The sequence below is a fragment of the Lontra canadensis genome, unplaced genomic scaffold (genome assembly GCF_010015895.1).
Source record: "Lontra canadensis isolate GAN:19392208 unplaced genomic scaffold, GSC_riverotter_1.0 scaffold14, whole genome shotgun sequence".
In the NCBI taxonomy this organism is placed as follows: domain Eukaryota; kingdom Metazoa; phylum Chordata; class Mammalia; order Carnivora; family Mustelidae; genus Lontra; species Lontra canadensis.
In genome coordinates, this window is record NW_022631008.1 from 16,528,463 (window position 1) to 16,600,551 (window position 72,089).

Genomic DNA, 72,089 nt, shown 5'->3' on the forward strand with positions numbered 1-72,089 from the left:
AAGTTTTCAGAGTCAGAATGACAAATTGTGCCCTTCCTGGCTTACCAGATAAATACACCACCACGACCCTTCTGGTAACTTTTCCTGTTTGACTCTAATAGTTACCATGAAATAATTACAGATGCTCTCTCCTGTTATGCGGAATAATTGCCTCCCCCCCCCACCCCTGAACTTATTCACTAGGCTTTAATCATCACAAAACATTTATTTATGCAAGGAAATAGCAAGTTATTCACTCAGCTCATTTTCTTCACCATTGTCTCCTGATTTCTTCACGCTACTTAATTTAGCACATCAAGGTGAAACGATTAGTTCCTCTCACCTTGACACGGCTATAGTCCACTGGCAAAACACATTTGTGACATTTTTGCTGGCTACTTCCTGTCTAGTCATAGCTACCTCCTGAATTACTTATCGTTGGGTGATATTTCCAAGTCAGAATAAGTATGTGACCAGCAGGTAAATCTGGCCAGTAATAAATGAGAACAAATAAGGGCATCAAAGCAAATGCCATGTCTTAGGACCACTGCACACGATAAGTGGTTGTCTCAGATCAACATCTGCCTTTACTTCTCTTGACGATAAGAAAAGCCCAATTAACACCCGCAGCTTAAAAAGATGCAACTTTTTATTTATTTAAGACTCTACTGCTAAAAACCTTGCCAGATTTACAATTCTAAAGACAACAGCTTTTTGTAAATGTGTTTTATTTGCAGTTATAATATCTATAGTTAAATCAGTTCATTAAAAATAGAGTTGTAAACTCTCAAACTGCCATATTTGCGTGTTTAAAACAAAATGATTAAATCATATTCTTACACTGCATTTGGGTAGAACTGTGAAGTTGTCTAGTATTCAAAATAACGTCCTTAGGAAATCCTTTCTTAATTAGGGTAGAGGTTAGGACAGCGTAATTTTCTATTACACATCTAGTCACTCAACCCAGGATCCCAACAAGTATGGTCCCTAAGCACTTCACCACGGTAGTACTTGCCACACTGAACTTGGAAAGAGCTGTTACCTGTCTCGGTCTCAGGGCAAATGAGCGACCAAATGGAATCAGCAGAAAAACTGACACCATCTTAAGCCCAGATCAACCCTGTACTGGAGCAGAGCCTTCGTCTCGGTGAAAGCGGCCCGTATCTGGGCTTTTGAACTGTATGATTCCTTACAGCCCTACGTGGCCTCCTTCTTTTCACAAGAAAGCTAGAGGACTTTTTTCTTTTAATAAGGGCGAAAAAGAATCGAGTTTCCGCAAGGCTCTGTTGTGGAAGAGATCCCGTGCAGGAGGCTGCGGGGACAGACGGCGCTCTGCAAGCAAAGCCAGAGACCTGGGTCCCGAACGAGAGCCTGCTCTGCCAGCCGTGTGCTGTGGGTTCGGCTCTTAATCGCTCTCTACCTTTATGTCTTCATTGTTAAAATACGAATACTAATAGCTGCTCTGCCTGCGTAGTTGTTATGAGGATCAAATGAATTAATAAATGTGAGAGTGCTTTGGAAAAGTTAAAAGTGCCACTCAAGCGTTAGTTATTCGTATGTGGCTTTCATATTCTTCGGAAACCCCATTTATAATAAGGCCCTCCTGGAGAAGTCGCTGTTTCTTGAAATCCCATGAAAGCTTTGTCTTTGTATTATCTCTTACGGGCTCCTTTGGAAGTTCGGCAGGTCTGGCTGTCCCCTGCTGTGCTGTGCATACATTGCCCAAAGCGATTCGGGGGCTGGCGTCCACAATGGGCAGCCCGCTCTGCACATGGTCAGCTCGCTGAGAATCGGCGCTGTGGTGCTGAGATTAAAAATACATATGCTATTTATTGTGTTTTTCTGATTACAAAAGTTGATACTTTCATGTCTGTGTTGAGGGGTGGGGGAGGAAGGGTTTGGTTTACTTGCAATGAGCATGGAGAACCAGTGCAATGTGCCCTTGAACAACAGAATTGGGGAAGTCTTAAGCTAAGGAGACACACATTCACTCACGAAGGGGCTCGGCAAAGGATGATTCGGTATAGAATTGGGGCGAACGTCATCCCAAGTCAACAGAGTCCAGGGTCCTCATTGATTCAAGTCTCAAGGACCATCGGGGGTCAGTATCAACAGTTCTCCGGCTCTAGTTAGTCTGGTGTGCAAGTACTCAAAGAGGTTTCAGTCCCACCGACAGGATTCAAGAACATGTGTTAGGTCAATCTTTACTTTTGAAACAGCCCTGGGAGTTTTACCACTGATTTATTGTCTCTTATATGGCTAGGCTATCTTCTGGCCTGGTAGTGGCTCTTTGTTTTTATTTTCTTTGGTTCCCTTAAAATCCTTAACTATGGAGGTCTGTTTTTCTGAAACTTTACCATATCCCAGGGGGTCTGCAAGAAATGTGCTTGGGTAAGTAGTGTGGGTCTTGAGAAAGAACAAAGCTAGAGGTATCACAACCCCAGATTTCAAGATACACTGAAAGCTGCTGTAATCAAAACAGTATGATACTAGCATAAAATAGATACATAGGTCCATAGAACAGAATAAAGAGCCCAGAAATAAACCCACAATTATATGTTCAATTAATCTACAACAAAGGAAGCAAGAATATGCAATGGGGAAAAGACAATCTTTTCAACAAGTGATGTTGGGAAAACTAGACAGCAATGCAAAAGAATGAAACTGAACTACTTTTTAACACCATACACTAAAATAAACTCAAAATGGATTAAAGACCTAAATGTCAGACCTAAAACCATAAAAATCCTAGAAGAGAATAGAGGCAATATTTTCTCTGACGTCAGACAGAGCAATGTTTTTCTGGATAAGTTTTCCAAGGCAAGGGACACAAAACCAAAAATATACTATTGGAATTACATCAAAATAAAAAGCTTCTGCACAGCAAAAGAAACCATCAACAAAACAAAAAGATAAGCTACGGAATGGGAGAAGATACTTACACATTCTTAATACAACATTTTGAATTGACAGAAATGCACAAAGAAAGAAAGAATGTAAATCACCTACTACCTAAACATCAATCCTTCAATCCTACTACCTAAACATAAGAATTGTTACTATTTTGATACATATTATGTATAGCCGTCAGGCATCTTTCTGTATATATATATAATACATGTTGTGTATTTGGAAATATATGTGTTGTTATGGACCAGATGTTTTTTACTACACCCCCCACCCCTGCAACTCCTATGTTGAAGCCTGAACTCCCAATGTGACTGTATTTGGCAATATGATCTTTAGGAGGTAATTAAAGTTCAATGATGTCATGAAGGTGGGCCCCAGACCAACAGGATAAAAACAGACACCAGAGAGACTCTCCCCTCCCTCCTCACCCTCCCTCCTCTCCTCTCTTTTCTCTCTCTTTCTCCCCACCATGTGAGGACATAGCAAGAAGGCAGTGGTCCTCTACAAGCCAGGAAGACAGTTTTCACCAGATACCAAACAGCCTGGCACCTTGATCTTGGACTTCCAGCCTCCAGAACTGTGGAAAATAAATCTCTGCTGTTTAAGCCACCCCATCTATGGCGTTCTGTTATAATAGCCTGAGCAGACTGAAACATGTGTATTATACATGCTATATCGTTTGTTTTTTTTTCACTTAAGAGTGGATGATAAACATTTCTCTGTGCATTAACTATTGTACACTGTGATTTTTAATGGCTTTAAAATATGACAAAACATAGATGCAACCTAAATTTTTAATAATCTCTATTGGACATTTTAATGATTTTCAATTTTTGGTCATTATAAATAATGTTGTAATGAATATCCTTGGATATTTATCTTTTCTACATAGCTCTCATTCCTCAAAGTAGAACTGGTGGATCAAAAAGAATATTTTGGGGAGAGGAGTCAAGATGGCGGAGAAGTAGCAGGCTGAGACTACTTCAGGTAGCGGGAGATCAGCTAGATAGCTTATCTAAAGGTTGCAAACACCTACAAATCCAATGGGAGATCGAAGAGAAGAAGAACAGCAATTCTAGAAACAGAAAATCAACCACTTTCTGAAAGGTAGGACTGGCGGAGAAGTGAATCCAAAGTGATGGGAAGATAGACCGCGGGGGGAGGGGCCGGCTCCCAGCAAGTGGCGGAGCAACGGACACAAAATCAGGCCTTTTAAAAGTCTGTTCCGCTGAGGGACATCGCTCCAAAGGCTTAACTGGGGTGAAGCCAACGCGGGGTCAGCGTGGCCTCAGGTCCCGCAGGGTCACAGAAGGATCGGGGGTATCTGAGTGTCGCAGAGCTTACAGGTATTAGAACGGGGAAGCCAGCTACAGAGACAGAGCCAAGGAGTGAGCTCTAAACTCGAGGTTACCTTGAACCGGTCGCAGGCTCGGTGAGCTCGGAGCGCGGCCGGAGGCCAGGGTGACGGGAGTAATTGGGTGCTCTTCTCTGAGGGCGCACTGAGGAGTGGGGCCCCAGGCTCTTGGCTCCTCCGGCCGGAGACTGGGGGGCCGCCATCTTCATTTCCGCCCTCCGGAACTCTACGGAGAGCGCTCAGGGAACAAAAGCTCCCGAAAGCAAACCTGAGTGGATTACTCAGCCCGGCCCCTGGTAAGGGCGGTGCAACTCCACCTGGGGCAAAGACACTTGAGAATCACTACAACAGGCCCCTCCCCCAGAAGATCAACAAGAAACCCAGCCAAGACCAAGTTCACTTACGAGGAGTGCAGTTTCAATACCAAGGAGAGCAGCAGAATTCCAGAGGAGGAGAAAGCAAAGCACGGAACTCATGGCTTTCTCCCCATGATTCTTTAGCCTTGCAGTTAATTTAATTTTTTTTTTCTTTTTCAATTTTTTTTCTCTTCTTCTGCTAAATTTTTTTAAACTTTTACCCTTTTCTTTTTTAACGTTTTTTAACTAGTTTATCTAATATATATATATTTTTTCCTTTTTATATTTTTTTCATTATTGGTTTTCTTTTTTTATTTGTTTCTTTTTTCTTTTTTTTTTTTTTTTTTTTCTGTCCCTCTTTTTTTCCCCCCCCCCCCCCCTCACGATTTGGGATCTCTTCTGATTTGGCTAAAGCATATTTTCCTGGGGTTGTTTCCACCCTTTTAGGATTTTACTTACTCCTTCATATACTCTTATCTGGACAAAATGACAAGGCGGAAAAATTCACCACAAAAAAAAGAACAAGAGGCAGTACCAAAGGCTAAGGACCTAATCAATACAGACATTGGTAATATGTCAGATTTAGAGTTCAGAATGACTATTCTCAAGGTTCTAGCTGGGCTCGAAAAAGGCATGGAAGATATTAGAGAAACCCTCTCGGGAGATATAAAAGCCCTTTCTGGAGAAATAAAAGAACTAAAATCTAATCAAGTTGAAATCAAAAAAGCTATTAATGAGGTGCAATAAAAAATGGAGGCTCTCACTGCTAGGATAAATGAGGCAGAAGAAAGAATTAGCGATATAGAAGACCAAATGACAGAGAATAAGGAAGCTGAACAAAAGAGGGACAAACAACTACTGGACCACGAGGGCAGAATTCGAGAGATAAGTGACACCATAAGACGAAACAACATTAGAATAATTGGGATTCCAGAAGAAGAAGAAAGAGAGAGGGGAGCAGAAGGTATATTGGAGAGAATTATTGGAGAGAATTTCCCCAATATGGCAAAGGGAACAAGCATCAAAATCCAGGAGGTTCAGAGAACCCCACTCAAAATCAATAAGAATAGGTCCACACCCCGTCACCTAATAGTAAAATTTACAAGTCTTAGCGACAAAGAGAAAATCCTGAAAGTAGCCCGGGAGAAGAAGTCTGTAACATACAATGGTAAAAATATTAGATTGGCAGCAGACTTATCCACAGAGACCTGGCAGGCCAGAAAGAGCTGGCATGATATATTCAGAGTACTAAACGAGAAAAACATGCAGCCAAGAATACTATATCCAGCTAGGCTATCATTGAAAATAGAAGGAGAGATTAAAAGCTTCCAGGACAAACAAAAACTGAAAGAATTTGCAAACACCAAGCCAGCTCTACAGGAAATATTGAAAGGGGTCCTCTAAGCAAAGAGAGAGCCTAAAAGTAGTAGATCAGAAAGGAACAGAAACAATATACAATAGCAGTCACCTTACAGGCAATACAATGGCACTAAATTCATATCTCTCAATAGTCACCCTGAATGTTAATGGGCTAAATGCCCCAATCAAAAGACACAGGGTATCAGAATGGATAAAAAAGAAAACCCATCTATATGTTGCCTACAAGAAACTCATTTTAAAGCTGAAGACACCTCCAGATTTAAAGTGAGGGGGTGGAAAAGAATTTACCATGCTAATGGACTTCAGAAGAAAGCAGGAGTGGCAATCCTTATATCAGATCAATTATATTTTAAGCCAAAGACTATAATAAGAGATGAGGAAGGACACTATATCATCCTCAAAGGGTCTGTCCAACAAGAAGATCTAACAATTTTAAATATCTATGCCCCTAACATGGGAGCAGCCAACTATAAAACCAATTAATAACAAAATCAAAGAAAAACATCAACAATAATACAATAATAGCAGGGGACTTTAACACTCCCCTCACTGAAATGGACAGATCATCCAAGCAAAAGATCAACAAGGAAATAAAGGCCTTCAATGACACACTGGACCAGATGGACATCACAGATATATTCAGAACATTTCATCCCAAAGCAACAGAATACACATTCTTCTCTGGTGCACATGGAACATTCTCCAGAATAGATCACATCCTGGGTCCTAAATCAGGTCTCAACCAGTATCAAAAGATTGGGATCATTCCCTGCATATTTTCAGACCACAATGCTCTGAAGCTAGAACTCAATCACAAGAGGAAATTTGGAAAGAACCCAAATACATGGAGACTAAACAGCATCCTTCTAAAGAATGAATGGGTCAACCAGGAAATTAAAGAAGAATTGAAAAAATTCATGGAAACAAATGATAATGAAAACACAACGGTTCAAAATCTGTGGGACACAACAAAGGCAGTCCTGAGAGGAAAATATATAGCGGTACAAGCCTTTCTCAAGAAACAAGAAAGGTGTCAGGTACACAACCTAACCCTACACCTAAAGGAGCTGGAGAAAGAACAAGAAAGAAACCCTAAACCCAGCAGGAGAAGAGAAATCATAAAGATCAGAGCAGAAATCAATGAAATAGAAACCAAAAAAAACAATAGAACAAATCAATGAAACTAGGAGCTGGTTCTTTGAAAGAATTAAAAAGATTGATAAACCCCTGGCCAGGCTTATCAAAAAGAAAAGAGAAAGGACCCAAATAAATAAAATCATGAATGAAAGAGGAGAGATCACAACTAACACCAAAGAAATACAGACAATTATAAGAACATACTATGAGCAAATCTACGGCAACAAATTTGACAATCTGGAAGAAATGGATGCATTCCTAGAGACATATAAACTACCACAACTGAACCAGGAAGAAATAGAAAGCCTGAACAGACCCATAACCAGTAAGGAGATTGAAACAGTCATCAAAAATCTCCAAACAAACAAAAGCCCAGGGCCAGACAGCTTCCCGGGGGAATTCTACCAAACATTTAAAGAAGAACTAATTCCTATTCTCCTGAAACTGTTCCAAAAATAGAAATGGAAGGAAAACTTCCAAACTCATTTTATGAGGCCAGGATCACCTTGATCCCAAAACCAGACAAGGATCCCATCAAAAAAGAGAACTACAGACCAATATCCTTGATGAACACAGATGCAAAAATTCTCACCAAAATACTAGCCAATAGGATTCAACAGTACATTAAAAAGATTATTCACCACGACCAAGTGGGATTTATTCCAGGGCTCCAAGGTTGGTTCAACATCCGCAAATCAATCAATGTGATACAACACATTAATAAAAGAAAGAACAAGAACCATATGATACTCTCAATAGATGCTGAAAAAGCATTTGACAAAGTACAGCATCCCTTCCTGATCAAAACTTTTCAAAGTGTAGGGATAGAGGGCACATACCTCAATATTATCAAAGCCATCTATGAAAAACCCACCACAAATATCATTCTCAATGGAGAAAAACTGAAAGCTATTCCGCTAAGGTCAGGAACACGGCAGGGATGTCCATTATCACCACTGCTATTCAACATAGTACTAGAAGTCGTAGCCTCAGCAATCAGACAACAAAAGGAAATTAAAGGCATCCAAATCGGCAAAGACGAATTCAAACTATCACTCTTCGCAGATGATATGATACTATATGTGGAAAACCCGAAAGACTCCACTCCAAAACTGCTAGAACTTGTACAGGAATTCAGTAAAGTGTCAGGATATAAAACCAATGCACAGAAATCAGTAGCATTTCTCTACACCAACAACAAGACAGAAGAAAGAGAAATTAAGGAGTCAATCCCATTTACAATTGCACCCAAAACTATAAGATACCTAGGAATAAACCTAACCAAAGAGGCTAAGAATCTATAGACAGAAAACTATAAAGTACTCATGAAAGAAATTGAGGAAGACACAAAGAAATGGAAAAATGTTCCATGCTCCTGGATTGGAAGAATAAATATTGTGAAAATGTCTATGATACCTAAAGCAATCTACACATTTAATGCAATTCCTAACAAGTAGCATCCATTTTTCTCGAAGAAATAGAACAAATAATCCTAAAGTTTATATGGAACCAGAAAAGACCTCGAGTAGCCAAAGGAATATTGAAAAAGAAAGCCAAAGTTGGTGGCATCACAATTCCGGACTTCAAGCTCTATTACAAAGCTGTCATCATCAAGACAGCATGGTACTGCCACAAAAACAGACACATAGATCAATGGAACAGAATAGAGAGCCCAGAAATAGACCCTCAACTCTATGGTCAACTAATCTTCAACAAAGCAGGAAAGAATGTCCAATGGAAAAAAGACAGCCTCTTCAATAAATGGTGTTGGGAAAATTGGACAGCCACATGCAGAAAAATGAAATTGGATCATTTCCTTACACCACACATGAAAATAGACTCAAAATGGATGAAGGACCTCAATGTGAGAAAGGAACCCATCAAAATCCTTGAGGATAACACAGGCAGCAACCTCTTCGACCTCAGCCGCAGCAACATCTTCCTAGGAACATCGCCAAAGGCAAGGGAAGCAAGGGCAAAAATGAGCTATTGGGATTTCATCTAGATCAAAAGCTTTTGCACAGCAAAGGAAACAGTTAGCAAAACCAAAAGACAACTGACAGAATGGGAGAAGATATTTGCAAATGACATATCAGATAAAGGGCTAGTGTCCAAAATCTATAAAGAACTTAGCAAACTCAACATCCAAAGAACAAATAATCCAATCAAGAAATGGGCAGAAGCCATGAGCAGACATTTCTGCAAAGAAGACATCCAGATGGCCAACAGACACATGAAAAAGTGCTCCACATCACTCAGCATCAGGGAAATACAAATCAAAACCACAATGAGATATCACCTCACACCAGTCAGAATGGCTAAAATTTACAAGTCAGGAAATGACAGATGCTGGCGAGGATGTGGAGAAAGGGGAACCCTCCTACACTGTTGGTGGGAATGCAAGCTGGTGCAACCACTCTGGAAAACAGCATGGAGGTTCCTCAAAATGTTGAAAATAGAACTACCCTATGACCCAGCAATTGCACTACTGGGTATTTACCCTAAAGATACAAACGTAGTGATCTGAAGGGGCACGTGCACCCGAATGTTTATAGCAGCAATGTCTACAATAGCCAAACTATGGAAAGAACCTAGATGTCCATCAGCAGATGAATGGATAAAAAAGAGGTGGTATATATACACAATGGAATACTATGCAGCCATCAAAAGAAATGAAATCTTGCCATTTGCGACGACGTGGATGGAACTAGAGGGTATCATGCTTAGCAAAATAAGTCAATCGGAGAAAGACAACTATCATATGATCTCCCTGATATGAGGAAGAGGAGATGCAACATGGGGGATTAAGGGGGTAGGAGAAGAGTAAATGAAACAAGATGGGATTGGGAGGGAGACAAACCATGACTCTTAATCTCACAAAACAAACTGAGGGTTGATGGGGGGTTGGAAGAGGTGGGGTGGGGTTATGGACATTGGAGAGGGTATGTGCTATGGTGAGTGCTGTGAAGTGTGTAAACCTGGCGATTCACAGACCTGTACCCCTGGGGATAAAAATATATTATATGTTAATAAAAAATAAAATAAAATAAAAAAGTATACTATTTTAAAATGTTTGGATATATGTATTAAAATGTCCTGCAGAAAGACTCTATCAATTTATACTCCTACTGACAGTTGTCTGGGGTTTCCTATTATCAAGAACTCCCATCAACAGGAGGCACTGTCATTGTAAAATGGTATTTGTTGATCGGAAGGCAAAGAGGTACCTCATTGCTATTTTAATTTGTACTCTTAATTCCTAAATGAATGACTTATGTTTATTTTGGATTTATTCTTTAAGGATAGCAAGGACAGAATGTCACTCTTAAATATAATTATTAGAAACTTTATTATTAAAAGCTTAATGTTTCAATATGGCATTTGTTTTATGACCTACACTTTGCTACTTGGAGAGCATACTTAATGTACTCACCAATCCTGCAGCTTCTAACACAATTTCACTGCTTTCCTTTTCTTGATTCTTTGAAGAAACATGGAATTTTTGTAGGTTTTATGGGAGCTGGAATTTGAGTCTGAATTAGCCCTAGAAAAACTTCTAGGAATTCTTAATACAGAAAATTATGGCATGCTTCCAGGTAAATGGTTTGCTGGTAATAGGACAATGGTATCTTCAAAATAGATCTGTTTAATTTTATCACCTGGCTATTTTTTTCTGTTATGCTCTCAATATCCACTCATTATGGATGGCTGGCACCTAGCAGATACAAAATAAATATCTTTTAGATGATTGAACGGATTAATGAGGGAATCATCTACTGTTTTCTCATTTTATTTTATTTTTTTTTAGGATTTTATTTATTTATTTGACAGATAGAGATCACAAGCAGGCAGAGAGGCAGGTGGGGGTGGGGAGCAGGTTCCCCACTAAGCAGAGAGCCCAATGTGGGGCTCAATCCTAGGACCCTGGGATCATGACCTGAGCCAAAGGCAGAGGCTTTAACCCACTGAGCCACCCAGACGACCCCTGTTTTCTCATTTTAAATTGAAGCAAATCTTGTCTATTCTAAACCATTTCAATTAATGACTATAATTCTACCCATTTCTATCCCCAATGCAATCCTCCTTTACATTCTCCTCTGTTATGATAAATTCTACTTCTTTTCTTGTACCATCTCCCAAAAGACCATCTTTCTAGAAACTATTGAGCACAAGAGTCAAGGAATTTTGCTCCTAATGCTCCAACTCCAGAACCAAGCCTTCTGCTGAGTTTCAAAGAAACAGGGACAAAATTAAGGAAAGCATGAGTCACAATTTCTTCAAGTCACATGGATTACAAATAACATGTCAAGTTCCCTCTTTATTCTTTTGTTTAATCAGAAATTACCATAGAAAATTTGCCTTAAATTGGCCTTGGAAAATTCATTGTTTATTTTTTTAAACATTACCCCAGGAGGTTTTTTGATCTTTATTTTCTTTTACTAAGACTAACCTTGATCTACCCTCCACTTTTGTCCACTCCCAGTGAAAATATCTTTCCAAAAATTAGTGTCTATTTTACAGTCATTTGTGAAGAGGCATTTGCTGAGAGATCTGTCATGATAATTTTGACACAGTTAAAAAAGAGTTAAAAGAAATTTTCTTCAAAAAGACCAGTACAAAAGTACTCCTACATGTACTTGGATTTTGGATGCCTCAAATATTTTCATGAATGAAAGCCCTTTTGGTTATTTTCATTATAGGAGAAATTCTTTTATGGAAAATTCAAGCCAACAAAGAAAGCTCAGATTGCAGTTCTAACATTTTTCAGCAGAGTTGACCAAACATGAATCCTAAATTGACGTATTATGAACACAATAAATAAGGTTTTAAAGGCTGGCCAACACTGCGAAGCTTTTTGAAACAGACCTCTCCTTTATGTATCTATCTTTCTGGGAGTTCATGGATCATGAGAGGACACGGAATTCGAAGGCCTCTGGTTATTCTTACAATAGCCACAGCTAATGGACAGCTGGGCAACGAGGATCAGTCACTTCCTGTAGAATCATCTGTGATGAATCGTCCCTGTGGCCAGCTTGGGAGTGGAGGAACCCTTACACTGTCGACCAGAGTTATTAGAAGACTGCACTGGCATTGTAAAAGGTTAATTGCTGATGGATAAACAATTCAACTCAAACCATTTCTGGTGAATTCCTACTTTGTACAAGGCACAAAGATGGTAGTGTTGGCAACTGCAACATGGGCAGTGGTGGTGGTGGTGATGGAGGTGGAGGTGGGGGTATGTGTGTCTGTGAGGCGGAGAGAGTCACAAAGAGGAATGACCTAGCCCCTGCCCTCAAGGGTGGAAATGCTATAACGAAAGCAAAGCTAAGGGTTGCAGGAGCAGAGAGAGGAGAGATAGGTCAAAGATAGGGAAGAGGCATGAATCACCCAGAGGAGCCCAATGGTTCTAGTATCAGGGTACAAGAGATCAAAACTGAACTCAAGTGGATCAAGAGGAAGTGAATAGTTTTAAAAAGAAAGAGATATTGTAGGTGGTCAAAGAAACACAGCTTCAACAGAGTAAGGATTGATCAATGAAAGACAAAAGACAAAGATGGACACACACACACACACACACACACACACAGAGAAAATGGCAGAAGTCTCATTGTAAAAGAGCCAAAATCTGGAATAGCCCAAGCCATGTGGAGAGACCTACCTTCTTTCATGTTCTTATACGTAATAATCTTACATGCATTTAGAATGTTTACTCCATCACTAGACTTCAAGCTCCAAGGAGACAGCCAATTTGTCTGGTTTGTTAATTGTTCCCCAGAGAACATATGACAGTTGGAAGCACATAAAAATATCAGCAGAAAGAACATATGAACATTTGTGATATATGACTTACAGAAACACTAGGGACACCTGTGTTCCAGGAGCTGGGGTTTGAGGAAATGCACCCCCTACCTCCACAGCATTATCAGATGGTAGCAGAAATCTGTGAACAGAAATCTGCTAGAAATGTGTAGGCTATAGAGAGATATTGATTAGAATTTTTTTTATTCCTTTGGATTCGCATCCAGGACCCAAGACTGACGTAGAGATGACACGATGACACCCCAGTATAAAGAAAGCAGAAAACAAGTAGAAACAAACACCACCCTTAGAGGTTTTTAAGAGTTAGTCCAAATGGTTCTGCTATTACAGGGATGGGGATTAAAGGGAACGCTCGAGTCAGAACTCAAGTCGTTGGGGACTGCTGCATGTGGGTTTCCTTTATTTTCAACCTTCCTACCAGTCCTCAACACTTCTGCCAAGTTAGGAGGAAAGCTTTAAGAGAATGACTATCAGAGACTTAAGTCAGTAAGGAGAGACTGGCTGCTCAGTCTCTGGTTGAATGAATCCTGTGCAATGTAATACTCTGGGTGTACCGAGGGAGATGGCAGGGTGAGGAGAGAAGGCTAAAGACACAGCCCCGGACTCTCACCATGAGCTGGGACAAAATGGCCAAATTCCCCATGGATCAAACAAATACAGCAGAGGTAGCTAGGCTGGGGTCTGGAGAGTGAGAGGACACTGGAAGCAAGAGGTAATGGGGTCCTCTTGCTAGAGATGTATGTGGAAGGGTTGGAAGGGATTGAGCTGAGTGGACCTCCCAGGTCAGGGCACCGTGCAGTAGAAAGTGTGTAGAAGACCTCATGGAGAAGACCTGGAAAGACTCCTGGCCTGGCACGCTCTCCCAGTGACAACCACGCTTCCTTCATCAGGCTCACTCCTCTGGACTCTTCAGTCAGGTCAAATATCAGTTCCTCAGAGAAGGACCAGACCATAATTTTCTTGGTAATTTTTGATTAGAGTCTGTCTTCTCTTCTAGACTGTAGCCTTCTCAAGGGCAAGGGGCCCTGGGGCTTCTGCTCACAGTGGCCTTCCAGCGCCCAGCTCAGGGCTTGGCATGGAGCTGCAGCCCTGTGGCCGGGGAGCCAGCTCTGGGCTTGGGAGCTCTTCTACCTGTGCTGCCTCTCTAGGCCTCAGTCTCCTCATCTACAAAAGGGACTAAAAAACTTCTTGACTCTATCCGTTACTGGGAGGGTTCAATGAAAGCATGCATAGAAAGTGCGTGGCTTAGTACTGGACACGGTTACTATCCACAAGGTGGACAGCTGTTGTTTTTATGAATGGCAATCGGTAAGTATTGGTTGAACTGAATTAAAAAGAGCCAACAGTATTGGGTGGTTCCTATGCCAAGTATCGTTGAAATGCTTTACATTTACCATTTCTTTCCATCCTTCAAGCCCCCTAAGAAAAGGGCATGACTATCTACCTTATTTTACTGATAAGGGAGCTCAAGTACAAAGACGTTAAGTAACTTGCTCAGAGTCGTTCTGCCATTAGATGGGTGAAAACAGGTTAAGGAACAGCCCAGATCATGACATATATTATCAGTTCCAACAGGTTTGCTGTAAATGTTTCTTTATCTTCAGCACCTTCTTCTCTGGCCAATAAAAAGAGTTGTTAGTAAACAGCCCATCCTACATAAAAACACTTATTTGATATGGCTAGGTACTGACAGTAGATGATTTTTAAAAGCACAAATAGTCAAGGTAAGTTCTTCTGCGGTCACATTTATTATCTCTTATAATTCAATAAAATATGTCACTTGCATCAAGGTCATTTTGTTATTTGCTTTTATTGGACACATGCAAATTTAGAAGATACCTTAAAATCTGAGAACCTTGAAGTGCATAATCACCATAGCATTGATGTAAATATAAATCACTTAAAATATATCAGAGTAGGAATTCTCAGAAAGCTTGACTGAGGAAAAAAATTGTAGATGTCTATATTTGGCTATGTTTACATCTACCTATGTAAATAAGTAACTTTCTATTCATACACATAAATATTGAATTCAGCAGTATTTTATCTTTGCATTCTTACCTTTGAATGGAGCTCACACATTGCTCACTGATTAATTTAACTTAAAGAGAAAGAAACTTCAGAAAGTAGTTCACTTAAAGCATTTACTGAGAAAGCTAATATTTCTTCCAGTCATTTAAACGATGTACCACACAGTAGTGCACTGTGTTTCCTTCTAAGTCTCATCTTTATTAAATGAACAACAATTCAGTAGACTGCAAGATTAAGGGCTCAGGCTCTTGGGTTATACTGACCTGGATTCAAATCCTGACATGACTTAATCAAGATATTTAAGTGGCATAATCCTTAGCACCTCCATCTGCAAAATGGGATAATAATAGTATTTATTTCCTAGTGCTGTTAATGATCATTAAAGAAGATAATATGGGAGAACCTTGGTGGCTCGTGGGTTAAGCATCTGCCTTCAGCTCAGGTCAAGATCCCAGGGTCCTGGGATCAAACCCCAAGTTGTATAGGGCTCCCTGCTCAGCAGGAAGTCAGCTTCTTCCTTTCCCTTTCCCTCTGCACCCCCCACTTGTGTGTGCTCTCTCTCTCTCTCTCTCAAATAAATAAAATCTTAAAATAATACATTTAAAGAAGATAATACAGCAGTCCCCTCTTATCCAAGGGGATATTTCCAAGACCCCCCATTGGATGCCTGAAACTGAAGACAGTATGGAACCCTATAAATACTCAGCTTTTTCCTATACATGCATTCCTATGATAGGGTTGAATTTATAAATTAGGCACAGGATAAGATTAACAACAATGGCTAATAATAAAAAGAACAATTATAACAATATATTGTCATAAGAGTTATGTGTATGTGATCTCTCTCTCTCTCTCAAAAACTTATCGTACTGAGCTCCCTCTCTTCTTGTGATGACGTGAGATGATACAATGCCTACACGACGAGATGAAGTCAAGAGAGTGATGTCAGCCTTGCAACTTTGCATTAGACTACTATTGACCTTCTGCCAATACCTCGAAGGGAGCATCTGCCACTGATTTCAAGTAGCTAAAGCTATGGGTAAGATGGAATTGCTGTAGTTGTAAGGGGCTGAACACTGTTAACCTATGGTTAGAAAAATAACTTCCAACCATGTCTATTAGTGAGTCCCATCCAACACTTGGTAGATGTTTAAGTTATTGTTACTGAATTAATAGAAATTCAGAAGGCAAACTGTTTAGAGGCAAACAAGGTAGTCTTAGTTTGAGTTGTTAATTAGTTTTTCCCCCAATACATTCAAGGACTTGTTGTATGGGACTCACCCTGAAAGCTTTTGAAAATTTCGGATTCTGGTTACTCTGAAAATTCTGACTCACTCAGAAGGCATGATATTAGGCCACAAATGCATATTCATAAAAACCCTTACAGGGATTCTGATGGACAACCAGGTTGGAGACCATTGCCTCATACACACCTTCGATTCAATAAAAAACGTCCCCAGTAATTTCATTGGCATGATGAACCAAGAGATGGAAACAAGATCTCAACACTTTTCTGGTGAAAGAATGTCCACATCACAGCCTCTGTAGCCTCATTCCAGAAATGACTTTTTCAATTCCCTAAAGGTATGGCCAATGAGAAGAAGTCCCAGAATGGCCTGAGAGAAACCACAGGGAAGGGGACCTGACCCTAAGCATATTCCAAGATGTCAGTGCCCGCAAGCCAGACCATAGCAGCTCCTCCCACCCAGAGAAGGAGCCAGTGGCTAGCAGCTAGAAGAAAACAGACACCCTTACCTCCTCATTTGGATTTCTGCTCTTCTGTATCTCTCTGTGCCATCGATTACAAAGGCAGCCAATAAATACTCATGAATTAATGATTGTCATCTTAGAGTCAGCCTTCCATTACAGTAGCCTTTAATACATCCCAGCCAGCAGATGAGCATTTAGCCAGCAAAACTGATTTAATGAATTTGCCTCCCCATTGAATCCTAGGAAAAACTGCCTCCATTTTCTTTCTTCCACCTGCAGGCCTCCTTGTTCCAGCCATGTGTGCTCGCCCCCTGTCCCATGCCCTGCTCTTCCTTTGGGCTCTGTCACGCCTCCAGGCATGCCACGGAGTCATGTGCTCCAGGGTATAAATAACAGACCAACATTCATCTCTGTGGTGGCAGAGAAGCTGCTGCTACTTTTTCTTTTTCTTTTTTTCTTTTTTTTCTGGAAACCTGCCTTTGGTGTGACAGTCTACTACAGCAGTTTGAGACATTTTCACAAAACATTTCTGAGGAAAGCCGGGAGAGGAGATGGGGAAGTTAAGATACTGCTGTGGCCTTCACACATCAGTTTATAACTTGCCTAAATATTTGTCATCATGTCAACAGCACTTAAATATGAGCCAATAATTCATTTCAATCCAGATCTGTATTCTCCGAAGTGTTCTTGCGGGAAAAAGTTGCTCAGCGCTTCCAAACTTTTATTCCTTTATCACTCTGAAAATACCTCTTTTTTACATATTTAGGATCTTCTTTAAGAATTTATAGCAAAGATATAAATTCTAACAGAGCAGGAAGTGTGTCGGTTTTGCTCATCATGATATCCTCCACAGTGAGCATAATACTGATGATAGTAGGTGATTGAAAATATTTTTTTAATCAGGGAGGACACACTTTAGAAAAGAGTGTTGGAGGACTAAAGAAGACAGAGAGATTTTTAGAAGGCCATTTCAAGGAGAGAGAACCCTGCCTCCTTCTGCCAAAAGGAAAACTCTCTTCTTCCAGTGCATACAGAGAGAGGAGGGAGAGAGAGGAAGTGGGTAGGGGGGGAAGAAGAGAGAAAGAGAAGAGGAGAGGAGAGGAGAGGAGAGGACAGAGAGAGAGAGGGGAGAGGAGGGGGAAGAGCATAACAAGACAAAGAGGACAAGAGGGTATTTGTCAAGGAAAGGAATTATGGTCTCTTGCCCTTCATTGCCCTTGATAACAAGGGAAGTGTGGATAACATATGTAGTTCAAATAGAAGTTCCTTCAATGCCCCCCCCATCCTCTAAGGATGAAATCTTAGCTTGGCATGATTTATAAGGCCCTGAATGACCTCCCCTTTGCCCAGCTGTCCAGCTCTGGGCCCATCTCCACTGTCCCCTCCCAGGTGTGCTACATTCCAGCCATCTTGAATGTCCTTCACATTCTCTTGTGTCTGGGCGTTGCCATATGCTACACCCTCTGCCAAAAACACCTTTCACCCCTTCACTGGATGATTTCTTTTGTGTTTAGGTATCTGCTGAAATGTCATTCCCTCCACAAAGTCTCTCCAGGCCTTTGGGTTAGGCTCCCCTTCTAGGTTTCCATGTTCTGGCCTCTTCTAGGTTGGGCTGTAACTGCTTTGCATAGTTGCCTCTGCTGAGACAATAGGCCCGGGGGGTTAGTGAACCAGTCTGTGTGGTTCATCACTGTTTCTTCAGCCCTGAGCATGGCCTGACCCACAGTCCATCAATTTTCACTGAATGGATGAGGAAACAAAGAGAAAGGAAGGAATCTGGAGCCTGAGCAAAGAGCAAGGGACCATGTCAGCAAAGAGATGGTGGCTACACTGGGTGGGTGTTGGTTTTCCTGGCCTCTCTAAGATCCCTTTGGTGGAGTCCCAGAAGATGTGGGAAAGTGAACCTAATGCAACTGAGCCCATAATTATGTGTAAGAAAAGAAAAGAAAGAGCAAATGATTGCTGATAAGACTAAAAGGTTTTGGGGGCACCTGGGTAGTTCAGTCGATTAAGTGTCTGCCTTCAGCTCAGGTCATGATCCTGGGGTCCTGGGATCGAGCCCCACATGCTTCTCCCTCCCCCTCCCCGTCTCCTGCTTATTCTCTCTCTCTCAAAGAAATAAAATCTTTAAAAAAAAAAAAAAGATTAATAGGTTTTGAAAAGACCTACTTGCAGTTAACACATTCATTTCTAGCTACATATGTTATGAAGCAGTTCTTACTGAACAAAATTGTCACACATCAGACAGACATTCTTATATCATTTTTAAAATTTTATCCTGATTTAAGAAGAAAGAAGAATAGGCCAACCCACATGATTTCATGCAACTTTTTTGTAGAAAATTCATAAAAACATATAACTTGATTTCAGTATATCAAAACAATCAAAAACAAAGTTCCTAATTAATTTTAAGACGTGTGTTTTGAACATGGAGGTTGCTCCAGCCAGGAGCTATTACCTGGGTTTCTGCCATTTATAATCCTGTCTCGAATGCTTACATGCTTAGGGTAATGTCCCAACCAAAACCACTTATTATCCCGGTTAAAGATGAGGGGGACAAATAGAGTCCTAGTTATGATGGTGACCCAAATCACCATGTATTTCCTGACTGCCTTGATACCGTGCAAAGTAATGTTGGGTTGTGTCTTTCCTGCAAAGAGGCTTTTGGTTTCTCTGCTGGAACGTAGGCATTGGCCATCGAGGAGACCACAGTCCTGGATGCCCCAAGTATTTGGGTGTCCTGTCTCCCTTGGATACCCGTCTGTTACCTGGCTAGAGTTACTTATTTGAATTTTGTCCCCTCATCTCCCCATCTATAATGGGAAATTTTCTTAGAATCTCTTACAGTCTGCCCATCTCATTTAGAACTCTTATGTAATCTATTTGATGTGATAAGCATTTTATGTTTCTCTATCATTTAATTGGTCAAAGGCTTTCAAAATAAAAATGGATTATCCAGAGATTCAAGAAAAGAGAAACCTGGCAAAAAGCATTAATTTAATGAGGATATCTGTTATCTACAATTGTCTATTTTATATCATCAACTGCTTCAGAAGAGGGGAAAAAACTGTCTAATAATTCTTTGAATTCTACCGAAACACTTAGCATATAAATATCCAACTAATGCTCATTGATACATTATTCTAAGCATACTAAACATTAACCAAATACTTTTTATCCACCTATTATAATTTTCATCTCTGGGATAAGAAATGAGCTGATAAGGTTTAATTGATAAAGGAATGACAAAGTTAAGCCTTAAAAAATATGGGGCTTCAAGAAATTGAAGAATGGAATAAAAACATGCATTAAAAAAGATGCTAGTAATGCATTAAATGTCATACCTTTGAAATTACCTTGTTTCTTAATTAGAATTCTTCAAGCATATCAATTGAACTTGTCCTCACTGAGAACCACACCCTAGGCAAATTCAAAGCATGGAAGGGAATTATTTTCTAGTTAATGGAGCATGTAAGTTTATTTTAATATTCAAGGTTATGATGGGTGAAATGTAAACTGAGAAGTTTTCCTTTTTATCACGGGTCATGGTATAATAGCAGTACTTACTTTATGAAATAAATGTCCAATTACCATAAAACAAATGGAAGGTCATTACATTTTACTTGGCTTTTGTATGCAGTCTATGAAATGTGTTTCCTTACAAATTGGCATGCTGTAATACTTTGTGTTTGTAGTCAATCCAGGGAGCCCGGCCTTATCTTTTCCTCATTACAAACCTCATGGGCTCCATTCTTGCAATGATAACTTAGTCTTTCTCATCACTGAACCTTTGCATTAACCATTCTCTCTGCTTAAAATGACTTCTTCATTCCTCTACCAATCCACAAACATTTTCTTTTTCAAGACATTTCAGAAACTCATCTCTCCCACATTTGCTTTCCCTAGGACTTCCCTAATCTTTTGTAATTATACATATGTGAATCTTGGGTCAGTTAGCCTAATTTGCTCGATAACCCAAGTAATGAGACAAATGAGTCCCTTGTTTTGGCCTGAGAAAAGATTGCTACTTTCAGCTCTCTACATGTCTGTCTATAGGGTGAGGGCACTAGGAATGGAAGGGGAGGAGGACTGGTTAGGAGTGTGTGTGGCTCAGTGCTAGTTACCATCCTTGGAACAGAGTTTGCAATATATCCCAATACCACTCTTCACTGCAGTGGTTCTTTATAATTGTATGTTTATTTCATTTGCCTTTCCCTGTCTCCACCATTAACTTCTATTTATTTCTTCCATTTATGGTGAGCCTTTGAAACCAACAATGATAGAATTACTATGTGTTTCTCTGAGGAGAAGTGAGGATACTTTGGTTGATGATGCCAAGGTCACGAACCCAGCTGCCTTCATAGCTCAGGCAAGTTACATAAATGTGCAAAGACACACAGCGTTAGACAAGGAGCAGAGTCTGTGGAAGCAGGAGGGTACCTGACCAGCCTAGAGGCATTCAAATGCAAAAATTCACAACACCCCTGCCAGTCCAATTTGGCCTTCCAGTCACTAGTTTGCAACCCCTGATGCCCTTATTTCTTGCTCTGAGCCTGTGAGGTATGTTGGTGGTGACAGGGTGATTAGCTACATTTTATTGTGCAGGAATTGAGACCCAGAATAGTAACTCTTAGAAGTCACACAGGAAAATCAGCTTCATGCAGATGTCTTGTTCAAAGAGAATAGATTGCAAAAAAAGGTAAAACAAAGAAGCATAATCTAAAATCTGGGAATGAATAAGACGAATTCCCTTAAAGGAAAATATTCTAATATTTAGAAGCAGTTTTTCAGCACATTCAGTACGTTTTAAAAACATGATGAAATCAGCCAGTCCCTTTACTGTGATTTGGATATATATATACACATACATACACATGAACGAACACACACACACACACACACACATTTATTTTTATGATTAAATCCTAATTGCCCTAGGAAGTTTGGCATCTCGTCCTTCCTAAGAGATTTTGGCTAATATGTGAACTACCTTGATTTATAGAAAACCTCATTTTAAGGGCTGGATCGTTCCTTTCCTAGATCTCCTACAGGCTCTCTCTGAGATGATGCTTTACCATTATTACTCTTAGTTTCAACGGGAAAGGAAAGTTTGGGAAGAGATCCTTGAATCCACTATTTAATGTGAATGCTTTGAAATTTTTATTCACTTCCACTACAAGCTGAGAAGTAGGCAAAGCATATTCTGCAAATCAAGCCCGTTAAAATTCCGCTGCAAAGTGTGGACTTGACTGACTGCAAGTGGAGCTGTCAGCTCGTACAGGCATCACTGTCAAAGGGCCGTGTCATCTGTCAGTGTCGGTTCCAGCTCACTGTTCCACATAGAGGGAATGCACTGTTGCCTCCCAATTGATAACACGCTGCCAGAAGCATGTTACTTTCTCATCCGTCTTCTTGTAGCTGTCAAAAATGGAATCCATTAATTAGTTTGTTCTTGTGAATTTTAGTTGTTCTAAAGACATGTAAATTTCAAAGTAAGACAAATAAAAATCCCAACCCAAACCATGAGGCCAATAAGGGCTCAAAATCCCGAAGTGGCAGCTCTTGCTGACAGTGGTGAGAACTGACCAGCTAAACTCTGCCTTAAGTGAATGTAATGATGTGGCTAGTTTCCCGTCCCTTTTAATGAGAGGATGTTTCCCAAGGCAGCAGAGGGATGGAGAGTTAGAGCAAAAGGCGGGAGACGCCCTTGAACATGGCTCTAACTAGTCAGGCAGTTTGACACAACTTAGGGAGTCTGGTTGCTGCTGCTACCGCATGATTACCTTTTTGTATGTTATTCCTCTCCGGTGGCTTTCAAAAAAAGTTTGATGGGCTTTATTTCCCTCATTTTGGTGGTCCCAGAAAGCCTAGGCAATTCTATAAACTCCGTATACTTTAGACAGGATGCCTCATGTGTAATTCACTTCAGCATTCCAATATACAGTATATCTGTGAATTGAAGGAATATTCCATAAAAAAGTTGAAACAAATATATTGAACAATCTTTATGTCTGGGGTAGTATATTGCAAAAATGAGTACGGTTCAGCTTAACCCAATTTTCTCTCTCTCCTACTTTTCAAGGCAGTGATAAAGGATTGCACTGACAGTAAATTATTTTATTCTATTCAATTCAATAAGCATTTATTAAGTGACTACTCTGTGTAACTCACCGCGCTAGGTACTCTGGGAAATACAAACATGATTAAAATACAGACTTAGTCCTCTAGAAGCTCGCGCTTTAGAAGAAGAGGCAGAGGCACACACAAAGAGTCCTAATTCAAGATAGACTGCGGGCACTTCCTAAAGAATGGACCGTGGAAGAGAGGAGTGAGAGAGATGCGCTCCATGCCAGGGACTCCGGGAGGGAATCCTGGAGTGGGTATTGTTTAAGCAAGAATTTGAAGGGAGGGACCACTCTTTGCACAGCTTTAACGTCCTCATTTTTAAAGGCTGTCCCACATACCGAGGGAAAGTATACACCAATGAGTCTGAAAACTAAACTTGCCCAGGTGGAGATGAGCAGGGAAGAACTTTCCTCACTGAGGTACCAGCACGAGGGCTGCCCCAGTGCAATGGAGGGAGGACTCGGGGATCAAGACATCCTTCCAAGCACTGTGCCTTTAACTAAAGGTGCTCCCTTTGTGGACAATGTATGGGGAAGTAGTTGATTAGGATTACATTGATTAATGATCCAGAGCATAAACAAATGGTAACTCTAACCAGAAGCAGCTGAGATTTTTTTCCTTCTTTTTAGGTTTGCTCATCTCCAGCCAGGATATAATATGGGAGAAGTGCGGCCACTAGAATGAATGAAAAGGAAGATAAAAAAATAATTCAGCAGAATCTTTTTTAAGAGCATCAAAACATTGCAGGAATTTCTGATCCGTTGCCTGCAAACAGCATGGTGTTTAGGGTTATTCGAAGGCCCTGCAGGGAAGGGACTTGGTTTTGTCCATTGCCGAGTCCCTGCAACTCAGAAGAGTACATGGCTCAGAGGAGGAATTCCAGCAGCATTCGCTGACCGCTCTTTTCACAAAACCTATCAGCTGTGGCTTAGCCCGGTCTCGCAAGAGACACTGCTCTGCTCAGCCGCGTGCTGCCCCTCCGCGGGAGGGATGACTGTAGTTTGAGATGAAATGTTACTCGAAAGACAAGAACCTTTTAGCAGGTGCAAAATATGGATATTTGTCCATTTGGTCAGAGCTATTTCTTACAGCTTGAATAAAACTGATTTAAAAGGAGAGGAAACTTAAACGGAGAGCTTAGAAAAATGAACTACGACAAAGGACCTTGGCTAAAGCTGACAATGATTGAAATGCTCTTGTTTCTTGCTATGAAATGCTAGCAATAAGGTTATACCTGGAATGAAGGGAAGTTGTCGACTATTTGGTTAATTCAGTGCCCCTACATGGTCCATTTTAATTCAGTGAGTAAAATATATTTTATGTGAATAGAACTAGTTTGACCACCTTCATGTGAAAATAAACCGGGCCACGGTAACCTCTAAGCTTCGCTTTGGGATATACAGGTCCAGCCTTGGTGTTTATAGGTGAAGGATGTTGGCCAACGGCTTCACAGCTTCAGGTGCAGATAATTTACTTAAGTGTTTCTGAATCAAGAGGAGTTGATGTGGGGACCTCTCTAAACCGAAACAACGGGGGAGACACACATAGGAAACATTAGTACCTGCTAAGGGTAGAGCACAGATACAGGCAGAAGGAATATCTGAATTCTTCTACCCAACCCTTAAAAGTGGGCACTGGTTGCAGTGGTGAGTTGTTCAGAGTCCTGGAGGTCCCCTTCTGGGCCAGGCCATTAGCTGCTGGGACAGTGAAGGAGAGGCGAGGGCTGCAAATGTGGGGAGCATTATGAGGTGGGGTGCTAATGACAACAGCCATTTTCCACAGGTACAAAAACATTTTAATCTCTTAATAGTCAGTAGAGTCAAACCAGAGCACACCAGTGGAAATATTATCCCTGAATATAGGCATAAGATCTGGATTCTCTCCCCGAGGAACTTCTAATGAGGGCTCAACCTTATTCAGAAGGATAGTCCAGCTGGACTGAATGTTAGACCCACTGACCAGAGGAGAGTGTTGAGAAAATTGGCTAGGTCTCATATGTCTGTAAATAGATCTATTCTAAGAATTCAGATCCTGCCTAAAATGCCAGTCCCTGCCTGGCTCGGGTAGGATTGGGGCCTTTTAAGGGCTGCTGATACATATCACAGAGAGGGAGCAAAAGTTCCCTTGAATCATTTGGGGGTTATGCTTCTCTACGGTCCTTCACACACTCTGACACAATGTTACTCTCCACATCAAAATCCAGTTCGCTTAACTTCTACACATATGACAGAACTGAACTGGTTTTGGCCATTCTGATCCTTTCTAGTCAGCAACAACATCTTGCTTCCCTCAGATCAACTTTCCTCCCTCTTTCTTTCCCTTCAACTCCCCCTCATCCAACCTTTTCTCCATAAGTGATTATTAAAATTACTATGTCCTAGGTACAAGAAATAACTTTAAACCAGGGATCATGTTAACACGGAAGTGCATACCAGTAACTCATGGATAGTCTATCCCAAGACTCCTCCACCCATAGCAAACCACTTCCACTTTGTGTGTAAGGAGTTGAGAGGCCCAACAGGGGATGGATGCTGTTGGAGTGGGTTACTATAGGAAGAGCTGTCTCTTGGAGAAACAAGACGAGTCATCCCTCATACAGTGGCTGAAAAGCTTTTCAAGTTGCACCAGAGCCTTCCCTCTGCACACCTCTCCCTTGCTCTGATAAAGATGGGCCATTGCTGTGGTCTTACCCACGTAACCGCCTTCTGACGACTTGGGTCCCCACAAGGCAGATGGTAAAATCATTAACTGGATTTCGGTCCCATCAGAGTTAAGTATCAGTCAAAAGTAGGTTGGATTTACCTACCAAGAATCCTTTCTAAAAACGAACACACTTGGGGAAGTTGGAAGCCCCTGTGTGCTCTTTCCGATAGAGGAATCCCTTAGAGATACTTGATTTCTCCTTTAACTTTCTTTTTTATAATGAACATATTTATTCTTGACTATGAACTTCTGCCATAAAAGAAGACAGCAGTTTGGTTACTTGTCTATAAATAATACAGCAAGATCTAGTAACCTAATTTCTATATGTAAGTTTCCCCCTTCTAATTGAATGCTTTTTTCTCTTTCTTTTCATTAAAGTCAGCTTCCCGTGACCTTTAAATTCAGTTAGAAAAGTTAATCCTCTGGTTAATCTGGACCAATTGGTTTCTGAAACACCACTCAGTGACAAACCATTATTTCTAGCTCAGCTTTTAATTGGTTAGAATGTTATTGCTGCGAGATCCAGTAGCTGTCAGCTTTGCCTGCTAGCCACTCGGAGCCTTCTGGACGTATTCCAAGTCATTAAAGCAACATCTCCTGTTCAAGCTGGGGATATTTATCCTGAACCCAAGCCCAATGCTCTCTCCTGCTCTTATTTAATTAAGGCCTAGGGAATGTTGGAGGGAGTCCTGCTATAGACTGGGGACAACTACACTTTTGGGAGGGGAAAAAAAACCTTGAGGTTCAACTTTTTTATGTTAAATGCTATTTTTAAGTTATTAGGTGAAACTGCCATGTGAACCACAACTTAGCATTGATGCTAAATATGTGTTTTCACAGATGTTCTATAACTTGCCTCAGCTTTGAATTTCCTCCTATACTGAAGAGCCCAAAAGAACCCAATTATGTCACAGAGGAATACTTACCTGATGTCCAACATACAGATAATATATTACAATTATTTCGCTCTTATAAAGAATAGAAGCTCTTGTGTTTTCTTTCTAATCATCCTATTAGTATCCAGGTGTCATAACTAATAGCCAACGATCATTGCAATCATCCTTCTTTTAAACAATCACAGACTCAAAAGAGATGATCCCCATATATTTTTTCCAGCGATGTACCTAGAGAGACTGCTGTCTGTGGGCCTGTTGTCAGAATCCAGGTTCAGGCCTGGGATTTCTCCTGACTAGCTGAGTGATTGTGATTAAGTTATTCATGTTCTCTGGATGCCAGTGGCCTCCCCTACAAGATAGCAGTGAAACACCATTTATCTTATGATTTTAAGTGATGGGTATTCATTTAAAAAAATGTATAAGAAACACTTTGAAAACACTGAGAGTCATACAGGCAAAATTTAATTAACATACAACAACAACAAGAAATACAATCATCATGTTCAAGGAACTCTTGGAGTGACAGACAGAGTCAGGTTTTGTCGCATAAATGAGAGTCTTTCTCTTGCAATTGTGACTCACCCTTTCCTGGTTTCTAGGGCCCCAGAGTCCCTGCTCCAGTGTCTTCTCCTTACTGTCTGTGCCCTCACTTTGTCTGATTTCATTAAGGGGCCAGGGGCAGGGAAGACGCTTCTTCCCCACTCCGGACGATTCCTTCCCTGTGGAAATATCCCCACAAGTGAAACCCTCCTGGTCCCTTTTCCTCTTCTCACTTCTTTGACCCTTTGGTAGGTTAAGTCAGTTATTAAATCGATAGATTTGGGAAGAAGGAACTGAGTATGCTTAGCTCAACACATCCCTTGTTGTCTCAGCACTGTGTTTCCAAGCACGTAAGATTCATGGCCAAGGCCCTGACCTAGCAGGGGTGGTCCCTGAGAGTTCACCTGTCACCAAATGGGTAATTCCATCTAATGCTGGCATTCAGCATTGCAAAGTCTCCTTCTCTGCAGATGCAAGCCCTGTTCCCTTCCCTTGTATTTTTTGATCCAGAACTCATGTGAAGAAAAGGGCTGTTATGCATCATTTGTTGGACACCCCCACATAAGCCTTCCAAATTTACAAACCCACATTTCTATGCTGTGTTTCCCACTGAGCTTCCGTTCCATATACCAATTGCCTTTTAAAGAATCCTATATGGATGCTCTGTTTGTACGTAAGACCCACACACAAAAACCCTGACCTAAATTATTAAATTAAACAAAACTCTTCATTTCTCCCGGATCCCATTAGATTGCAATCGCGTATTTGCCGGTCTCAGTGGGAGAACAGAGGCAGGGACCTGCCATAATCTGACCCCTGTGTCATACAGGAACACCATGAGGGTTCAGGAAGGCTTACTGAGTGAATAAACCCGTGAGGGAGCAGAAGTGAACCTGCTGGGAAGGGCGTGCCCTGGGCCAGCCCTCTTCTGGGTCCGGGCACCCTTCTGATCCGCCAGCTCCAGGCTGATCCCAAGATCCCATGTCAGGGCAACCAGCAGAACTACACAAAGATTTCTGAGAGCACAAAAGGTGAGATGTCAGCTCCACGGAACCCTGGGCTCTGAACTGTCGGCCCAGCACAGCCGTTCTGCTGACGTGGATGAGTCGGTCACCGGATACTCTATGGGGGGGTACGTCATCCCCAGCCTCTCTACCTCCCTGTATTCCCCAGCTGGGCTCCCTCCCTCATTTCTTCCTACACCCTTCCACTGCCTTCTCCAGGACACACACAAACCCTCTTCATCCTTAACCTCTTTTCCTATTGGTCCTTTTCCTTTCTTCTTCTAACTGAAACCAGGCCACACCCCACAGGCACCACCTCCCCTGCAGCCTTAACAAGTGGCAGCCATTTTTCTTACACTCCACCTCCAAATGGACCTAGAGCTGCCATAAGTAGCCTCCTCACTCCTCATTTCCTTACAGAAGGCCTGACCCTCTCATCCACCTTTAAGTCCCAGGCTCCTTTGGAGCTCTTGCCATCAGACACACCAACTAGAATCCTTACTGGTTCCAATCACCTGCCAACACGTAGTCATCCCATTTTTTCCTCAGAGATGTTAGTGCCAGACTGGTTGTCACCCCTCACACTGCCTCGGTCTTAACTTTCAGTGATTTTTATATTCAGAGGGACGATACCTGTGACATTCTAGGCCTTTCTCTCCAATAACCTTGGCCTATATCCTATCTCAGTCACTCACTCCCAGGGTCACAGTCTTTGTCATTACAGGCATCTGCAACCTCTCCATAATCTCCATTTCAAGCCTCCTATTCCTCTATTTCCTATCGATTCCTTCTGGGACCCTGATTTCAAGAGTATCTCAAGTGGGGCTCCCATTCATTGACTCCACCACCCTTTCCCCACCCACCTTCCCATGGTGTCTTCATTTCTTTCTGAATCTGATGCCATTTTGACAAATATATGATGGAAATGTGAAAGGAAACTCTGCAGAAGAAAAAACAGAAATGAGAGGGAATCTGTTTTTACATCCAAAATGATAATCCTAACATGAACATTGAAATCCAAAACGTTTCCTCAGAATTGGGGGATTTATTTCATTCCTACTGTTGGGCCAGGAAGTCAGCCTTCCGGACTCCATGTAGTCAGAGTCCCAGGGCTATTCCTGCGCCATTCCTCATATCAAGCAGATCATGGAGGAGTCCTTTGCAGAACAACACAAACCAGCAAGGCCTCAAAATACAAATTGTTTCGACGGTCTAGACTAATTTGACAAAAATCTCTTATTTGGCGGTCCCTGTGATGTCATGACTCTATGAAGAGTTATAGTCCAATTCATTTCTGGAACCCATTCTACTGCTGGGCAGACAAACCAACTTTAATTTTACCTTTCTCCCACAGCACCTGATGAAGTGACTGATAACTTCATTAGAAGAGTAGATGGGGCTGTTATTATATATTAACAATCTCTTCTAGAAAGAGAAAGATGTACCCACCGGTGCTCAGAAGAGGCACGAACTCATGATTGCTGTGTGAAAACAAGTCATTTGACAGTAATATACCTTGAAATAGTTTGGAACTTCATTTAAAATAACCTATTCACATTCAACTTCAGATGGAAAATAACATGGAAAATAAGGTGAGTAAAAGCTCTCCTTAAAAATTCACCTTAAAAACTATTTCCTATATTGGTTACTTCTACTGGGGGAAAAAAGATGTCATTGAATACAGAGGGGAAAAAATTAGACTGGATATACCAATTAGGTAGCAAGTCTATCTAAAAATAGATAGGGATCTTTGGGGATTGAGATGTCTATTTATCTATCTATTCTATCTATCTATCTATCTATCTATCTATTTACTTATCATCTATCTATCTCATGTCGTGAATTTGGTAAGAAATAACATTGTGTTATTTTTCTGTGTCTTTTCATTTTTACCACATATGGAATGAATTGTATCAGAATTCATACAGAAAGGATGGATCCTCATTAACTCTTTGTCTAAAGAGGAAGAATTTCTGAGCATGAACTATCTGCCACTTTAAATCAATTAAGTACCAAGAGAGCCATAAACTGGCCCAGGGCCGGAATCTGTTGTGAAACTTCCTGGAAAACTGGAACAAAGAAAAGATGCTAATTTCTCAGAGTAGGGGGGAAACATCCTTTTAATTGAATCAGATTATTTTTTATTTTCTGGATTTTAAAGACTGACCAGGACATTAAGTACCTCCAATAAATTTTAGCCCAATCAATAGGATGCAAAGATTAGAGAACTCTGCCATTCTTTTACCTGACAGGTAGCAAGGATCAGTGAATTAACAGAGGACTGCTGTCAGCACACTCAATAATGTTCATGAAACTTCACATGGGTAACTTCACATGGGAAACTTCACAAAGATTACAAAACTTCTCTGGACCTCCATTTTCTCCATTTAAAAGCAACTTTATGCATGCCTTTTAAAAGTGAAACTTATTAAATTTTCCCCCATTAAAAATATTTGCAAACATGAACAGGTTATGAACAGGCTTGGAGAGGAAGTGTGAGCAAAATAATTATATTTTATTTTTTCATAAGATTGTCCTAAGGAGACTGCACTGGTGGGAGTGGGGCTGGAGACATGGAAACAAATAAGGGGACTGTCCTGATAATCTAAGACAGAGATGATGAATGGTGGCACTGGGGGAGGAGAAAGGGACAGAGCGGAGATATTGTAAGGGACAGAATTTATCGCTTCCATTTTTCTGGTCCACTTAAAGCCAGTTGGTGGTATGACTGCACACATATGTCTCATGATATATGGTTCTTTTCTCTTTCTCCCTTCTTCTTTCCCTTCTACATCTCATATACCTGATTCCCTATTCTTTTCCTCAATGTTCCTTCTTCTATTACTCATGCCCTAGCTCTACCAGTCAAGTGTATGGCCTGGCTGGTCTTCCAGAATTCAGAATCCTGAAGGCCCTGTGGGCATAATGCTTGTGCCAGATGAAGGGTCTAATGGAGATGTCACAACCTCTGATTTAACTGTAAATAGTAAACCACTAAACGATCTCAGGCACTAACACCAAAAACCCTAACAGGAGACACATTCCTATTTACTCCTCTACTATGGGTGAAAATCATGCAAGATAAACAAGTAATAGATAAACAGAGGGGGAGAGAGAATAAACAGTGATGGCAGTAATTACAATGCTTACCATCTGGTGAGAATTGGTGTCTTTTACTCAACAAAAGAAGTTCTATGGTATAAGATGATACAGCAAAAAAAAGCTTTCAGTCATCTAAATAAGATCAGTAGTTGGTGTGATGAGCACATGAGGCCAGGAATAGCAGCTCTGGAAACCCTCAGACCCCTGTGTCTCTCCCCTGTAGAAGTTCAGTGACCATGTGCCAGAGGAATGGGTACTGTCCACTACCACAGAAGAGTGTGCTTCAGTGGAAAGCCGTAGAAAACAGTGACAAGAACAGACTGTGGTCAACCCAGTGCCATCCCCAGGTCCTTCCAGACTCCCCCCACCACCTCAGGGAAGAAACCTGGGAATAAAATTCTCCAGAATTCTTTGTTTCGCAGGGTCTCAGATTAGATTCTGAGGGTGAGAGGCACTCCCATGAGATTTAGAGGGTGAAAGAAAAGGAAAGAACATTCTCTGGAAATGGCCAGTGCCCTGGCATTAGCAGGCAGAACACACAGAGCATGGCTGGCAGCGTCAACCGTCCTCTGAAGAATCAACCATCTTGTGCTGCAGGAAGCTGATATCACAAAAGCAGTGACTTTCCTGCAATTCTGGCCCATCTAGATGTTCTGAAAATCAGGAGTAGCCTTCTTGACCTTTGCTTCCCGAGTCCTTCCCATAATTGTATAAGCCTCTGATTCCCTGTGGTAGGTCTCCTCCTGCTCAGATGACCTAGAGTGGCTTCTGCTTCACTGAATGAACTGACGCTGATAGTGATTATAAGCTTGGGTATAAAAAGCGTGGGTTACATTGGAGCCACCACATACTACCTGAGGGACCTCATACAAGTTTCTTAAATACTTTGAAAATAATTTTCCCTGTTTATAAAAGTGGGAAAAATAAAATTGTGTCTGCTCTTCTTATAAGGTTTCGGTGAAAGCCTCATCAAGGATTAAATGTCTTCAGACTTGTAATAAAAGCATTTAGCATGGTGCCAAGGGCAAGTAAGCTTCAAAAACAATATTAGCCATTCATTTTATATAGAATAATACTAGCAATAATGTACTCAACCAATAGCTGTTTCTCCCCTCCTTGTGACTGGTGCATGAGCTCTTCAGAATGGGGCATAGCAGAAGTTGCAGCTCAGAACACACCTACATCCTCCAATCCAGGGGTAGTGAAGGTATGATTTCTGCAACTCGAGTTTTAAGAGAATGACAAAAAATTCTGTATGGGGGCACCTGGGGGCTCAGTCATTTAAGTGTCTGACTCTTGGTTTTAGCTCAGGACATGATCTCCCTGCCCTGGGATCAAGCCCCACATGGGGCTTCAGATTCTCTCCCCTTCCCCTCTGCCTCCCCCCTTTCCTGCTCACACAAGTGAGTACCTGTTCTTTCTCTCTCTTTCTCTCAACAAATAAATTCTTGGGAAAAGACAAACAAACAAACAAAAACAGAACAAAAAAAACCTCTAGACAAAGCCAGGGATCTATGGCATGACCAAAGCTAGAACTGATTACAACTTTATTACAACAAAAGTCTTGTTGGGTGATGGCATGGAGGCTGGAATAGCTAGCTGGTGGTTAGAGTAGAAGTTGGGAAGTCCCATTCCCCAAATATTGCTCCGTGCTCCTGGAACCTTCTTCCATCTCTAGTTTTCTGTGGGTTGGACAATACATACTCCGAAGACAGATGAAAGTTGGGAGATCAACGGCTTTAGAAAATGATCAGTTCAAAGAGAAGCAACACCAAATTAAACTTGGCCCTTGAAGAAAAAGAGAACTTAATCATGAATTCATTAGAAGCTTCTCTGTGACATTAGTTTAAGGAGTTACAAAATCAAGAGAGGATGACTGTTTTGGCCTCACAACAGAAACCTTAGGTACTTAAGAGCATTTCGTAATACAGAGAAGTGTGACAGAGTGGCGTGTTAGAAGGTGTGCAGGATGACTTCCTATACTTTCCCACCGGGACTCACAGGTGAGGCGGTGAGAAATGCCATGGTCATGGTTCCCCTTTGGAAAAGGCTGCTGGTGTGATTTAAGTTCCTCTTTGCTTCTGCTTACCCAGAATTTGAGTAGAGTCATGTTTTGTAATTCTTGACGGCAAGCAGCCTCTCCGAGTCACTAGCTCCATAAGGAAGGGCAACGACGTCAATTACTCCCTAGAGCAGAGCTTACTATGGTTCAACAAAAGGGGAGAGGGTGGCCTCCAGGGAATGCGCTGGGCTAATGAGAGGCCATTTGATTCCCATGGGTGTTTCCTTGCACCCCTATTATCCAAGATTCCTAAAGGTCCACCGCTTCTTTCTTTCTTTTCATGGGAAATCCAATTTATTTTCATTTTCTTATTCTGTCTTTTTCCACAAAGTGAAAAAACAATCTCAGTTAGCCAACTTAGAGAAAGCAGCTATCTTTTATTCGAATGAGTTGATTGGAGGATGTAGGTAAGATCTTCCCACTCCTTAAAAATGAGACTCTGAAGATAATATTTTACTAGCTAGTGTAATCCCGAATCCAGTTCTCTAGTCACCAAGATGCTGATGAGGATGAAAATGCACCAGGCATTTTTGGCTGATTATTGTCACACAGAAAGTTCTGGCACAGGAGGAGCAGCCCACTGTATATGGGGAAGGTGTGCAGATTATATACAGCTGGTTCACAGGGAGAGAGCCCTGCAAGGGTGGAAGGGAGAGATTTTGCCTCTTCACCTCCAGAAATCTTAGCCCTGGATAGAAGGAGGGACTGAAACCCCAGGACACAGCACACCCAGCCCTGGGGTTGATCCTTGTTATAAAACCCTCTAATTGAGGCTGCTGTTGGTTTTCTTGAACGATACACAATACCCTTCTCCTGGAAAGGCTCTTATGCTGCATTTCTCTCTGATCAGACTTTTGGGGCCCTTAGGAGGGTTAGTGGGAGAGATGGTTTGGCCCAGCAAAAATTCTCAGAAATGAAACTCTATGCTCTCCAAACTGAGCCTTCACAACTAACAATAAATAACAGAAGGTAAAACAGAAGCAAATGATGGCATTCATTACTTGATCAAGTGTTGATTTAGGAAAAAGCCATGCTGAGCTAACTTCATCTGTTTTTTTTTTTTAAAGTACTCTTCTTATTAATTATTTTTTCTTCTTCTGTTAAAAGAGATTTAAAAATTGAGCCTTAGGGTTAATCTTTATTATAACACTAAATGTTCAAATACAAAAAGGAATAATGCTTATGGCTTTAAAGCATATGGTACTCATCTCTGTGGTTTAGGTAGACAAAGAAACCTACTTGAATGAATTTGGAAGGAGCATTGACAGTTTACTTGCTACATGCCGGGTACTGGCCTAAGCCCTTCTGAGGAATTATTTCAGTTAATCCTCAAAATATACCTCAGGATTATTATTATTCCCATTTTGCAGATGAGAAAACTAAGTCTTGGAAGTATTTAGTAACTTGCCCAAAGTCCTACCACTAACACTGACTAGAATCAAGATTAGAATCTAAGCAATCTGATTCCAGAGCCTACACTCTTAACCACTAGACAGTTTACCTGCAAGAATAAAGAAAGTGTTCTGAGGCACCAGCTTCCAGGCTTCTAAAAAAAATGGTGGCCAAGGGGCACCTGGGTGCCTCAGTCAGTTAAGCACCTGATTCTTGGTTTCAGCGCAGGTCATGATCTTGTGCGTCTAAGACCCGGCCCCACATTGGGCTCTGCACTCAGCGGGGAGTCTCCTTCTCCCTCCTTCTGTGTCCCTCCATGTTTGTTCTCTCTTTCTCTCTCTCTCTCTATCAAATACATAATAAATCTTTTAAAAATGGTGGCCAAGCCTTTTAGTTGTGAGACAGCAGGCCCTTTGACCCAATCAAATGAGCCTTTGCTATTGGCCAGAACTCCCTCCAATCTCCCCCCAACACCCAGCATGTGTTCTGGCTCATGGACACAAGTCCTGCTCCTTCTTCACCATCCAGTCTTGCTCTGAGTCTACATCCAGGTTTTACTAATGGTTATTAAAATTAGACAGGGCCACATCATAACAGCTCTCAGGGAGGGCATTGCAAGCCATACAGAGAAGCTTATCACCCTCAAAGTCTGCATCACAAGGATTGCCTTGTAAACTGTGTGATCAGATGCAGAGGTGGAAATAATAAACTCTTCACAATAATTTACTTGTCTCCAACCTAAGTCAATGAGAACCCTATCATGTTACCTCCACCAGAGCAATGAGCCATCAGTCTACACTTGGAAATAATAGTATCTTTCATTTGTGATGAGCTTTGAAGGTTACAAAGGGCTTTCACATCTACTTAATTGTCACAAAAACTCTGAACTTATTCCCACTGTCCCTATTTACAGATGAGTATGTTGTAGTTCAGAGAGATAAAGTACTTTGGCTCAAAGTCATACAGAAATTGTAGACATGACACCTAAAACCCAAGTTTTCCATCTCAAAATCTGGTGTGCATTTCTAGTATGATGTCACGTAAGGCAGAATTTCACCTGTATTTATTTTCATTCCTGGGGGTAGATGTTCATAATGGTGTATGTACCACATACTTTCTCATGTGCTCTGACTTTTAAGTAGATAATAACCATCCAATCAACCTGGATGACTTGAGTCTTAGATAATCCCTTCTGTCTATCGGAGTCATCTGTCATCATCTAAATAACTTTAACATGATTCTTGACATTTATAATCAGGGTTCAGAAAAATATGAAGTAATAGACAACTTTTAAGAAATGGAATAACAGCTAGTTTCGCGTTACTGTAGACACAATACTGGATTAAGAGAGGGCAACATGAGTCCCCAAGAGTGAACATTTGGGCAAGTCAATGCCTTTCCCATTTGAAATCTAAGGGTGTTGGATTAGCATTAGATCATCTCTTAAACTCTCATGTGTTACAAGTCTGTTCCTTTCAGCTGAGATCTAAAGGAAACCAACAAATGTAGAAGCAACAGGAGGCCAGCAAGAATTATGTTGGCTTCTAGAATTCCCCTGAACAACCACCCTCAGGTCTCAGGTCACAAGAAGATAAATGCTGGGAAGAATTTGAAGAGCTCGTAGAGCTGGGTTGGAGGCATCCCTGCAGAGTCTCCCCTAAGCCAGGTGGGCAGAGCCCCTCCTCATAGGCTTCCAGGGTCAACATCCTTCTCAGAAACAGCTTTCTACTAGCAGTGAGTTCTTCCTTGTCTCCCTCCTCAATCACACACCTCATCTGTGCCCTTTTCCTTTTCTTCCAGTTTCTGTGGTTGAAAAACCTTGGATGACCGCCAGTGGTATAATAGCAAAACATAAGAAGCTGTTTGGCCAAGAATAGGACTCAAACTTAAGAGACTACTCAGGGAACCTTTCCCTTAAACAGTGGAAGAAATTCTGGTTGAGTTCCAGCATCCATTCTGCCTTTCCCAGACGAATACCAATGTGTTTTGGGAGCTTATCAAGGGCAGGTTCTGAGACACATAAGCCAAGGGTGGGATTGTGGTATTTTTCTGATCGCTCTTGCCAGTAAGAGTTTTAAGTTTAAAAATCCAGGTTTGGGCTAATCCGCATAAGGCCTTAGTCTGATAGCAGCAAATGATTTTTTTAGGGATTGACCCTTCCAAGTAATCTCTGGGACCTCTTTCCTACTACATCATCCTTGCTCATTCAAGTCCAGCCATACTGACCTCCTTGTTTTTTGAACATGCCTGAGGGTCTTTGTATGAGCTGCTCCCTGTAACTGGAGTGATTCTCTCCACACGCTCCAAAGCTAACTCCTTGATCTCCTTCAATATTTAGCTCAAATGTCACCCTCTCAATGAAACCCACTCTGTCCATCTTTTTTTTTAAGATGTTATTTATTTATTTGACAGAGAGAGAGAGAGAGAAAGAGATCACAAGTAGTCAGAGAGGCAGGCAGAGAGAGAGAGAGGGAGAAGCAGGCTCCCAGCCGAGGAGAGAGCCCGATGCGGGGCTTGATCCCAGGACCCTGAGATCATAACCTGAGCTGAAGGCAGAGGCTTAACCCACTGAGCCACCCAGGCACCGCCCCCCCACTCTCTCCATCTTATTTGAAATTGCAATCCATTCCTTTTTCACCCCAAATTTCTTTGTTTTCTTATTTCCACCCTCCATAAGATCTTGTAAACATTCTACAGGGTATAATTATTTTCTACATTTATTGTTGCATATTTTCACTCACTTCTTAAAGCACATGGTAAGGATCTTTGCTTTGTTCACTGCTTCACCACGAGAGCTTACTCCAGTGCCTGCTGGGTTCAGCACTCAATACCTTCTCTTTATTGCATGTTCTTGACATGGTGACCTCACCATCTTCCTTTCTCCTGCCTCCTTTCCAGGGTACGCACGATGAAGAGATGCAGCTTTGGTAGTCATAAAGGGTTAGGGCACTCAATGCCTGGGCAAGAGTGATGATGAAGCTTTTCCCTAAGGGGGAGAAATGAATCTCGGGTCTCCCATAGCATTTGGATTTTCAAGCTTTCAAAAATGCTACATCAGCATGGGCTGGAAACAGCACAGAATATCTCTATTTGGTCTAAAAATAAAAGAAATTCTAAGAAGTCCACTGTGATAAAATTAAAATATGGAACCCAAGGGTCTTCCGAAGTGCTACCTGGAGGTTTGCTGTGGAAATTCTATGAGCTATTGTTCTGTGAGCTTTAGTATAGTCGTAAAAACAGTGGGTCTTTGCAAGTGGCTGCTTTTCTCTCCCTGAAAGAGCTATAGGTGGAATTTAGGTGTACTGTTTAGAAAAAAAGAACTTTAGAGAAGTAGATGCATTTGGGGGTCTATACAGTTTCCACGAAGATCTCTATATGGAACATCTGCATGTGTCTGAAGTTGAGTGCCATCTAGGAAGACCAGAACCTCAGTCTTACAAAAATGGCTCATGGGGCCCAATGGTAAGTGGCTGACACCATTCCTGAGGGTATAGACCTCTTGTGAGGTGATCTGAGGCCTCCCCCAGGCTGACTAAGTGAGGGAGACAGCAAGGCATGCATCAGGACCACAGGACCTGACACTGTAGCCCAGTCAGACGGTATTTTCACCTTTTCTGGCAGAATCCCATGAGCCCATCTCCTTAGGCAATTTTAGATCAATTTAAGGCAGGAAAAAAAATGTATTCATGGAACACTACATCAGAAACTAATGATGTACTGTATGGTGACTAACATAACATAATATAAATTTTAAAAATTAAATTAAATTAAAAAAAGAAAAAATGGTACTCACATTGATAACATATTCCTACTCCACAACCCTGAATATCTGAAGTGATACCACTTAAAACAGTACCCTAAGAGAGATGATTAGGAAATATTTCACAAAGAAGAGGCAGCAATAATTTTTCAATTCAAAAATGTAAATTAGGAGGTGATAGCTCTAGTTTCACAAGGAAAAGGAATCCCTCTTACTCAGCAGACTCCAGATTTATTTTCTGCATTTCTCACAGAGCTGTCCTTTGAACAATTTCCCTTGTATCTCAAGAAATGAAGACCTATCTTAAAAAAGTCAACCCGGAAATTATTAGAATTGCTCTCTTTCCCACTAGAACACATATTCGAAAGAATACATAAAAATACTCTGCTGCTGTTTTTCTCTGTCTCTTCCATTCTGTAAGCTCAAACAGCTAATCACCCTCAGAGCTCATATCCCAAGATTCCCTATGAAGAATTTCAATCTCTTTCACAAAGCTCTTGTGCTATTTTTTTCTTGTGATATTAATTAATCCAATAAAATATCTTAGCAAAACAACTTATGCTTTCACAGAGTCCTCTACCTTAAATATAATTAGCTCCTCAACTGAGACACAAACTTTACACCCAATCTTGGGTTCAAGCATCAGCCATCCACCCTTTAAAGAATACATAATCTCTCTTCTTATTGCTGGTCTATATCCATGGGCCAATTATTTTACCATGCTCACCTTAGTCCCTTCCAGGCTCTGATCAGTCACATAATTGTCTATTACTTTCTGTTTCCCCTTCAGTCTTGTGTCAGTTCTAGAGTCAAAAATCATGGCTCTGATGTGCCATTTTTAGCCAAGATGCCTACTCTACTTTGAAGGTTATGGTGATTCCCGGAAGCCGACAGACTCAAAGTCATGCATTGAACCTTCTTGATACCTGAAGTTAGAAAATAACTATATCAAAGGCTCTTAACCCAAGGTCCCACATCTGGTCTTTAGAAGAACATGGGAGTCCCATAATTACACAAAAATTATGTTTATGGTTCTATGTTTGCATTTCTTCTGGGGAACGAGCACTTAAACTTCATCAATTTTTCAAAGTAGTTGATGACACCCCCAAGATTAAGAATCCCTGGAATAAGGAGCTTTGACTCTTCTGATACATGAGGAAAAAGAATGTGGATCAAAATCACCAAAGAACCTGGTCCTCCCAGATGAGACTAGATTTGCTGAAGGAAGAACAATTTAAGCAGTTTCTGAAAATAGAAAAAAATGCCTATTGGACAATAAAATATTGTTAAAGATGGTATAGTTTAAATAAACCCCAGGTCCCCAATGACCACCGTGAGCAGGGCCTGAGATGGGCTTTGAGATGGAAAACCCTATAACCCTCAGTCTCATTTGCCATTGTAGATCCTGGGACAGTCTCTTCCATCCTCCTTCATTTATAAGAAAAATCTTTTGCTCTGATGGAGCAGAACAAATAAATCCAAGTCTACATATGCAAAGGACATCCTCCCTGGCTTCTCTCCCAAACTATGGACCATTTCCCCCATGGGTTTATGTATCATAGCATTTTGTCTACAAGTCAGAGACAACCAGGTCTACCAGTTTCACTTGCCATGTTGGGAAAATTCCATCAGCAGCACCAGTATCACAAACCAACGGCAGTACTATTGAATGCAGGTCTCTGTGCTAAGTGCTTTATATACATTACCTCCTTTAATCATGAAACAGTCCTAGAAATAAGTATTCCTATCAATTCTATTTCACAGATGGGAAAACTGATGTTAAGAAACGCAAATTTGTGCATCAAGTTTCACCCAGCTTTGTATGACAAAACTGGAATTTAATCCCAGGTCTGCTTGACCCCAAAGCCTGTGTTCTAAACCATTACTCTATAGGGCCACCCTCAGACAACTAAACTGGAATGGAGTCCCCTCACATTGCAAAGCAATTTTTCCAAAGTATAAATTTCACAGGTGTGCTGCAAAAGATGCTACCGTGATCAATACTTGAAAATGCAAATGCAATCATTATATTATGTTCACCTCAGAACACAAAAGCTTGATTGCATAAAAATGCTGCTTTTATTAGTAAACAGGAGAAGGTTGAAACAGTCTTGCAATTTCTGTATTGCTTTATCACTACTAGTTTAGAGTATGAAAATTTGATCAAAGCACCTTCTTAAGAATTCAGTTTCATTTATATTTTCAGTCCCCAAATATAAATACGGCTGTGGCACATATCAGGGACATTAAGGACACTTGTATAAAAATGGAATTGAATGTTGCATTGTAATTCTCTTTTTCACCCAGCAGAATTTGGGGGAAAAATAATATACTTAAGTGACTTTGGAAGCCATAGCTCAGCAAAATGTCATAAAACAAAATATCTCAATCTGATATGTGATATCAAGTATTCAGGAATTATATTTTCAATAAAATCATATCTCTTGGGTTTGCTGCACCAAAACAAGAAGAGATACAAGATTATAATTTTATGACGTATGACACTTAGAGGGAAAAAAAAGATAGTTTTTTTTCACTTACTCTGTATTATCAAAGCAAATCATCTCCCCAGCTGCAGTTCTCTTGTTTGTGAGGTAAGAGGTTGGAAAGGGAAGATGCCTCTAGTCCCAGTGAGGGTCTTCCATGTTTGACTGGCAAGGAGAGAAAAGATAAGAGTTGTAGCAAATCTCCTCACCATTGTTTAGGTAGAAAAATTCCCCAAACTTCTCTCTCAAAGAATCTAAGGTTTGACTCCAGAAAGAATTCAAAAATCAGACTCCTGGGCTCTACAGGGCATGACAGCCGCCCGGCCCAGGGGAACCTCGGCCTCCTCCATGGTCATTCTCAACTTTGGCCACCAATACTGGGAACCAAGCAAAGAATCTGCAACTCAGCACGAGAAGCATTTGGAAGGAATTTTCTGAGAGCTGTTATAAATCAGGGACCATGAAAATCAGATGCAGACACATCAGTCAGGAAAAGAGCTTTGAAAACTCTCGTGCATTTGGCAGTTTCTAATTTAGAAGCAGACTCTGCCATCGACTGCTGGTGTGTTCGCCTGATCTGTGGCACTACTCACTCTAACCTGGCCCACTGGGAAATTACTATCACCTTGGCTCAGAAATCAGTTAAAACCATGGAACTCGCCATATGGTGTGAATCGGGCTTTGTCAGGAGGTACAGCGTGAGCACCCTTCCGAGGCTGTACCCACTGACAGGCCAGGGGCCCGTTGAGTCACAGCTGGTGAGGGAAGCACGCTGCTAACCGGTAGGCTATGGATGGCATTTCTGAAAAGGTCTGCTCTCTTAATTTTTACGAGACCTAAATTTCTTCAAAAACCTAAGAACAGAGTTATCTTCAGATACGCTTTCATTTGTGCTCCCTAGGGAAAAGAAAAGAAAAAAAAAAAACAATTTACCTTATATTTTAAGATTAAAAGTTGCCCAAAATTCACAGGTGAAGGAAGGATTCTGTTGACTCATAGTATCAACCAAAGAATGTCACCTTTCATGAATTACAGATTTTGTACAGTATTGTTCATCTTAGCTGCCCACCTGAAGTGGCAGGGGCTTAAAAAGAAGTTTCTTTCTAGCGTAAGCTTTCTTTCTTTCTTCTTCTTCTTCTTCTTTTTTTTTTTTTTTTAATGATGGAATGCTTTTACCATACATATCTTTTTCTTGGACTTGACTTTTCTTAAAAACAATTTTACAGGTACCTGGGTGGCTCAGTCAGTTAAGCATCTGCTCTCAGTGGGGGTCCTGATCTCAGAGTCCTGGGATCAAGCCCCACATCAGGCTCCCTGTTCAGTGGGGAGTCTGCTTCTCCCTCTGCCTCTGACCCTCCCCCTCCTCTCCTGCTCCATCTCTTTTTACCTCTCAAATAAATAAAATCTTAAAAAAAATAAAAACAATTTAACATCTCTGGAATTTATATGTTTCTTAAAATTTACAAGATATCTTAATTTAATTAATGTTTCTTTTTTCTTAGTTTCAATCAAATATGGTATTTCCATGGCAATTTACCTAATCTAAATGCCCATGTATCCCTAAACTTCCTTCCTTATAAATACGCCCAGAGCTATTTTGAGATAAACCAAAGATATGAAGCAGAGACCTCTTATATCTGTGTCTGAAGCTGGCCCTGCTCTGCTTTCCCCCAAAACTCTGCTCCTTGCCTGGAGTCCTGGGCAGTGACAGACCCCTGTGGTAGCCCAGACTTCTCACTCCAGGCTAAAGATGGCTGGTTCTTACCATGACATCTACCACTAATAACATCCTCCCCAGGCTACCTTCTTCTCAATATTTTGTATTCATCTCTCCAGAGACATTTGCTAATGAGAAATAAAGCAAATTGTGTAAAAACTAAAAAGACAGAGGGGTAAGCTTATGTATGGGAAGACCTGGCGGAGGAGTCTTCAAATTCAGACTATACCTTAAGATACCCAGGCCCTGGGGTCTTGCATATCAGTCATAGCTTCTGAGATTTTCCCTGGCATTGGGGACACTGTAAAGGATGATATCATGGCCCCACAGTAGAGTAGGGTTGACCTAGTACCTGCACAATAAAATAAAATAGGAAAGTAAAACAAAACTAAATTAAATCAAAGCAAAAATTCCTTCTTAATTGTCCCAATCAGAGGATGCAAACTGACGGACCCCAGGTTTGGTTTTTGTTTTTTTTTTTATAGCTATTTCTATGTGTATTTGGCTCTGTTGTCTGCTACCTGGTATTTTAAAAGACAAATAAGGCATTTTTTATTCTGTACCACAAGCTGCTTGAGCAGTACCACTCACAGTAACATGGGAGTCAGGGGTAGAGAAGGTGACTGGGGAGAAGACTACTGATAAAAATGCTCTTGTGTTGGGGCACCTGGGTGGCTCATTCAGTTAAGCATCTGCTTTCAATGCAGGTCATGATTCTGGGGTCCTGGGATTGAACCCACCTAGGCTTCTCCCTCTCCCTCTGCTGCTCACCTTGCTTGTGCTCTGTGTCAAATAAATAAATAAAAACAAATTTTTAATGCTGTTGTGTTGATAAACTAGTAGGACATCCCATGGGTTGGGCAGGAAGTGAAACTGAGCTGTGAAACCAAAAGCAGAGCAGGTGGACGGTCTAGATGAAGTGTCTGGCAGGTGCCATCTCTGGGGACGGCAGTGGGACTCTGGGAGTCTGGGGACCCAGACCAGAGAGCCGTCCACTAGTGTGCTGTTCCAGCTTGGGGGACAATGAGACTGAAGAGGCAGAACACGTAGAGAGACAGGAAGAGGATCAAATATAGAGTTGCTGAGGGGGGACAGCCACCTTTGGGGGATCTGAAGTGGACCAGAAATTAGCGAGAGGGACTGAGGTGCAATGAGGGTTGGAAATAGGAGGGCGTCCCATGGTGAAACCCGAGGTAAGTGATCAGGCACTGTGAGAGGTCGCGAGAGAAATGTGGAGTCTGATGGTGACAGGGTCACAAGTGAAGCCTGAGAGGGGAACGGCTGGGAAGAAGTCAGATGCGAACATCAGCAAGTAGACGGCTCCTGAAGACAGAACATGAAGCCTTCGTTTCAGAAAACCAGATGGCCCAGAGAAGTCACAGAGAGCACACACCACCTTTTAACACGCTCGCTAGCCAAGAATCCCAACTGTGGCATATTTAGTAAAATAAAAGGTACACTGACTTTGTTCTGAGACATCTGAGGAACTTCCCAGCTATTTCAAAACCACCCCTTCTCCCACCAACTTCATCAGTTCCCCACTGGGCGACAATTATTTGCTGTGGTCAGGATCAGGGCTTAGAAATCGACCTTTGTCTAAGGTCAACACCAGCACTATGGTTCTGACTTCCTCCTTGCCACTCAGCAGCTGCCCTTCTAGAATTTACTGAAAACAATCCCTCTGCCAGGAAAATGTGCCAGTGCTCTATTTATTGATTTCAGAAAGCTGTGACAAGCAACCGTGATGCAGAACAGAGTATTATGACCCAAATCTCTCAATGGACTCAGGTCAACACTGGGAAATCATCAGAATCACGGTGGTTCGAGGGCTCGCCAAATCCGCCTTTGAGTGGATTTTTTTGGAGACTTACCGAACTTCGAGCTTAATCTCACGTTCACTGTATTCTACATATATAACCAATCTTGTCCATGTGCTCTGTGTAATGTCACGTTACGATCAGCTCGAGGAGTGTTCAGCTGATACCATGCCCCCTGATGCCGGAAATCTACTCCACTAAAAGCTATTACGTATCAGACTAGTCCTCTGCTATCTGTGTTGTATTTCATCTGCGCTGGGTTTTACCCTTACAGGAGTAGCAACCCACAGTTAAATCACAGAAAAGAGGGTATAAAGTTGTCGGCAGGGGAGGCAAGATGGCCACGCTGGCCCAGACAGTCATTTCCCTCAACACGTCTCCCTGTTCTGAGTCCCGTGCCTCGGGACTTTGGTTTGGTCTGTGCACCCGGCATTCATCAAGCTTCAGGAAGTTGAGCTCATGCTGGTTGAGCTGGAGAAAATGATCAAGGAGATGCTGGCTTATTAAGTGGCCATGAGAAGCCTAACTTCACAGTGGATCAGGAATTCCGCATGGCTTTTCAGCACCTTCTGCGGTGGCAAAATCCTCCTGGGCAAGGAGAGCAGGAAACGGGGTCCCAGGGAGACCTGACCTTCTCGTCTTCTCTGCCGCTCCCTGGCTGCGGGATCCTGCTCTGTGAACCTCTCTGTGCTGCGGGGTCCAGAGGGGGGCAGTCAGCCCAGCGATAGTGTTCTTTGGTGAGGCTGTCGCGAGACTTAAGTGAACAAATTCATGTAAAATGTTTATCACAATGATAAGTAAATGCGGAATGAGGATTTACTACGATTATTATGTGGAAGGATGAATCACGACCAGATTATTTGGTGGCCAGGGAATCAGAGGAACAGCAGTTTGATGAAGAATCTTACTCCATTAGTATTTGCTTCCGGGCTATTTGTCAGGCGGAGAGAGAACCTCCTCTCCCCAGAGCTGTAAAATTATTCTCCTATATTTTAATCTAGTATTTTATGGTTTTATTTTCCATGTGTAAATCTTTGCTCCCTTTCAAATATATTTTATTTAAGGAGTTAGCTTTATTTTGTTCCTTAAATGGTTATTCAGCCATCCCATTTCATTATATTTTATTTTTTCTCTTTTCTCTCTTGAAGGATGAGTTTCTGGGAGTGGAGGCTTACTTTCACACCATATTTGCTCATCGCTGGTATGAATTCTTTCTGAGGAATTCTATCTTTGTAACTTTTAAGTGATACACCTATGGCTATAGTTTGGGGTCACTTTGCAGATCAATAGAGGGACATTTCCTCAGGAAGGCAGAGAGCATTACATTGGGGCCTCTTTCTAGTTGGTGACTATTCGCTCGGCACAGACCCTCCCACGTTGCCCTCCTCACCTGATGGGGGGACTCACTGCAGTAGGTAGCTTCTTGGGCCCATGAAAGGAGGAAAGGGCCAGGAGCCAAACACCTGAAAAATCAGGAAAAATTATTTAATCTTTGAACCTTTGTGTTTTCACTTACAGGATGAATAAAATAATACTTGTCATTCTCCTCTTAAGACTGTGTAAGGATAAACTCATATCACAGAAATGGGGTGCCTGGTGGCTTAGTTGGTTGAGCGACCGCCCTCGGCTTAGGTCATGATCCTAGAGTCCTGGGATCAAGTCCCACACTGGGCTCTCTGCTCGGCGGGGAGTCTGCTTCTCCCTCTGACCCTCCCCTTATCATGCTCTCTTTCTCTCTCTTAAATAAATAAAATCTTTAAAAAAAGAAAAAAGAAATGCCTGTGCTTTGAGAAAGCAGCCGCCTTCTCTACCGTATGGGCTGTTGTGGACAGTGTGAAGCTGAAGGGACGGACCTTTGACCCAACAAAGGGAGGTACCTCTTGATCACCTCAAAGGGAACCCTAAGAGTTGTGGGGACAGAAATCTACCTGGGAAATCAAGGATTACATTTGGAAAATTGGAAATAATTCTGGTATAATTAGGGACTTTACACAATATATGGTTGACGGTACCAATATCTCCTGATTGGAAATGCCTACAGCTGTTGGGTTCTGCAGTCGTGGTGTGGGAAGGTGCTACTGTGGAGTAATGGCCGATAACAGAAAATGCTTGCAGGTTCAACAGAGCCAGGGTAACTTCAAATCACGTCTTCACATCTCATTTCTACAATCGATTCCCCACTCTCCAACTTACACACATGACTAACACATTCACTCATCATTCCACTCCTAATCTGTAGGTATGTCTTCTCTGACATTTTAGGAGGGAAGCCGTGGTAGCACACACCGCGGTCTGTATGAATGGTGCGCTCTGGGTTGTAGGGCCTTCCCAGCCTTCTGCAGCAGTGCTGTCTGGGGGAGGGAGGGTATAGTTAAGAAAATAGCTTTAATAAGGTATGAGCATTTCCCTAGGTGAGTCTGCAAACTTTTAATTCACAGAACAGCAGGCTGTTTGAGAGTCAGGAGCACTCCAACAGGGACTGGACCTACAGCAGCAAAGCAAGCTAGATCATGCTCCAAATCATCCGTCCAATTAGCTGCAATTGTTTTAAAGCCTTTGCAGTGCTGGCAAATGGTGTTCTAGAGCACAGATCTGCAAGTTTTCCTTGCTCCGTGAAAGGTCATACTGTAAATATTGTTTTGTTTTGCAGACCACATGAAGTCTCTGCCACGACTACTCCACTCTTCCACTGCAGCACAAAAGCACTCAGATATCATATGTAACGTGAGGGACAACATGGCTGTGTTCCAATAGAACTATTTGTGGTTTGAATTTAAAATTTATAAAATTTATAAAATATGAATTTTATGTAATATTACCTATCACACACACACACACACACATAAGCGTTTGATTCTTTTTTCAACCATTTAACAATGTAATACCATTCTTAGCTTGATGACAGGCAAATACATGAACAGGTGGTGGGTTGGATTTGACCCACAGGATATATTTCGTGGATGCCTGCTTTAGGTCCCTCACTGGAGGGTCACTCCAGAGGGACCAGTGGGGGCCACTGAGGGTTCTGGACTGTAACACTCTGGCCCAGTTGGGCCCCTTTGAGGACACTGAATCAACCTTGATCTGAAAGTGACCAGCCTGAGAGAAAGGGGAGAGTTTGTTACAAAGCACTCTTTATAGTTCTCTGAGGGTCAAGATAACCACTGGATTCTCTAACTTACCCTTGTCAATGTTGGTGACATCAAAAAGCTAGAAAAGCTGCCTGCTGGTTTCTGGAAATGCTCTGACAGTCTTTAAGGCCCTCTCACTTGGATTATTATAGTCAAGATGAAAGTCATAGTTTCAACCCTGAGATGGCTCCTTCTTTCCGGGGAGAGCCCCATATACATAGCATGTTTCAGCTTAGAGAACATTCTCCCATTGAATACAAAAGACCTAGGGATTCCTTGTTTTTATTTGTTTATTTCTTGGGTTTGGGTTTGTTGATGTTGTTGTATATTTTTAGGAGATACTAAAAAAAGATAAAAGAAAAAAATCTTAACTTTCTACCACCTGCTACTGAATTAAGCGCTGGTATGAAAATGTAATATTCTGTGTGGTTTGTTTGATCACACGGTTCTCTGATACCATATCTAATTTTTCCAGCCTGACCTTTCCTAAAATTCTGCTGGCTCTTTCATTGGGATTTAAGTGAAAGGGCAAAGTATCTTGCATAAATATAGAAACAGAGTAGGAATTGTATAAAATCCACTGAAGCAAAAGAAACTCAGGGCAATTAATGGCATTCGTTGAATCTACTTGCTTTCAGGGAACTTACTATCCTGCACCATACAGAAAACCTCTGGGTAATGCGCTATTTATCATTTATGGAAGAAAAGAGGGCTGTAAAAAAAAAAAATCAAAGGGAACAAGTATGTCCGTGTACTGAAATCAAACATTGACCAGACTACCCTTTTTGAGCTATTTCAAGAGTAAAGACCTGGATTGTTAGTAAGGACATGTGCGTGTGACCCAACCCCTCCTCCATGAAATATCCTTCCTTATCAAAAACAACCCCTCCCTGCCCCCATATACAAATAAGAGTCCTATGTTTTAACCTCTAAAATAATATGAAACATGCTTAGGAATTTTCATAGTTATTTAAGTCTAGATTAGAGTCAGCTCCAAAGAACAGTAGGACGAACCCTCAAACCCAGACTGGTGCTCCTGGGCCTCTTTTCTCACTTGAAGTTCCCAGTGACCTTGTCTTCTTTCCCTTTCTCTATTTTTTGTTTCCTTTTATTTTTTAAAGTTAGCTGATTTTGAAAAAAATTGAAATTATGGAAAATTCAAAAAAAAATAACATCACATCCCACCATCCAAAAATAACATGCACCACATTTCCTTCTGTCACAAAAAATTAAATATTGCAACTAAAACTGAAGTCCCCTTTCCACCTCCCCAGAAGCAACCTTTATCGTGAGTCTGTTGTATATCTTTCCATACCATTTTTGTTCCTTCTGTGCATTTTGAATCCACAAATATTCTACGGTGCTATTTTATAGATTTATATTTTAATAAATGGACTCACTCTGTGCATATGATTCTGCTTCTTGCATTTTTCAATCAATACCATGTTTTTAAATCTTTTCATATATATTTTTCTTCTTTAAAGCTGCTCATCACCCACAGTACCCCCTTTGTAATTATTGTCTCTCGTTTCCTGATGCCTTGCAATAACAATATACAAGCTCTCTTAATTTTAAATATTCTACTACCAATCACCATGGGAAAGCAGGAAATGCTAAACAAGAAGCACGGAAAGTTACAGAATTTCAGAGATCTTAGGAAGTCCAGAAAATACAGCCCCATGCTATAATCCTTAATATCCAGGCCAGACAGAAATGGTGGCCAGAAACCCCACCAGTATTTTGTTCTTTTGTTTTTGAAAGTAGAACTCAATCAACCTCATCCTTCCTCTTGACCTAAAAAGAACTATTCTGCTGACCCCACTTATTGTAATAAGGCTCAGCCTAGGCTCTCGTATGGCCCTGAAGGAACCCAAAAGAAATGATCCATTAGTTTAAATGGGTGAGTTACTTTCTGAGGTCACCTGGACCAGACAGAACCCATTTCATTGAAAGATTTCGCTGTTAAGAGAACAGAGTGGTGAAGAGCCTGGTTTCTGGGATCTGACTACCTGAATTTCAATGCCAGGTCTGCCCCTGACAAGCTCTTTGGTCTTAGACAAGTTTCTTTATATCCATGTGTAATAGTGTCTCATCTCTAAAATGAGAATAATAATGGTTGTTTGAGGATTAAGAGCTAATCTATAATGAGTCCTTGATAAGTGTTAGTAGCCATCACTATCGTTATTGTTATTCGGGGTCCTGTAGATTCATGGTGCCCACATCGATTCACAGTCAATGAAGAGAAATGAGCTTTATACCTCTTCCTGAAAACTTGTCATTTAGATGCAGTCAATATGCTGGGTTATCTGGTGATATTCAGTTTTAAGGGCAAGCTGAGCTGAAAATCCATACATGAATATAGGTTCAAAAGTTGATATCTCACTTACGTGCAGCCCCATGAATTTTCAGGATTAAAAAACCAGCATCATTACCGTCGAGGAGTTTTGTGAATTCACATCAGAATGCCAACTAGGGAGTCAATGTTTTAGCAATAGTGCAGCCTGAAATAGTGGCCCGTAAGGAGTGCCCTGAGGGCGAGGGGACGAGGTTATAGGTACCAGGTATTTATTGGCGATGAAGAGGAAGACAACGGTCAATAAAGAAGATGTTTATTAGAAGCTGTGATTATTTTTACCAAACCAAGCCCACTCAGGTGGAATCATGGAGTTACCCACAGAAATAAGATGATCAGAATAACTATTGGACTCTTGTACACACTATGGGAAAAGTATTTGCTATGGTTTTTCTTTATAGGAAGAAAACTCCTGTGATAAAACAATGACAAATAGCTTTTATGAACTTTTGGGAGTTGGACTACTTGTGGAGTTTTCGGGTGAAGAAGCCACCTTTGCCAATAGTGACAATTTTGTCAATCATCATTTCGTGAAACTCTGAAATTCTAAAAAATCCCCCCAAACAAAGTCAAAGCCAGTGTGTAGGAGAAAATTAAAGGCAAGAGTGCTAAAACAAGGAATTTAAAAAGTCAGTTGCCATTTGAAAGATTTTAAGCAAATGGAAACCACCAGAAAAAAGGAAGAAATCCCTGCTGCAGCAGCACATGGGTTAGAAGTCAGGAGGCCACTGGAGGAAAATTCTGTACCTATTCTGAGCACAAAACATACTTGGAGTGTCAAAGATTTGCCACAGTTGTGTTCAATACACATTCTAGAACTTGAACTCGATTGCTACGGAAAACGCGGAGATGGTGAAGTATTCTGCAGGTGTCTTCAGAGGCCCAAACCTGTGTTCACCTTAGGTTCACACTTTTCTGGAGACCATTTAATTGACTTGTTTTTTTAAAACTATGAAGATCAAAGCCATAGTCAATGTTTTAGGAGCTTCTTACCACAGAACACTGACCCAGAAACCGTGTCTTCTATAGTATTCCAAATTTCATTTGGACCATATGTAATTTTATTTAAGTACACAAATAATGATTTTTAATTCCCTAAAATGAAAAGATAGGATATTCTCTGATTATGATAAGATAACCTCATGCTGAACTCCTGCTCTGGCCAGCTGTTTGGGTGGGGATCTAGTTCTACCAGAGGAGGTTGTCAAACACATTTGTGCTCCCACCTGCTGCTTAATACACTTATGGGAGGTAACATTGGCATCACCACCTGGATGGTAAACAGACCCCATCCAGGTTATTCATGACCCCTTGGCATGAGGACACATTCCTCTGATTCAGGGACATTTTGATCTAGAAGTTGCTTCCTAGATTCATGGCTGCATGGTTTTTGTCAGATTAGTGGTCTCTCTGTTAACAGACAGAATTTATTTACTGCAGATGGTGGTCCCTTACCACGACTAAACCTATCCTTTATATGCAAATGTCAATGTCCAGTTGGATTGAAAGTATTCTTTAAAATTATGATCTGATGAGATGCACGGTCTACCCATTTCAGAAAATTTTAATACTTCTCAAATTAGGGTCTAGTTTCTTCTAAGCCTTTTAAAAGGTCTTATCAGGATTTAGGATTATTATTTCAGTATTGGCCCATCTCTTGCATTTTAGAACCTCAAACCCATAAACAGGAACTTGATTTTCTCCAAGCCGAAGAATCTTTTCTCCTTAGCTACTAAAACATTCCATTTTGATGTGACTTAACTTTGAAAGAAAACTTACAGCCCATGGTAACATTTACCACATGTGGTAAAATATATGCTCATTATAAAACTCATAATAAAAATAAATTTTGCATCTGAAGGACTTGGATGAATTTGAGCCATAAGACAAAAAAAAAAAAAAAGGCTCATCACACATTTGCTAAATATTAATTCTCTACTGAGCCATGAAATGGAGCAAAGTTCTAAAGATAAATATTAATGGGGAGTTTCTGCCAATACTATCCAAGAGAATACATTATAATAGTAAATATATCGAGTGAGAATTTCGTTTCCCTGGAATTAAAATAAGCTAAAACTTCCTCTTATGAAGAAATCCTTTACTAATTTGAATTACTATAACCTCTGTACAATTGTTTTCCTTTAAACATTGATTATTTGGGACCTAGAAAGTCTTCTTAACCTTTTGGTCTTTGGAGAAAGCTCTATGCACTATCCCTGTCAAATGCCTGTGTGTTGACTTAGTTTTGATGAACATCTTGGTGGCTTTAATAGAAAACCTTGTATCCCAGACTTTTCTCTGCCACTCCATGACATCATTTTAGATAAATTCTTAAAAAGAACAATGAAAAGGATATTTAAGATTCTACCATTTTAACAGACTTGTCATTCTCCTTCTTGATTTATTCACACACACAAAAATTAACTCACACTTCTAGAAGTAATTACGAAATTTATATATTCATAGAAAACCAGCATACAAGTAGATGATATCACAATTTGATATTTATGAAATGCCAGTTTTCCATAAATATAGAAAATCATAATTATAACTGGAGCTGTTTATTACCATTTGGGAGAAAATAAATAACAAATAGACCCACTATTCATTAAAATTCCTCAATAATATAACAACTGTCCCCATCTCAAAATAGTCCTATGTGATAACCGTGTTTTGACTTCAGAGTCACTTATGCTAGTCACTTACATTTAAAATAATCCTTGCTAAAATATTCTAATTAGCCTTTTCCTGTGTTTTCTTCGATATTTACCAATCTTAACAGTGTGTGTGTGTGTGTGTGTGTGTGTGTCTGTGTGTGTGTTGGTTCAAAGCACAATCTTATTTGCTCTCAAGAATAGGATTAGCCAGGATTGTGGGTGAGCTATGAAAGAAAGTTATCATGAATCTCTTCCATAACTATGCATACATGTATATATGTAAAAGTCCGACTAGTCATTTTGCTTCTGTGTCAAGAGCAGAACTAGGTGAACGGATCTTCGAGAACACACCAGCATCCCTGGGGAAGGAACCTCAGGATGCATGAGAATGGGCACTTCTACCTTCACGATGTTAAGGAGGAAATGAGTAGTACATTCTTTGCCATCACGAAGTGCTAAATTTTCTAAAGAGAGTATTAAATTTTCTACCCTTTTGGTCCATCCTCCAGAAGTTTTTCAGGTTTTTGGTTTGTTAGTGTTATCTTGCACCTCTTAAAGTAACAGGGTTTTAGATAACCATCTCCCTTGCCAAGGCTCCCTTTAGCTGCAGCCAAGGGAACTATTTTAAGACCTCAGTTTCTAGCCACTATGTTTTTACGTTCAGGGTTGGAGCTTTAGAAGGAAGAAAAGGGACAATGCACAAATAAAACACATGTAAATAGATTGTTTTCTTAGAAAATGATAGCTACCAGTTGTTAAAGAACTCATGGTGTTGAAGAATTTGGAATGAAAATAAAGAAAGAAGGTGAAAAGGTGTTCAACCAAGACCTTGGGTTGTAATGAGCTCAGAGATCAGGCACTGAGCCCTTTGGAGCTCCACGTGCAATACCCACCCCTCTCCTTGATTACCTGTGGGTATGTAGATTACAGGTTCTTGCAGTCATTTAAAGACACATGTAAAATCATACTATAGGGTTGGTTTTGTAAGTCATTCATTTGATACACTATATATCATGAATCTCTTTCTTGGTCATTAAATATTTCTGTAGTTGCTTTAGAGTATATAGAGTGTGTGAATCTACTTTTTTTCAACCAATCCATTATTATCAGGTAAATGTGTTATTTCATATCACTGATATTTTAAACATTGGAATTATGATCATATATATATCTTTGCAAACTTTTTTTAGGTATTTCTTTGAAAAAGTTCCTAGAAGGTAAGGTTCTTTTTAAACATTTCTAGTGATGAGAAATTTTACACATCTCAAGACAAACTTTGATTATTGGACAAGTCCAATTCAAATAAAAGCTGCTTCTGATTCTTATAGAATAAATTAGATTTCCCTAATAGGCTAGAGCTTTTCGTGTGCTTACCAAGAGCTAAAAATTACTATTACTCAAAAGATATGTTTTCTATATTCCTCATTTTCTGTTAACCCTTCTTTGGGCATTTTCTCATAGTGTCTTCTGTCTTCAGACTTTTTTGGGAGAGAGATTACCAGCTTTGAGGGAAGAGGAGAGGGAGAGAGAGAGACTCTCAGGCAGGCTCCATGCTCAGCACAGAGCCTGATGTGGGGCTCAATCTCATGTCCCTGAGATCATGACCTGAGCTGAAATCAAGAGTCATTTGCTTAATTAACTGAGCCACCCAAATACCTCTCTCTTTAGACATTTTATTTTTTTAATTTTGTTTTATTTTTTCTTTTTAAAGTGGAAGGTAGAGTAACAAAGAAGTAGCATATTTTCACATATTTCAAATTTTGTGTAATTTAACTGATATTCAAAATGACCCAAAAAATTATCTTCTATTTTTAGGCTTGAGTGAATGTGGCAGAGACTACAATTTTTCCCCATTGTTTATTTTCTCCCCCCTTAATGACAGAAGACAGCCTTATGAGCAGATAGAAATTTATTTTCCAACCTTCTTTGCAACTCGTTGTGGGAATATACCTACATTCTGGCCAATGGGATGGAATTGGAAGTATTTTATGAAACTTTCAACTTAGTGGAAGCTGACCCAGCTGACATGAACATCTCTTTATTCTTTCCTTTTCCATTTCCTCATACATGATGTTTAGGACCTCTCTAGTCCTATTGGAATATGAGGTAATCTTGTGGTTGGAAGTAATGAACCAGGATAGCAAAATAGAAAGGTCAGAGAAGCCTGGTGTCCAATAAACATAGACCTTCCATAGCATCGCTCATTGCTTAACTTCCAGAATCCATTTCAGTGTGAGAAAAACAAATTTCTATTTTATTTCAACCATTATTATTCTGGTTGTTTTTGATAGTAATTGCATAATGCAATTTCTAACACATAGAGGAGTCATAAAACCCAAGTGCTAATAGAGAATAATTATTAATTATCCATGCCCTACCAGGATCTTGCCTTAGTATAGGACATTCATGGTAGACAAAAAGAAGGATACGATCAATGAAGAAAGCCATATCAAGTGTATATAATCAATGGTTTTGGAGAGAATCTTGATTTATGGGACTATCTTTATAACCATGTATTCAACTAATATCCTAGCCTGATAGATACCAAACACTCCAGAGTCTACCATACATTTGTTAATCTACGTAGAAACTGGGGACTGTGGCTACATCTTTAGTAACTCAAAATCTTTAATGCTCTCAGGAATTGTTAGAAGGAGGTTGGTTCTTGGTAATAATGACAGAGGTCAAAGTGAATGTCAGAGAGATAAACTGAAAGAAGAGATGAGCTGAAGTTCAACAATCTCATTGATCCCGCACAAACATATGACTATTTCTTAGAAGGCAGTGGGTATGAAATATACATGGGAAAATGAAAGATTTGGATGGAAAAAGTGTGGAGGAGAAAACCAAAGAGATAGAATTTGTAAGTTAACCCTTGGCTCTGAGTACTAGGCAGCCTCAAAAGATTTATTACCTTAGGTCTTGGTCCTGTTTCCTTTTTGCCTCTTCCTTAGCCCACATATGACATACAGACTGTAGAAAAACATATAAGGTAATGACTGCAAACATTGTTTGACAATCAGAAGAGAACTCAAGATAGAAGGAAAGGGAAGAGGAGCCCTAATCCCCTTCTCATGGTCATAGAGAACTCATGGAATTTGCTCTTGGCAGCAACTGTCATGACTATATATCCCTGGGCTTGATTTCCATGTTAAATCCCTTTTCCTATTATGCAGAAATTGGATGATATTAACATAAGTAGCCGATTTAAATGTAAGATAACAATGATGAACATAATTCAAATAGCAATGTCATAAAGCCATTTTAAATAACTTTTGAAAAATCAGTTTAAATTTCATTCAATGTATATTTTGATAGGGTTAAAAATTCCTTCAAAAAACAACCATGGAAGCTGTGAATTCGAGGCTACCTGAATTATTGCTAAAGACCTGCCAGGAGAGCACTTACCGATGAGTTTTAATGACATTAACAGTAGTAATTTCCATCTGGGAAACTTATGGGAAGAGAGAGGTTTACCTTTTTTCTTCCAAAAGTCAAGAAGAAATGGAAGGTTTCTGATAGTCATGGGAAGTGGAGTTAGGGTGAGATTCTGTCTTAGAGATATTAATTTCTCTTTTTACTTCAGTTATATAGAAAAAGCGAAGGAAGAGTGATAAAGGGGGAAAGTACTCGAGAGAATTGTTTCCTCAGAAAGCTGTCAAGAGGGAATTAAGAGAAATTATCCCAGCCAGAGTAAGCCTCCAGCACTCACAAAATCAACAAAGGCCCCAGACACCCAATGTAACCAGAGCAGACTCGATTTGCCTCCAGAAGGATCTCAGCTATTAACTAGAAACCAAGGAGAGTGGGATGTAGCCATCAGTGCCTCCCAGTGCAAGTCATAGGAGTTCATTCAAAAAATTTGTTAGACAGAATTATTTACTTAACAATTAAATGGGTTCTAGGTTTATGTATTTCAAAAAACAAGTGGAGGAAGTATTTGCTTGTTTTGTGATTCTTTGAGGTGGTCAGGATGAAGAAGAAAGCAAAAGGCCTTTGTTCTCATTACATGGAAGGTTGTAAAATTACAATTGTTGGTGGGGCTGCAAAGAACAGAAGATGCAAAGAAGCCTTGATTAATGAAATTCTGGAGAGAAAGGAGTACTGCACAGGTGAGAAGAAAACAGGAAGAGCTCCCATCTGGAGTGTCAGACGCCTGATCGGAGAAGGATAGATGGAGAAGTTGTCACAAATTCACAATAGACAGACTACAGGGACATGCTAACAGAGTGGGCTACAGGAATGGCTTAGAATCTGGAAGAGATCCAGATGCAAACTGCCTGACATTTCTTTTCTTCCCATCCCTACACAACCCTGTGCCGAATTATGCAAAGAAATTCAATGAAGATGGGCCTACAAATCAGAAAGAAGTCAAGTAGTCTTGCACTTGGATTCTTGGGCCCTGCCACAAATGCCTGCAAAGGTCAAGCAAAAATATCAGAAACTGCGACCCAACTCCCTCCCAGCTTAAATACTGACAAGATCTCCCCACAGAGGTGGAACAGGAGTTGCGGTCGGGCTGATCAAAGGTGATCTCCATCTACTGAAAGCCGCAGCCAGGCTCCAGCTCAGCTCCACTCCAGGGGAAATCAGAACTAATTGACCTTAGCTGAAAGGCCAGAGGGAGGATAGTGTTTTAGATGTTCTGGGAAATAAGTTAAACAAAACAGAAGTCTTTCTCTTGGTCCACCGTTATTTATACACTGTGTTCAGAGTCCAGTACAAACTTACAAGACTTGAGAATGAATAAGAAAACGTGAACTACATTAAAAGGAAACACACCCAATACAGACAGATACCGGTATTAGCAGAAGAAGACTCCAAACAATTATTATCAACACACCAGGGAAGGTACAGGAGAAGATGGATATGATGGAGAGAGAAGAGAGTTGTTGCAGGAGAACAACACAACTATTTTTTAAAACACCTGTGGAAAATTCTGGAACTGAAAAATGCGTATCTGAAATTTTAAAACAATCATTGGATAAGCTTACCAACAGATTGGACACTGCAGAAGAAAATAATCCATGACCTTGAAGAGAGATTATTCAAATGGTCAGAAAGAGAAAAGACATGAAGAAAAATAAAGAGCACCAGTCATTTCTAGGCTATCACACATAAACTTGGAGTCCCAGATGTATTCACATACATAACATTTAAAAGTGAAGATGGATTTGGGGGGACTGCCTTGCATATCTTTTTTGGGAACTTCCTGTGAATCTCTAGTTATTTCAAAAGAACAAGAACAAACAAGGTCAAAATGAAGGTGAAACAAAGACGTTTTCAGATAAATGAAAGCCAAAAGAATTCAGCAGCAGATCCACATTACAAGAAATGCAAAAGAAAGTTCTCCAGGGTCAAAGAAAATGGTACTCCACAGAAATGGGAATCTACACAAAGAGAAATAGAGGACCAGAAATAATAATTACATCAACACGTAGGAAAGATTATTTTCTTCTCTTCTTAATTTCTTTAAAAGACAATTTTTTTGTTACAGGAAAAGCATTGGTCATGTTTATGGGGCTTATAAGACATGTAGAAGTCAAATGCACAGTCAAGTGTAGGACCCCAACAGCAAAACAAGGAAGTAGCAAATACACTCAGTAAAACTGTAGATCTGGAGGGCAGTATCTAAGTCAGATCAAAAACCCGGGACAGACCACTGATGGAACACGGAGTGATGAAAAAAAAAAAACGGCAACTATCGGGACCTCATGTTAGGTTAGCACCAGGGCATCTGATGAACCTTGACACGTTTGCTAACTGTTCCACCTCTCAGATGGTAGAATAAGCAAAGAAAGAAATTACAACTCTGAACTTAATTATGAACCAATAAAGCAACACCGATTCCTGAATTGAAAGTGACAGAAACCTTGGAAGACAGTGACATTTGCGATGATCACAGAACTCGAGCACACTGGATGGTCAGGATCATGGCGGTCTTGCTCCTTTTCAGTGTGGGTTTCAGATCCGTAGCAACAACTTCACCAGGGAACTGTTAGAAATGCGGAATCTAGAGCCCCAGCACAGGCCTATGGAATCAAAATCTGCATTTTCACAAAATCCCAGGTAATTTTATTCGAGTTGAAGTTTCAGCAGCCCTGCTTAGGCTGCCTTTTAAAATGCAGATTCGTGAGTTCCCTGTAGGAAGTGTTGGCTCACTCACTGTGAAGACGAACCTCACCAGTCTAAATACTCGTAAAACTCCCCAGATTATTCTCTATGCACTACTATTTGGTACTCTCTATGCACTAGTGATCATTGTGCTAAGACGAGAATTTTTCAAAGTATGTTTCTTGAATAAAAAAGGATCCTGAAATAAAATAGGTACCAGAAGCCTTACTAATTCCCCTCTTTAAATTCATGGTCTGAGAAATCATTTAGGAAAAAGTGTCTGAAATTATTTGAGGCAGTGTTTCTAAGAGGAACTCAATTCCTGGAATACTATTTCCACTCACCTCCCCCCATAGCAGAATTATCCCATGGAACTTCATTTTTTTGTGTGGACCTCGCTTTCAGTAATGTGGCCTTATGTGTCATATGTGTGGCTTCTGGAAGTTCAGAGAAAAAAATCAGGAGGATTCTCATGCCTTGAGACTTCGAAAGGAAATGGAGTTCAGAACGGAAAATCCCACTATATACATAAATCAACAGATGGCACTTCAAGTTCACCAGCTCAAAGACAAGGACAAGGAGACAGGCGTGGCTTCTCTCAGAAGCTCAAATTGGAAAGTTGGATCAAGGGCATAGGACCAAGAGTAAGGATTTTAAAGACAATGTTGTCACCATGTTTTTCAGAGTCCACAATCTGAGGGTTTTGAAGGGGCAGGGGGTGGGAGGTTGGGGGAACCAAGTGGTGGGTATTAGAGAGGGCACGGATTGCATGGAGCACTGGGTGTGGTGCAAAAACAACGAATACTGTTACGCTGAAAATAAATAAAAAATTAAAAACAAAAAACAAAAAACAAAAAAACAATGTTGTCACCGTGGAGACTTAGACTGGAAGAGGCTGAGACTTGCAATAATGCTTAAGAACAACTATTGTTCAGGGATGAATCTGGAAGAGTACTCCCAAGCCAGGGAGAGATGTGCTGTCATGTTCACGCTGCCTCTAGTGCCCCGGCGGCCTCCAGGGGTCCCCTCTCACAGGAGGTCCTCACCTCAAAGTAAGAGCCTTGAAAGTCATTCATTTCTCAGAGCTTCCTATTCTCGACTCTCGGTTTTAATCATGCTCAACCCCATCACATTTTTGTTTTCCTTATTGGACCTTTGTGGGAAACGATACCAAAGGAGCTGGATGCTTATCATGTCTGGAAGTTCTCTCTTGTAGCCCAGCAGACAACCCTACATCAGAACAAAGAATTCCATGGATGGATGGCATTGTCTCCTCATTCTACACACCTCCAGGAAATAATTTCTTTTGTTAGCTGATTCTTTTCTCCTTCCCCTGCCCACTCTGCCCCCAGAAAGGAAGATTGATTAAGGTCACATTACAGAAAAGGATAGTTTCCAATAATGCATAAGGTTGAAAATGCAAAAAACACTAGAACTTTTAGAAATCGTGGAAAAGCCTGCATGGCTATTCCTGAAATTAGAAAATGGTTAGAGTAGCTTCTCTTCTGGCTTTTGAGACGTTATAATGCAGGCAAAGGCCCGACTGCTTATTTCATTAATTTTATGGAAATGCTATTATCATATTCATGAAGAAACAATAAAATAAAAATGTAAAGGATGAGACCTAGTACTTCTGCTGTTCAATCATAATCTCTGACATAGTCAATTTGTAAGTTCAGCTTATGTTTTTTCAAACATTCTGAACAGGCCCTGACTTCACACTTCTTCCATCTTACACTTCCCATGGACTTAAATGGGACATTGTGTCTCAAGTGCAGACCTTGAGTGCTGGAAGAATGGGAAGACAGACAATGAACTCAAATAAATGAAGTCCTCCAACGAACGTGGAAGACCTGGGCCGAGGAGGCCGGGGATGTTTATTAACTTGCCCAAGGTTATACAGGTGAGCCAGGATTTTATGGGGCTGTCTCCAGAAGAGCCTTATGACACAGGGCTCTCCAGCAACTGGAGAAGTCAGGAAACCTTGGTCTTGGCACTGGAAAGTTGGGGGTTGGACCTGGCTCTGGTCCTTACCAGCCATGCAACTTTAGGAACAACATGGAACTGTATCCTCACTTCTAAAATAAAACATTGAACCAAGTCAGTGGCTCCCAGACACCAGTCTGAGAGCCAGTGACAGTCTGAGAGGAAGTTTCCATGGGTCAGTGGCAAACTGAAAAAAAAAAAAAAAAAAAAAAAAAAAGATAATGTTACATCTACATCATTATATATTTGTTACTGGAACATTGCTAAGTGGCTTTTCTTGGAAATGGCTGTTCTGTTTTTTAGTATCAAAATACCTTGTTATTATTTACTATTTTAGATAACAGTTTCCTTTGGATGAAAAATGTTGTCTTGGCTTATCAGTGTAAAAACCTCACAACCCCTTGTGGGCCTGCCAACATCTGTGAATTCATTGGATTTGATGATTTCTGGTGTCCCTTTGAACCCTAACAATTTCCACAGGGAGGAGAGCTGCAAACTGAAATGCATGAAGGGTTCGGTCCAGTAGTTACCACTGAATAAAGAGTAGGACAGTAGGAGCTCAGCTGCTCTAACACTTCGACTGTAACACTGAGGAGCTGCATTGCCTTTTTCAAAACGTGCTCATCCCAAACAAACAGAAGCCAGATAAAGGTGTCTGTGGCTAGTACGTGACCACGGCCACCACTTCACAAACCCTATGCCGTTGACCTGTAGCCGTTTTCTTGCAGTGCTGACAGACTGAGTTCTGTTCTGAACCCCCACCAAAATAGGGAAGCACATAATTATTTTAATAATTGGAATCATTACTGAAGACAGCAGTAAAGTGATATTGCGGTGCGTCCTAGAAGGACTTCATGTCATTATGGAGCTCGTTTGGCAACAACGGAGTACGTCTTCATGTGCTAGTCTATGCTGGTTTTTTGCTTGATTTCTGCTCAGGTCATGATCTTGTGGGTTAGGATTTCATGCGTCACGAGATTGAGCCCCTCAGTGCTCAGGAGGGAGTCTGCTTGAGATTCTCTCTCCTTCTGTGTCTGCCCCACCCCCTGCTCACTCTCTCTCTCTCTCTCTCCCAAATAAATAAATAAGTCTTAAAAAAAAAAAAAAAAGAAGAAGAAGAAGAAAGTAGGTCTGAAGAAGTGATTGGAGAAAGGACATTCAAAGAAACAAGAGGAGAATTCAGAAAAGCTTCTTTGTATCCAGAAATCCAGCCGAGACAACTTTGGAGAAAGAGGTATTAGTCAGTGGTGTGAAGTGCTGCGGAGAAGTAGCGACTAGTCACCCAAGGCCACGATTCCACCCGTATGCACTGTGTGCTGCAAATGTGTCAGAACTCACCAGAGCCACGGTGCACATCTCTCCCCATCTCCGCACTCAGTGACATCATGTCTGAAGCTTGAATTGGCCATGGTGGGAGTATTAACACATGGAAATGAGCAAACACTACAGATCAGGTCTTCTTCCTCCCTCCACTCCAGAGAGCTACTTGCTAAACACCAGCATACCACCAATAAAGTCTATCTATTAGAAATACCAGGGAGCTTTTTAAATACACCAGTGCCTCTGTCTCATTCTTAGACTTTTTTTTTTTAAAGATTGTATTTATTTATTTGAGAGAGAGAGTGAGAGAACATGAGCAGAAGGAGGGGCAGAGGCAGAGGCATTGGGTCAGAAGCCCAATGCAGGGCTCAATCCAAGGACCCTTGGGATCATGACCTGAGCCAAAGGCAGTTGTCCAGTGGACTGAGCCACCCAGGTGACTCTCATTCCTTGATTTTTAATTCATTTGCTCTGGGTGTGCCCTAGGACAACTGTATTCCTTAAATGTTCCCTGGGTGTTCAATTATGCAGCCAGAATAAAAAACCATGGATCACTAGAAAAATAAAACAACCACATATTTAGTGCCCATGGAACACAAGACTTATGTCTAAAAAGTAATAAAAGAAGTTAATCAAGAAGAAATAGTCTAGGATTCTGGATAAGTGGGACTGGATGGTACAAGTCTGAACAACCATAGTGTTAAGTCACATTTCTAGGGGCCAAGGTAGGTCAAGGGGGAACAGGGAATAAGTAGTATAGGTCCAAGCAGTATTGTTCAAAATTTTTTCCCAATCTTCTTGTTACAGAATAGAGCCAGAAAAAGAGGCCAACTCACAGAGGAGAGCAAGACAGCCCAAATCAAAGACAAAGGGAAACTTTCCCCTATAAATAGTGTACCTAAAAGCCAGCTCTATCCCTGGGCATTATGGGAGTCAATAAGTCCTCCCCACATTTTGGAATTTTCTGTAATTACATCTGAAAGAGATGCTGTCAGTCAGATGGGTATGAATTATGATCTCATCTCCATCATGTCTTATTATTGAGAAAGGAATCTTATTATGAACATAAACGATGCCTACCTATAGCGTAGATGATCAATAATAATTGCAATCCTTGATCAGTCAAAGCCCCTAAAATAAGGTGAGTAAAAGCCCCTAACTATTCAATATTCTTACCCCTTCTGTTATTGAATCATGCCTTTTTTTTTTTTTTTTGGCCTGAGGCTGGCAACATTTCCTATTGATTTATAAATAAATATCCGTGACATTTATGTTACCTAATGAGTACAGATGAGTACACATAGGGCTCAGACTTTACCCTATGATGAAGTGAAAGGTTTAAAGAAAAGTTAGTCAGAGTTTTTTATTTTGAATAAGTGGGGAAAGCCAATGAATCAAGAAATCTACCCACTACTAGTGTTCCTACTGTGTCTTTTACAAATTCAAAATATCCCATATTCCCTGTTTCTTTTAGGTGAGTATTTACAGTTTATTTCAAAAGGAGTGAGGAAGGCAACTTGAAAGATCACATAGTGCTTCCAGAATTCAAGTAATTTTTTAAAAAGTGTGTGGAAGGGAAAAGAGCCTCTCAACCAATTAGCTAAGAGGACACACTATCCTTCAGGATTAAAATTACCAAGATATGTGTGAGGGTCCAAGTAGAGTCTCTTCTGCATCATCAAAGAGATTCTTTAGCTATTGAAATGAAGAAGAGGGCAACAGTTTTAATGGTTCAACAATCAAATGACTAATTTGATTATGAAGCAGCAGGTAGGACAAATATACTTTCAAGTGGTAGAGATTTTTAATGTGACAGAAGAATGGCTTTCAGCATCTGGTTTATTTTCCCATTTAAATTATTCTTGTAGGTAGTATTATAATGTACAGAAGAGAGTTGTCCAACTGTGTGAATTGATTTTGTCTTCTTCCATAGGTAGCATGATTGGTTTGGTTTTATAAAAAGCTATATTAGCATGAAGTAACATAATACATTAACAGAACTTTCAAGCCCCTGCAGATAATTTTTTCAGGGTTTAGAGGAGAGTGACATGGAAAGTGATGGTAATACAGGGAAATAAAAGGCCCTTTTGCTAAAGCTTTAGCAGTACTGAGAGTAAGACTATCCTTTTGCTAACCTAAACAAATAAACAAACAAAAAGATCCTATATAAGGTGATTGCCTTATTATTTTTATAGCCAGATGTTATCTCTTGTCATATCAGCTTGCTGATCTTCTGATATTTTAGGTGCAAAACAGAGAAGTGAAGATCAACGTTTAAGTAGCACCTATGTAAGATGGCTTATTGACTATTGGACATAGGACAATTCTAAGTGCTCTTTCTCCACCAGGATGGTAAGAATGTGAATTATTTTCTGCTGCCCAAAGAACAGACTAAGAATGGGTTGGGTCCATAGAATTTAATATTCACTTTTGTGGATATTGTAAAAGAATCTTAGGAACTTTGAAAGAAAGAATTGCTTTGCTTTGTGTTTTGGTTTTGGGTTTTTGTTTTGTTTTGTTTCATTTTCTGGAAATATTTGGAGGAAAGTGTATATACCTCAATAGGGTCATGTTGGATGTTTCTCGATGTTTTTTTTCCTCTAACGTTCCCCTAAAGAGAGGATTTTATTTTAATCAATGAATTTAAATTAAATCATTTTAATTAATTAGTTAATTAATTAAAATTTAGATTAAATTAAATTTCTCCCTAATGAGAGGAATGGAATTAAAAACTAAGGAACAAGATTTTGTTGAGGAGAGTTGAGTTTGGGAGGGCCGTAAACCATTATAATATGTAAGATTCTTTTCACTCCCCTCCCAAGAACCAACTTTCACCCCCTTTGGGAAGATGAAGGTTCAGATATCCATTCAACTAAAGGAAAAGCAGGACAGTGGGCTCCTTGTAAAGATTGCAGGGGGACTCCCACAGCACAAATGCAGCAAGTACAGCCAGGCTTCAGAAGTACCCGCTAGATCAGACAACAGCTGGCTTCATCACCTCCTACCTGAGCTTTCTCTAGGCATCTTTTCCTTTCTGCTTTCCTTACCCTGAATGAGCAGCCACCCAAATGGCATATGTTCACAAAGGATCTGGAATCAGTAGCATACATCTCCTTGTTCTATCTCTTATCGATCTGCTGGCAAGGAGAACTCTATCAACTATCATTATCCCCAAACTGGCTCACCAGGGGTCTCACGTAGAGAACTTGCAAAAATATTGATTTCTGGAGATTTTTATTGAGGACAACACTTAACAATGCAAGCTGCTCATTAAAGGTCTCAATTTCCTTTTCTTAATTTCTCAGTCACGGAATTCTTTTCAGAACAGCTTTCTTGTAGAGATGATGTAAATAATGAAGTAAAGGGGCCTTGTTCTGTTGTTCTGGACTGCCAACAGAACCCTCCTCCATCTGATTTTTAAACAGAAAGAGCATAGATTAGTGTGGAGACAATTCATAGCTGGAAAAAAAAGAACTGAGGAAAACTTAGAATTCTTTAAGCTCATGGAAGCACACTCTTGAAATACCATTCACAAGGCACAGGCTGCCATGGTGGTGTGAGAGAGCTGGGGAGGGGGGCTCAGAAGAATATGGGGGTCCAATTTGAGAAGAAGGATAAGAACACCTTGTATTATCTCTTTGAGGGAGTTTTGTAGTGGGGGACAGAGGAAGTGGTTAAAAGGGAAGGTAGCCAGGAGAAGTTCTCCTGAAATTCTGAATTTGGGGTGATTCCAAATAAAGGAAGTGGATTCTGCATCTCCTCTGGTGTTTGCTCTCAGGTGAAGCCTGCAACATATCTCCTGTTGCCAGAGTATGAGAAGCGCGACAGGCACATGGAATGTCCTCCAGAAGGACCTGAGCAAAGACCACTCCTGGATTCTCCCAGAAAGGTAACCTTGTGTTGGAGTGTGGTACAGAGATCAGCCAACAGCACAGTTGGCCAGGCTCCATCCCAAAACCTTCCTAATGGAAATGTGGAGACCCAACAGAAATGGACACTGCTGGGGGAGTTAGGAAGAAGGGCTGTGCCTCCCTGGGATTACTCATACTAGGAAGCTGTCAGGCTGTCTAAAGGACATCTTGTGTGCTACCCAGTGATCCAACGTTAGCCTCAGTCCTGGCCATGACTGCCCATGGCCAGCAGCAGCACCGGTGGAGAACCCGATAAGGCTGGGCAAGTAGGCTACCTCATTTCACCCATCCCCCTTCTCCACCCACCCTATACTTTTGGATGGGAACCCAAGCCCACTGGATCTCTAAGAGAAAGGAAACTCAGAAATTCAGCTCTGAAATTGATAGGAACAGAAACCATACTGTTACTTGTACTGAAATGGGAAGATTTTCTGGACCAGACTGACTATCCAAAAGATATTAAATTTTAATACAGAAATGTCCAGCTGTAACAGGGTCAAATTTTCTGAAACCAAGAAGGAAGGGAAGCAGATTGAAGTTTAGGCTCTGTAAGCAAAACAAAGAGAATTTTATTCTTATACAACCTTATTTACTACTGCCGAAATCGTACCTGTTACACTTTCTCGTCACTCCCAACAGTGACCTTCACAGGACATACTAAGGCACTGGACTGACTTACAACATAAATCCTTAAAAGGTATGGGTTTTGTACAGAAAATTCCAATCACTCTCAATTCTATTCACTTTAGTTTCTCTGCGAAGCAAAGGTTAAGGGGGAGAAATGCTTCTTTCTGCTTAGTTTTGGGTTAGAAGGAGAATGAATTAAAAAGAAAAATTGCACGAGGAACAGAATGTTGGTGCGAATGTTACGGGGCTGTGTGTGTGCCCAGACTGTAAAGGAAAGAGCAGGTAGGGGGTAAAGCCCGATGCTGGCTTGGCGGCATGCTGGGGCTCTCCACATCCGCGAGCTGGAGGCAAACACAGAAGAGAGAAGACAAGCTCTAAAACCCACCCCACCCCCCAGTGCTTCTCTATCTCCTTTCCAAACATCACACTGTTTGTCTTCTGAGGTTTCCAAAGAACTGCATTTCTGTGTAATTTATTTTTTTACTGCTACATCTTATCTCTCAGTAATAATATAACATCATTTCTTTTACACATTTCTCCACTTTTAACATTTAGGGTGCTGCCCTTCTCTTGATAGGTAAGGTGCAATGAACATCCTCTGCTTGAAGGTTCATGCATACCCACAAGTATTCCTCTGCAATAAATACCTAGAAGGATACTTTTTCTCTACAAATCTCTGAGTTTTAAGTTTCGATAAATACCTTCTCCCTTTCTAAAAGCCTTTCCATTTGATACTCGCAGAAACGATGTTTGAGATGGCCCACTTCCCCATTCTCAAGCTTGAAATGCTTGATGGAAGAATATACACTCATATTGAACTCTTTTTAATTTGCTTTTTCTGATGACAGGAAGCTTGAATCCTTAAGTTTATTTACAGATATTTATATCTAGTAATTACTTTTTGTGTCTTAGCCACCCAATGTGACATGAATAATAATGGTGAGTGTGTATAGAACACATTATTTTCTATGATTTCTATTATGTCTTCACTTCCCCCTGACTGCCTCCTATGAAAAACAAAACAAAATAAAACAACAACAAAAACAAACAAATAAACAAACCCCCCCCCACACAAAAAAACAAGTAGATTGATGTTGGACCTTAGGTTTTGATCTGCCACGTACCTCCACGTAAACTCATTTCTTAAAATATTTTTTGTCTCAGATGCCTCTTATGTTCTAAAAGATTTCCCCAACTTTTTTTTTCCAGATTAGTACTATATCTTTATCTATGTCCTTTCTACTATTTAGCCCTTCTGTTAATTTTTAAGTTCCAGCGATCAAAATTCTAATTTCCAAGAATTCTTCATTTCCTGGTTTCTCTTTTTTATAACAATGCATTCTACTTTTACGGATCAATAGTCTTTTGAATTTAATTGAGGATATTAATCAGAACTGATTTAATGTTTTCTTTAGTTCTTTGAATGATCTGTTTTCAACCATTATGCTAGTTCACTTGGTTCTTCTCTTTCATACTGTTAGTTTTTATCCAATGTCTGGTGACCCTTGGTTGCCCATTGATTCTATGAATAATGAGCAAGGTCGATTGGTGTTTAGATGTGGAGTGGGTTTCCTCAGTTTCTCCTTCATGCCTCTCTCCTTCCTGGAAGGAGGAAAGGAGTCTCCATCAGCCTGCCTGCTTTAAGCCCACATACTCTAAACCCCTCCTCTCCACCAGGAAAATAAGAAGTATATTACTCTCTCGAGGACGCTAATATCTTTGCCTCCTAACCTACATCGGTCATGGAGATTAACACTCCCCCAAGTCCTCTACCGGACTTCGAGGGCTCTTTGGGTGGCACCCTTACTTTTCTTAGAATGCTTTATTAACTGGAAGCTTGGTAACAAGTATCTCCACCACCTGTTGTCCAGTGTGAGATAGTGAAAAGGGGGAGTTGAATGTTCCAATGCAAAAAAATCCTGCTAATTTCCCAGGACCTCTTTCTCCTCTTCCTATTAGTTTCCAGGCTGGTATTAGCAGATTCAGAAACACGGAAGTTTGGGATCATGTTCTTCCTGGTTTATGTTTGACTGCGGTGCACACTCTTCTGGCCAGTCCTATCCCTGCTATTTTCTACAGTCCAGAAATTTCTTAACTTCTGGCAGAAAATGCTACCCTTTCCTGTTCCCATCACTGTGACATGTTTGCCTGTTTTCTATTTATTTTAATGGGTTTTGAGTAAAAGGAGTGGAAAAGCCTATGTCCTCAGTTGTTCGTGCTGATTGATCCCCTAGGATCCTAAGCTTACCCTCTTCCCAGCTCTCCTTGCCTGAAATGCTGACTCAAAAAAGAATCCCCTAAACCCACCAGTCAGCGTGCACACTGTCCTGCAATTTCTTTTTTTAAGTATGGTAATGACACAGTGAGACATTCCCTTACCATTTCTTCCCAAACTTTCTCACCTGTAGGAACACAGGCTCATGCGATCAGACTGCAGAGTCCTTCCAGCCAACGTCGAGACATCCACATCGGGGACGATGCCTCATCCGGATTGCACAATTGTTTCCTCCAGCCCAGGCGCTGCAGAAAATAGGTTAATTAACAGGCCGACTTCAGGCTTACTAAATTTATTATGAATTATACGTTCAGGGGTGTTGGTAAAAGGCCAACACTGGCATCTCTTTAACTAGTAATTATTGTGTTTTATTGTTGTGGACCTATACCGCATTAACAAGCCAGGACTCAGCTTTATTAGAATGCACGGGGCTCCCCCGTTCCATGCATATTTATTATGCGAGAGAATGGGATTCTTCTTCTCTAGCCTTCACTAATTTAAAAGAAGATATCCTCAATGAAATGTATTCAAATATTTTGACATTTTGCTTCACCTCACTTACAGAGCAGAAATTGTTTCTGACAGTTATTACACGGTGCTGGAACCCTGCTGCTTCCGCTGTTGAAGAACAGGTTGCAAAGATACAGCGCTTGCATTTTGTTCAAAGAGTGATTCTGTGGCTTAGAAATAGCAGCACTGTCAGCTGTGATTCACTGAGAGTTTAGATAATATCCAGTCTGTAGTCACTGCGAGCAGGGGCTTCTGGGCGGGGAGCGGAAGGAAATGAATGGAAGCTGGTTCCCTGAGGTGACCCAGGAGGACGAGTGTGAGATACGGAGCTGGCATGTGGCCACCTAAAATTTTGGTAGAAATCTTCCTCCTCCTTTTCCACGTTGTCAGCCCTCCCCTCCCCCTCCCTCCCATTAGAACAGGCTCAAATTTCAAATGCATCTATTTCCACGAGGCACACAACAGTAAATGTTAAATTGAAACACTGGGGTATTACAGAAGCTTGAACTGTCTAAAGCAATTAGAGGCAACGTTTGATGGGCGTTTCTTTGATCTAACTGCACTGAAAGCCAAAAAATCACTCTCAGATCATCTGCAAGGGACGAGGGATGACACGCCACACAACTAGCAAACCTAATGAGCGACCTGATGTGATTCCTTTCCGGTGCCTCTGGTCGATTCAGTGGACTTCTGCTTTGAATGCAAAAATATTCTCCTAAAGACAGGATAAAACAGTTCCTTGCAAAGGGCCTGACGATAGCAGTGGCAGAGTTGGGCACCAACCGACTGTCTCAGAGTCACGGAGACAAACCACCAGAAGCTAGGAGAAAACCATTCGGCAGCCTCGCTGTCATTATTTATGAAGTTTTTCTCCCATTCCACATCAAACCCACGGCAAGGTCTGGAAGCAGAAGAGCAGCTCATGGTCAAAACCGATCAGCCACGCCTTCAGAGGAGCCGGGAGGACTCAGCGGATCACGCTGTATATGGAGACGTAGTTGACTCTGTTGGGCATAAGTTAGTGAATCAAGAGGCCGTGTGGGGATTGAACCTATCATTACAGGTTAACAAATAAATGCATCAAAGATTGAGGACACGCTGATGTTCAAAGAGAAGACTCACGGGGTAGTGGCTCTGCCTACAACAGACCGAAGCCTCTGGAAATCTGCCTGATGCAGACATGCATTGGGATGACCCCAGGTGCTTGGGGTTTGGCCCCCGGGTTGGTTGAGGCCGAGGCAGCCCAGCTAGAGTTGGTGAGGAGCCCCAGGAAGGGCTTCAGCGGGAGAAAAGGATCTCCAGGCAGGTCAGGGGATTTATTTGCCTACAACATCCCCAGAGACCTGTGAGTAAATCTAGAGGGCACTGAGGGGTGACGAAGCCCATTATTCATCAGAATGAGACATGGCCAATTCAGCCCTCATTGGGGGTCTCTGCCTGGCGGTGAGAGGTCAGACCCCAGCAGCAACCTGGGAATAGATGAGAAGAAGCTTTTGCCACTCTAGAAAGATGAAAAGAAATACACCGAGGCTTTTCAGGGGTTGTTGTTGTTGTTGTTGTTGTTGTTGTTGTTGTTGTTTTAAAGGTAAAGTCAGCCCTAAAGGAAATAGAGGGAAAAAAAAAATGTCTACGTTAGACCAGGTAAATTGTTCCAGGTGACTCTCTCTGTGAATAAAGCTGGTTAGGCAGGAAGAGAGGAAGTAGGATCCCAAAGCATTAATCACACTGAATTGCAAATTATCCGTTCCCTGTCTTCTTCATTTTTATATCTCTAGTTAGTACCTTACAAAATGCTTGACACACAGTAAGTGCTAAATAAATATTGATGAATGAATGTCAGACTTTTTCATCTCTAATGTAATCACAATCGGGAACCAGGCAGGAAGCCATATATTATAGGATTTTTGAGGCCAGCATGCACTGTGGCTGCCCAGACAGCTTCTTAGGAAGCACGATTCGTGGGATCTGAAAATATTCCCTTCCTCCAAGAATCTCTCCAAATCCCCAAATATCTGAATCTCCGTAATTCACACATGTTCCACTGGTCATGACAATGCAGTTAAATGCTCTGTATGGATTATCTCACTGTAGGGTCATTTTACTATCCCCATTTTATGGTTAAGGGACCTGAGGCCAAGGGACTAAAGTTTGCAGCTGTGGTAAAGATCTGAATTGACTCCAGAAGTTGGGCTTTTCAGTACCATTCTATTCTGCCTCCTATTCCAAAAAGCTGACAACAATACAAATATTTAAGAGAGAGAAAAAAAAAATAGCCCGTCATTAACATATTTGTTTGAATTGATTCTCACATAAACAAACTGGGCGTTGAGCCGGACCCTGAGGAGAGAGAATTGAAGTTGGAAGAGCAGGATGTTTCTGAAAATCCCAATGCCAGGTCTCTGACTCACTTATCTAGCACTTACTGCCTGCTAGGCATTTTGTAAAGGACTAACTGGGGCACCTGGGTGACTCAGTGGGTTAAAGCCTCTGCCTTCAGCTCAGGTCATGATCCCAGGATCCAGGGATCGAGCCCTTCATCGGGCTCTCTGCTCAGCAGGGAGCCTGCTTCCTCTCTCTCCCTCTCTCTCTCTCTCTGCCTACCTGTGATCTCTGTCTGTCAAATAAATAAATAAAAATCTGTAAAGGACTAACTGGAGGTCCACGGCTATATGGGTCTGTCTTGATCATGCCGGTTTCATTTCCTGCCTGGGAATGCCCTTTTTTCCACAAGTGTCTACCACACAAGATGCAGTACTTATGTAAGTTTGTTCATCAAATCTTAATTACCCATAGAATTGGGTACACTTTTTTCTTCTTTACACTACTGCATCACCAAGAGCTGGAGATCAAATTGAATGAGGAGATTCTCCAAGGGAGTATCCAAAGAATGGCTTCATGAAATGTGCTATTGTCCTATTAACTG